The 64,477-nt window shown below is 39.3% G+C and overlaps 1 pseudogene; it reads left to right on the top strand.

Moving 5' to 3' along the window:
• The first annotated feature begins 8,221 nt into the window (after nt 1-8,221).
• Nucleotides 8,222-63,878, top strand: LOC122122905 (annotated as a pseudogene).
• Nucleotides 63,879-64,477: the final 599 nt, after the last annotated feature.

Here is a 64,477-nt window from a genome sequence, read left to right as displayed (position 1 = left end):
CTCTGTAATGGTTAACTGGAAATGTTATTCGCTTAATGTTCCTTCCCAGGTTACCTTTAAGCCATGATCACTAGAGGTTATCCTGTGCAGCGGAGTTAATGGGCTTTTTTAAAATATTAAAGTACATTATCTTCCTACCTGTAACTATTCTTCTTAATCATGACTCATTAATATTTTCCTCTTCCAAAAGTTCCATGTTTTATATACTCAATAGTGTTTATCTTGCTTCATACTTGTATATTTCCATTCACACATCTTTCTTTTTCCTTATTCCTCAATTGATTTTGGTGAAATAATCTCCCCCATTCTCTCTGATTTCAGTCCCTCTCTCTTCCCTTTCCTTCCTCTCTTCTTTCTTTCCCCTCTCTGCTTCTTCTATATTGTTTTAGAATTTTAAGAATTGGTTTAATAAGCTACAAAGTACAACTCAGTTGTATTGTCTTTATGAAGTAACAGCTAAGGAATGCAGAGAATCATAATGGGTTGCTTATCCATGGCTGGATATAATTTTCAAGTTATTTTTGTGTTATTACTTTACAAATATTGTGAAGGCTATCTGAGTTGGCCAAGTTTTGGAAAACAGAAACTGCTAAAAACAATGGGCCACAGAATTCTAAGTTCCAAGTTTGTTCCTTGATGATTTCAGTTATAATTATGCAATGATAATTTGATGGCAACATGTTACTCAACAGAAAGCAATAAATGGGGACCAATAATATATATGATATATCATATATCATATAATACATATTATACATATATAATATATATTATACATATATATTATACATATATATATTATATATATAACATGTATACATAGCACATTATATATATTATATATATAACATATAAGTATATATGAGTATGTAACACCTTTTTTCTCACCTAATATTTGAGAGTCAAATCTTTGATTCCTAGTCCATCTTAAATAGTACTTAAATTACTGAGTATCTGTGTATCAGTTTGTTCTTGTGAGACAGTGAAAGGTGAAAAAGGGAAATGTTGGTCACACTGGCTTGCTGGACATTAATGAAATTTATCTCTGGAACTAGATGGGAGCGAATGAGGGAAGAGATGAATTTATGTGAAAGGAATTGCACTCATTTCTGGATATATGTAAAGGTAAACCACACCTCTAACATAACAATCATGTAAATTGTGTGTTGGGGAAGAATTAAAGAAAACAGTGATTGTAAGTCCAAAAAGTTTCCATACTAATTGTAAACCTATACCAAATAGTGTGCTAGACAAAAAGTTATCTCTGAGTTTTTTCTAGAGTAAGAAACCTTATACAGTCGTGATTTTCTGGGTTTTCATTCCTTTATTTTTATTGTAATTTTGTGGTTTGGGTTTGGTTTATTTGAGATGGGTTAGGGGCAAGGTAATCATGTACACCATGCTCATCTCCAGCCTTAGGAGTGGTAGGATTACAGATGGAGCCCTCCATATCCAGCTTGCTTATGTTAAATATATCTAAATACTGTCTTTCAACGAAGTTGACTCTGGAAGCTACTTATTCTAGTGATGAAACCTATGTTCATAAACAATTTTGGAAGTGTTTTAAAGTCAAATAAAAAAGTCAAAATAAAAGATTCCTGGGATCTTTTTACCTTAGTCACTACAAGGGACTTCATACGCCAATCATCCTATAAGGGTAACTGCTGCTGACCGTCCAACGTGCCTCAATAGTTATCCTCAGTTCTGATGTGGAGGGTTGAGGTTAATTCATGCCTGGAAAATACACAAGCATGTATTTGTGGGTGGTCATCAGGAATCAAAATGAGATTATTGTTTTTAGTAAAATTAACAGCAAAGTCAATACTTATAAGAAATTTTCTGCACCCCCATTCTGTCACCTGATAGAGAACCAAGGTTTGCAGGGCTTCCTCTAACCATCTTGTGCCCTTTGTTCTTCAGGATTCACAAGCAGCCCTCTAGTGCTCCACGTCTGTTTCCCAATAGATGTACCCACTCTCAGGACCCATGACTGGATGTGTCCAATGATGGGTATGCTGCCTGCTAATCCAAGTAGTATATCCCAAAGCTGAAGGTTGTAAGTCTTGATGTAATTTATTTTCGTGTTTCGAAACAGAACGATTAAAAGTGTTCACATTTTGGAAGACAAGGGAAAAGAATCTCATGGGACCAGAGTAACAGATCGGCTGAGGTTGATTGGAAACCATTTTATATATGTGCTGCAGATGTGCCTAAAAAAATAGCTGGGCTAGCTGAGAAAGCAAGGCAAGAAAGGGCAGGGCTCTCATTTTAAAAAACTGGTAATTGTGTGTGTGTGGAGAAGTGGTTCATGCCAGTAATCCAAGCACTCAGGAGGCTGAGATCTGAGGATTATGGTTCAAAGCCAGCCCAAGCAAGAAAGCTCATAAGACTCTTATCTCCAATTAACAGCCAGAAAACCCCAAGTGGCAATGTGTCCCAAGTGTATGAATGCTCACTTTGAGCTGGGGAGCTCAGGAACAGTCCCCAGGCCCGGAGTTCAAGCTCCATCACAAAAAAACCCAAAACAAAAACAAAAACAAAAACTAGGAAGGGTGGAAGCATCCCAGGCTCTGGGCCCATAATGTAAGTATACAGGCTATAGTGGGAAAAGGAGATAGACACACTTCAAGCTCCATCCTGACACATCTTGTTCACTCTAGAGTCTACCTCTACACTCATGGTACATAAGCCTACATCACTGCTCCCACAATTCAGTACCCACAGAAGGGAGGAAATTTTACCTTGAAAAGATACTTTAGATGACACTGGCCCATGGTCTGCCACACCCGTGTTAACTAGAAGAAGCCCTCAGAACTAAGTCACTGTGGAAGGTAAAGACCTAGTTACAGAGGGGGAGGGTGGCAGAATCCTCAGATTCAGGCCAATAACCACGAGTTAGATAGGCATTAATCCCTGTCCCAAAGTTAGGTTCCCATAGTTCAGGTACTGTGTGGATCTACTTAATGGAACAAGAGCATACAAACAATAGTACCCACATTTGTGCCAACTTGGAAGCGAAAGCAGGGAGTTCCCCAGGTGAACAAAAATAGTCCATTGTGGATGACTGCACTGTAGTACTTGAAGCGCAGGTTGAGAAATACAGCAGCATTCCAGGCTCCAAATCTGAAACGGTGGGTAACACAGGCCATATCCTGAAAGGGAGGTCTAAAAGAATGTGTCTCTGGACTTATTTTCCTGAGGGCCACAATACAGCACAAAGGGGCCAGTGTGTTTTCTCAAACTTGAGTATGTACAGTCACAACCTCATACCTGCAAAAGCCTACCCAGGGATCGGTTCTCACCAATGAGGGATTACTCCCACTTACCTACAATCCTGGGTATCTGGGATGACACAGGCACTTGGGCCTACCAGGAGGGACCAGAAAGATGGTAGTCCCCGTGGTGTAGAACAGGCAAGGGGACACCACCTTGCTGTAGCAGGACAAACATAGGTTGTAGAGGGCATCCACATTCACAGTTCCAGGCCATAGTCCCAGCAACAAAACGCAAGACCATTTAGAGCAGTCACAGGGCACTCTCCAAGCCCTGGTTTTCCTTCTCTTGGGTCTGATAAAGAACCTGACCAGGGCAATCTTCATCCCATCCGTGCCTTGGAGGGAATGTTTATATACACCCACACAATCCCTGACCTGCAATTTGGTTCTCACAGGACAACAGCAGGAGGAGAACTACTTAACTTGAAACAGGGGCTTCTGTGGCTGGTTCTGCACCTATGCTAACTTGCACCAATAAGAAGAGGTTTGTAAGGTGAAGAAAAACTGTCCACTAGGCATGATCTCCCTGTGGAAGCACATAATCCCAGATAAATGACACAGTCCCAATGAGTAGTTGATACCCTCCAAGCTCCAGTCTGCCATCTCTAGTACCTACTAGAGAGGAGCTCTAGCCCAACTACCACCACATCCGTGTACTTGTATATATACACAGAAACACATCACCTGACTCACAATTCAGTTCCCTCAGGAAGAACGGAAAGAAGAAAGTTAGGTTAAAAAATGGGGCTATCTCAGATGGCACCAGTTCAGGAAGACAGAGTTCCTGGGAGCAAACAAGAAGTGGCCCCATCAGGCACAAACTCACTGCACCAGGTGAAGAACTAGTTAGGGAGGGTGGCAGCACCCCCAGCTATAGAACAATAATGCAGAGCTACACAAACATTACCTGGGTATGGACATGGGACAGTCTGCAAGCCCTGGCGCTCCTTCTCCTGGTCCAATATAGCCCATAACCAGGCCTACCTGGCACTACATAAGTCCCTTCCTCTGAACATATCACCACATGCTCACCCCTGTCCCAAGCATTTAACTCAAAACCACATTATATCAATGCCACTGTACCCTGGCCAACACAAATCAGGAAGACACTGTTCCTGGTTGTGAACAATAAGAGACCCTCGGGCATAAACTCACTGTGTCCGGAAAAGTACTATTTAAGGAGTGTACTAGAATCTTCAGCTCCAGGCCAAATATCCTGAGCTACACAGACATTAACTGGGAACAAAGGGAAGTCTCCAAGCCCTGACCTTCCTTCCCATGGTTCAAAATAACCTGTGACCAGGACTATCTGGCACCACATATGTGTACACATACACAAAACTCCTCCCCCAAAATTGATTTTCCACACTTCAGGTATGGAGAGGAATCCCTTATATCGAACGAGAGCACCCACAGATAATATATGCACCTGGGACAACTAGGACCAGGAAGCAGAGAGTTCCCAATGTGAAGAAAAACAGTCTGTCATTCATCACTGTTCTGTAGCCGGTGAAGCATTGGTTGTGAAGGACAGTATCATTGCAGGCTCCAGGCCCATAACCCAGGGCAATGCAGGCCATACCCTCAAAGGGAGGGTAGCCTTCCTTCCCTTGGGGCCATAATATAACAGGGAGTGGCAAAAGTGCATTCCTCAAACTTGGGTGTGCACAGTTACAAGAACATACCCACACAAGCACACTCAAGGATTTCTTCCCAGAAAGGAGGAAGAGTGTTCACTTCCCATAAAATTGGAGTATCTGGATGACATCAGTACATGAGCCTACCGGGAGCAACCAGCAAGATGGCAGTCCACAAAGTGAAGCACAAGTCACTGGGCACCACCTCAAGGCAGTCTCCAAGCCCTTCCTCCTCTTGGGTCCAATGTAGCACCTGCCAGGCCATCCTGGCTCCACCTAAGTGTGTTCCAGTGAACACATGTACACAGACGCACACACAACCACCTCTCACCCATGATTTGTTCCCTTAATGTTTCAGTGGAAGGCACCCACTTATGTCAAAACATGGGCATGAGAAATATTGGTTGGAGAGGGCAGTAGCCTATAACTCTGGGCTAAATAGATCATAGTTGGTAGAGAAGGAAAGCAGGGGAGAGGAGAAACTGCAAGATCTGGCCTCCCTTCTCTTGGTCTTATAGAGCACCTCCAGGCCAAACTGATATCATGTATATTTGTGTGAATGTGTGTACACAGATGCACAGTCTCTCACCCAAGATCAGTTTCTAAGTAGGGATGACATGGCCCACTTACCTGGAAACAGGGTCATGTGGGATGGCATTGTCACCAGAGCACATGAAGACCTGAAAGATGGGAATCCACCAGGCGAAGATGAAGGGGCTTTCGGGCTTTCCTTGTTACAGCTGAAGCAGTGGTTGTTGAGTATGGCAGCATCCCCAGCTCTTGTCCCATAATCCCCAGCTAAATAGGCCATAGTCCAGAGAGGAGGTGGGCCAGACCCAAACCTCAGTCTTCTTTCTCTTGGACCTGCTATAGAACATATCCAGCTCAACCTTGCGAGGGAGGAGGCCTGGCAGATGGTATGGGAGACTGGGAAGAGGTGTAGGCTCATTTAATTCAAAACAGGGCTGACCTGGAATGCCTCCCACAGGAATCACAGAAGAAAACAGAAAAGCAAGGAGTGAAGGTGAGGAGGGCTCACTTATCTCGAATTGGGATCCTCTTAGGATGGCTCCTGCTGCTGGGCACACTGAACAGGAAAGTCATGTGGTGAAGCTGAAGGTCCCGCAGGCTCCCCTAGTGGCTGTGGCATGCATAACACCAGTGGGGAGAGGGATGCAAGGTCTGCAGCTCCATCCCATAAATGCCAGGGGATGGGCGAGGTGGGACACACTCTGAGCCAGGGTCTCCCTTCTCTGCGACCATCACAACTTGGTCTAGACCAGTCTGGTAACACTTGTGTGTCATGTGTGTGTGGACAAATGCACATCCCCTCACCCATACATGTTTTCCCACAGGAGGGGCTGAGCCAGGTGTTTGACATGGGGGCTAGGGCCAGAGGTGGGTGTTGGGGTGGGGTAGGGTTAGGCAGGGAGAGGGGGTACAGGCAGTTCGGTTGGGGCCTCTTATCTCGAATCAGGGCTGCCCAGGGATGGCTCCTGCAGCTGGGCCCACACTGACCTAGGTAGTGGAGGTCCCCCATTGTGAAGAAGAGGCAGCAACCTTAGCTCCAGCCCCAGCAGATGCAGTGGAAGGTGGAATGGTAGACAGGGAAGACTCTGATTCTCTGCTTCCCTTCTCCAATGACTGCATTGCCTTGGTCAGTCCAATCATATTGCCTACCAATGTGCATGCCCATTCACACCCCCTCACCCATGAGGGCCTGTGATGGGGGGACTGGTGTGGGTGTGGGAGGCAGGGGAAGCACAGGATGGGGAATGGGGAAGGGAAGCTTGGGGCCAGGAAGTTGGGATGTGGAAGCATGGTTTGGGGAAGGCAGGGGAAACAATTTGGTGTGGGTGGGGGAAACATGGGTTAGGGGTGCTGATGGGCAGGACTGTAGGGAGGGAGGGGGACTCAGGAGGGAATCCTAGCAATGGATAGAGAGCTAGGAAGAGGGATTCGGTCCACTTAACATTTAAGAGTCCTGCTCCAGGGATGGCTCCTGAGGGGGGCCTGAGGAGAGAATGGAGAAGAGGGAAATCGAGGGGGGTGAGAGGAGGAGGGCTAACTTACATTGAATCTGGGTCTTTGGTAATGGCTCCAGCATTTGACACCATACTGACCTTGAAAGTGCAGGTTGGCTGGCTGGTGAAGCCAAAGAGGCCCTGAGGGACCATATCCCTGAAACAGTTGCAGCACCAGTTGAGGGAGGGCGACAGCTTCCCCAGCTCATATCACTCCAGCAGATGTGGGGAAATGGAGCAACTGGTGACCACAGAGGGCATACAGGAGGGGAGATGGGTTGAACGCTAAGCCCCTATCTTCCTTCTCTGGTGGAAGCATGACACCTCAGCCTGGAACCTACCTATACTAAGAAGGGTGGGGCTGGGTTGGGGGTGAGGTCCAGGCTAATGAGGGGGTGGGGGAAGGAGAAGAGTGGTGGGATCTGGGCAACATTACCATGAAACCACGTCTTTTAGGGCTATGCAGGTGTGTCCACACATCTCTAATGCAATGAAGATTTGTGGGGCACTGGAGGGCTAAGGAATGGGGTAGAGGTGGCTCGTGTGGTGAGAGGCATGGGGTGGGGGTGGGCTGAATGGTGGTAGGAAGAGGGAGCCTAGCAGGGGTTATTAGGGCCCAGGAAGATGGGATGGGCCCACTTCTTTTATAACCCACAGGGGGAGCAGAGAAAAAAAATGGGGACGAGAGGGGTTTAATGGAGGGGGCTCTCTGACCCCAAATTGGGGTCGTCATTGGATGGCTCCCACATCTGGGCCCACACTGATCAGAAAGATGGAGATACATGTGGTTGAAGAACTGAGAATTATATTCACCATTTTGCAGTCACTAACTGCTGACTTCGCTTCCGTAACTTGCTTTTGCTAACGTTAAATTACAAAGATAGGTCTGTGTCAACAAACTCTAAAGAATGTAAGCGCCATGATAGATAACTAACTACTGACCTCAAGCCCCAGACATTCCCAGAGCCCGGAACAATGGCTAACACATATTCCGGATCCTCCTCCGGGAACTGGACCCCGAGATAATGACTATCTGGCAGGACCAGCAAACTAGGCCAAATGTCAACCAATTGCAAGCCTATGAGAATTCCCCCTAACCCTTATCATCCAAAGCAACCATCCCCCTTGATTCACCCCATGCCAATCATTTTACAAAGAGTGTTACAAAATTTCCTGCGTGGCATAGTGATTTGCTGTGAGTGTCTACTGGTGCCCTGTCCCTACCTTAAAATGTATAAAAGGTGCTGTAACTCTTTGTTCAGGGCCTCTTGCTAACACCCCTACAATGGTGTGCAAGAGGTCCGTGCTCGCAAGTTTGTTAATAAACGACTCTTTGCCACTTGCATTGTCCAAGATCTCTGGTGATCTACAGGGGGGTACTACATTTGGTGCATTGGCCGGAAACCCCTCCATTGTAGACTATCCAGACACTGGGATAGTGAGTCGTCAAAGGAACCGATCGGTGAGCTTTTGGTGGCGCCACTTTTATGTTTTAGGAATTGGTGAAAGCCTGCAGCTGTGGTCTTGGGGCTGGCAGAGAGTCTTGGCGGACACGCTATAAGACTGCCAGTGGGTCCAGTAGGAGACGTCCCCTGAACCCCTGGGTGGGGCTATCCTCGAGATCAGGTAGGGGTTTCGAGTCCCCCTGATTGCCTGATTCTCTCTGGTTGGAAGCCCTTCTGGGCAGACTGTCTGACCAGCAGTCTGACGCACTTGCTGTCTGTCTAGAGTGTGCGTGTATTTCTTCTGTTAACTCTAATTTGAATCTTAGGCATGCAGCCGTGGGGTCGGTAGATGAGGGGCTTACTGATCCCCTAGACCGGAGGAAGAGCATGCATTTCTCACTTAATTGTCCTTTTTGGAATTCCAGGAGTGCCTGGACCGGATCGCACCCCCCCCCCCCCCAGAAAGCGTGACCAAGTGCGCATACATTACCAACCCCCGTAAGTGGCGTGTGTGTGTAATTTTGACTTCTTTTTCTTTCTCATCTCGGTTTACTAATTTGGACACTCCTTGATGCAGAGATGGGGCAAGGACAAAGCAAACTTACTTCTCTCAACTTCCTGCTTGGTTATTTCAAAGAGGTAAAAGAGAGGGGGTATAACTTGAGTATAATTGGACATCTCAGAAGAATCTAAAAAGAAAAATTCTCTGGAATGAGTAGAGGGGGTTCGAGTGCCCTGGTTAGTGGTGAGATGTCACCCCATTCACTGAGAACTGATTTTGTCTTTGTGGCCACTTGTTTGTTTTGTTTACTTTAGTGTGTGTGTTCGTTTTATGTTTTCTGAGGTAGGGAAGTTCTGGGTGAGTGTGGCAGGCTCACTCAGCAGACTTCGGATTCAGCTTACTGAGTGGGAGCAGCACCGAGTTTTGGTAGGGATGAACTGGGGCCCATTAGTCCCCAACTCAGCCTTTTGTTGTTGTCTTGTCTAGTTCTGTTTTAGAATTGGTACCAGTTTTAAATGTGGATCCTTGGTTTTTGTGTTTATTTGTGTTTGTGTTTTTTATTTGAACATCTCTGGGGGAATAAAAGTTCCAGCCTCCCACTAGGCTTGGTCACAGACCTGCTAAGTCCCTGCCTTGTGTTACAGCAACCAAGAGGCAGGGCATGGACAAGCCTCAAGCTGCACCTTCTCCCAGTGGAGGCTGCTGGCAGGGAGGGTGTAGAAGGCTATGTGCCTGGTTTGGATTTTCAGCTAGTCCAGACAATGTAACAATTTGTAAAGTGCTCTTATAATTGGATAATAAATCAGGCCAGTTTAGTTTTAGGTGACCCCCTTCCCCAGCCCTCCTCCAACAACAGGGATTCAAAAGACTGATTAGTAAATTGCCTTGCTAAACAAGCAAGCTCTGGGAAAATGAAGCCCAACAAAGGTACCTAGTTTAAAAGAAATACTGTCTTGAATTTTTGTTTAAAAACTTTAAATAATGTACATACAACTGATTTTGATTTTTGTGCGCTTTAAGATCTGTGTGGGTGTTTTGTGTGTGTTTGTCAACATGTTCAAATATAAGAATTGTCAGCATGCTGTAACAATTGGGTGAGTTTAAATTTAAAACGTAAAAGGTTATGAGGTTTGGACATTACCAAAAAATTTAAAGAATCTTCATAGTGTTTTAAATGACTTTTTAAGGATTCTTTAACCTGAAAAACAGAAAATCTGGTATTTGAGAATGCATAAAACTGTTTATACTGTAACCAAGTTATCTGGCTTAACAAAAAATGCATTGGCTGCTTGGGATTTAGTTCCCTTGGCTAAAATTTGGGGATAAACATTAGAAATTTAAATGTAAAGGTTAGTTTAACACTGTCAAAGACCATACCTGTTCTGTCTGCCTAAAACTGTGTATTTCATTCAAGAATCAACAGAAGACCTATCTTTAGGGGTGAGGGGTGAACAGGCAGAAGTGCAGTTCAGCTGGTCATGCATGGTGGGACAGACCCTGGGGGGAGTCCACAGTTGGTGGGACAGGCCCTGGAGAGTCCAAACATGGTAAAAGAGGGCAAGTTGGCACAAACGCAATTCATCTAACCCTAAAGAGTTGGATTGGGTGCGTGCCCATTCCATAGGAGGGGCCAAATGGCCCATCTTTGTTCTGTCCCTTTTCCATGTAGATAGACACTGGAAACATGATGGTTAAATTGAGTGATGTGATGATCTGATTAGTATTGCTAAAACTATCCCTTGGATGTGTTAACATTAAAATTAGGAAGGCCTTAAAAAGAGGGTTAAAAAGTTATTTGTATAATATGGCTTACTTTCAATTATGTTCTACAATTAGGATGTTTTTAAAAGTTATAAAGGTGTTAAGTCTAGCTTTGTGGTATAGTGATGGTGACTGTAATTCTTGCATTAAGGAAAAATTGTCATTTGAGTTTAAAAGTTTTAATGTGTAAAAACAAGCAGCTAAGAGACAATGAGTGACACTTGGCCTCAAGATTTTAAGAGATAAAAAAACGCAAATGAAAACTAAAGTATAAAATATTAAAGGAGATTCATAAGAAGTTTAAAATTAGGACTGGATTTTTGAATATAAAATTTAAATGTAAAATTGTTCTTAACATTGGCCTCAAAGTGCACGAAGAAAAAATTAGGATTACCAAAAGAATTGCTATTCTAGTTCGCTCTTATAGGTTTTTTTTTTTTTAAAAACAGTTTCCAGCAAGCCCAGAGCAAAGCACAGAGGATTCTTACAAGTTTGTTAGATGTAACTTTGGCTTTTAATAAGTTTCAGGTAAGAGCATGCTTAAAAGCTACTTCTATGTTGACCACCTTGTTGCTTTTAATTGGGGTAAAATGGCCTTTTGTAAGACTCATTGATCCAAAACTGATTCGAAGCCAGCCCGGGCAAAAAAAGGTTCCTATAAGACTGTCACCTCTGTTCAGCCAGCAGAGTGCTAAAAAAAATAAGCAGTTGCTTTGGGACTCACAGTGGCAGAGTTCTAGCCCTGGACTGAAGAGTCAGGGGACAACATTCAAGCCCCGAGTCCGGGACTCAAAATGGCAGCGTGCTGGCCCTGAGCTGGAGAGCTAAGGAACAGCACTCAGGCCCCGAGTCCAAGTCCAGCGACCAGCTAAAGGGAAATGCCAATGAGGCATTTATCCCAATATGGAGAAGACACTCCTGGGACAAGAACAATGGAGGAGCATCCAGGGGCAGTAAGCCACTGCTTGGATGGCAGAAATGTCAGATCCTAGAGTATTTTTGTGTGACCCTTCAAAACTGGTCAGAGCCAGGAGGTCATGGAAAGATAGTTTGTAAGCATGCCTAATGACTATCTACCCTGTAAGGGACAGGAACTTGCCAGTCCTCTGTGATAGTAATAAAAAGCTAATGTTATAAAGTGTGGGGGATAGTTTAAATCTTAACCGCTTTATGTGCCAAAAGCTCTAATTGGCAGTAACTTTTGAGCTGACACCAGTTACATGAAATTCATCTGCTCAGGAAAAAAGTTTGTAAACCTGAGAGAGTGTTTCTATTGATATCTGTCTCAAGGCCTGCAAAGGTAATTTAGGCATTGTTAGGGTCACTAGAGATCACATTCCTAAGTCATCCAGAAAGATGCTTTCACAAACAAGAGTGCTAAACAAACTACACTGGTGTAGCCGGAAAAAAGGTCTGTGCAGTTGTCAAAAGTTAAATATTGTTCTTAATGACATCTAACCCTGATAGCCTCTTTGTAAAATAGGCTAAGGCTATAGGTTTCTGGCTAGGTAGGATCAAAGCCCTAAAGTCAGCTTGAAGGAGTTACAGAAGATGGACTTTCATCCATCAACCCCCCCTTTTTAAGATCAAGGGTCCAGAGTCAGTTTTGGAGAAATGAAGCAAAATGGATAAAATAATATTTTTTTTTTAGAAAAAGGCAAAAAGAATAGTGTTAACAGTTGTAGGTGTGCAAGTGTGGAGACTGCATCTGTCAGAGATGATTACAAGACTAAGCCTTCTGTGTCTATTTACAAAAATATCTGATTAGTAAAAAAGTTGTTATTTTGGTAAATTGTCCTGGGCTATTGTCTAAATGTTCTTAAAAACCAACGGGGCCACAGCCTGCCAAGCCTATGTATTACTTGTATCCTTAACCAGTCTGTGTAGGAATTTGCAGCCCAGCACGAGGTGTGACAGTCCCTTGGAGCCACTGAGAGACCCTGCTGCTGCTGCTGCTGTATACCTTAATGGGTAAAGTTCAACGACGGCCTGACAGTCACTTGGAGGAACTCCTGCCTGATTCCATCACCTGAGTCTGCTTCCTGGTTGAAAGCTGCTAAATCTAAGATCTTGTGGGACATTCTTTTGGGTGATATCCAAAAACTCTCTCTATTCCCACAGTGGATATTGGGGACAAGGATATCACTGGCTTGCTTGCCTTAGACACTTCAGTGCATAGTGTCTGGAAATCCACTGTATAGTCCCAGCCTAGTTTGGCTCTGGTATGGTAGTATCAATGCAGGTAGTAAATGAGACCCAGCCCTACTCTTGGCCTTAAAATCTAGCAAGCTTCTGCATCACAGTGGTGTCTTAAGCCTGTTCTAAAATAAAGGTTCCCCAAGCCAAAGAAAAATTGGGCAGTTTTAAACTCCAGCCACAAAAATGCTCAAGGAATTGTAAAGAAAGAGGGTGGTAAAGAAAGCCTTGAGAAAAGAATTGGGATAATTTGAAAAGTAAGGATTGCCTTTAAATGTTTGAAAAAAGAAAAGAAGACAAACCTCAGAAAGTTTATGTAGCAAATGGTATGAGTATGGCTTAAAATTGGAGCTCACAAATACAGCTGGTATAAAATTAAGCTAACTGTGATACACGGAGTCAAGACCGGTGGGAAAAAAATGTAAGGTACAGTTAATGTCACAATTGGACCTTGTATACTCAACAGACTGGTGTCCTTTGTAAAAAAAAAAATCAGCGCAGTCCGTCTATTAGTTCTGAAATCCCAATACTAAACTGTAAATATAAAAGACTGTGCCAATTAGGGGACCATGATTGGTTCCTGATGCTGTAGACAAGGGCGGAATGAAGAAGATAAAAATATATATAGACAGCACCTAACAGCCATTTTCCCTTCTGTACCTTTGCTTGCTAAAAACTCTGCTAAAACCTTGAGGATCAAGGTCAGGAGGCCATAAGGAGATAGTTCGCAAGCATGCCTATCCTATGTGATTAGTACATTTACTTTTGACAGTCTGAAACAAATTTAAAAAATACATTGTATTGTTGTATTTCGGAGCAAGGGCATGACTGAAAAGTCAAGGATTTGACATAGTTCACAAGACAAGGGGAGAATGAAGAACTGAGAATTATATTCACCATTTTGCAGTCACTAACTGCTGACTTCGCTTCTGTAACTTGCTTTTGCTAACGTTAAAGTATAAAGATAGGTCTGTGTCAACAAACTCTAAAGAATGTAACCACCATGATAGATAACTAACTGCTAACTTCAAGCCCCAGACATTCCCAGAGCCTAGAACAATGGCTAACACATATTCTGGATCCTCCTCTGGGAACTGGACCCTGAGATAATGACTATCTGGCGGGACCAGCAAACTAGGCTAAATGTCAACCCATCGCAAGCCTGTAACTATGAGAATTCCCCCTAACCCTTATCATCCAAAGCAACCATCCCCCTTGAGTCACCCCATGCCAATCATTTTACAAAGAGTGTTACAAAATTTCCCGCATGGCATAGTGACTTGCTGTGAGTGTCTACTGGTGCCCTGCCCCTACCTTAAAATGTATAAAAGGTGCTGTAACTCTTTGTTCATGGCCTCTTGCTAACACCCCTACAACGGTGTGCATGAGGTCGGTGCTTGTGAGTTCGTTAATAAACGACTCTTTGCCGCTTGCATTGTCCAGATTCCCCCACCCCCAAAGTGAGTGAATCACAGCTGAAATGTCGTGTTCCTGTGTGTACAATTGTCCAAATGCTCATATATGGTGCCAGATTGAGCTGGATGTGTGCTATAGCAGGTGCAAAAGAAGACAGGCCAAGGATGGAGTCTGCCGCCCACCCCCCAGCCATGGCCTGTGAAGCTCATGGTTATGAGCCTGCTGTGCCTCCCCAAAAATGCTTCATCTATAACATGAAAATCTTGCATGAGGACCTTTTCCTCTTCACCTAGTGGACTTCCATCTTCCTGTTCTGTGCCTACTCAGGTGTCAGTGCCATCCCAGATACCCCTGTTTCCAGGTAAGTGGATATGGTATTTATGTACTCATAACCTTACTTGTATGTATTTTCCATTTGTCCTTTTGATTGGTCCTTTCCTACCTGCACAATGTACTCTATGAGTTACCATGGTATCAACCAGTAAAATGTCACCAGTCATTTGCTTAATATTCTCAGATTCTCTTATCTTGTAGATTCTTACCCTATGAAGTAAATTTTCTGATTTTTCTAGTCTTTCAATCAATACACTAAAAATTTTATCTCTTCATAAGTGATTCTTGCAAGTTATATTAGGGACACTTTATATTGTCTTCTCAGAGTAAAATAGATGTTTTTACAGGAATGGATATACTTATCTAGAGTCTGACCAGATTTGTCTAATAGAACACTTAAGGCATTCTCTGAAGGAAATATATGCTAGTCTATAATCACATTTTTACACCAGAGGCTTAACACAATCACATTTTTGTTTTTGTACAATAAAGAAATTTATTTTCTGCAGTGAAGCACCAGCCATGAACTATCCTTAGAGGCTGGGGAGAGTTACAGACTACACCAAACCTGGGCAATAAGGAGAGGATCAATCAGCTCCAGGATGCTTGAAAGGACATAGAGCTGCAGCTAGGTGAGATGATCAGGCACTTCCAGAGCATTGTAGAGTTGACCTTCACTTACCTTCCTACTGGTGATACTCACATACTCTATACTTTTGCTTGTTCGGAAAAAGGAGTTCATAAAACCCAGCATTGGTAGTTTTCCAGTGGAAAATCAAGCCCTGCTTATCTTTATGTTATGCGAGTTACTTAGTAATAATGAAGAATGGAATATATTAAAGTACGGTTAAGATGTTCTTTCATTAACCGTGAAATTTTCTCCATGGAACACAAATCTAACATTCTACATATGTTCTTAGTCTTGGGGTCTAAGACATGCAAATATTTACAGTGATACTGAAGTTTTCTGCCACCATCAGAAAATGTATTTTCTTCACAATGATATCCTAGGGGGTATTTAAGCGATAAAGGCAAGGTCTGTAATAAATTCAGGCAGAGAACTATTTATCTTTACTTTCAATCTTGGTGTTACAATTTCTGAGTTCTTAGTTATTTCGTTACTCTTTAGTGCATTTCTTCCAGGAAAAATGCATTTTGCCATAAAACAGATTCTTATCATTAAGATGAGGAATGCATCCTGTTGATTCTCAGACTGTGTTTAGAAACAAAAGATAATGTTTGCATGTATTTAAATGTATTCTTTCTGAGTCCTGACTGCCATTTACCAGGTGTCACTTTCTGTAATCTATCCTGCCTCAGAATTATAAAAAGCTCTGACTTTTCATGGAATTGCATTCCGTGTATAGATTGCTTCCATTGGAATCAATACTGTCTTGTTATTTAGTATTACCATTAATGATTGTGGCATGGTTCTCCTTTTAGTCATATTTCAACTTTTTGTAATGTTTAATTTTTACATAGTGTTATGTATGATTTGTTAGATAGTGCTTGCAGTGCTTTTGTTGTTTTGATTTCGTTTGAACACTGGGGATTGAACTCAGATCCTGGTATATGGGAAGAAAGCAGTCTACCACTTAATCCACAACACAGCTATGGAACTTATTTTTAAAACTATTTAAAGTATTTAATTTTGTCCATCTTCTCTTCTATTATTTCTATCTTTTTTTCATCTTGTGGGATTGAGTACATGTACGTGGGATCATGTACGTGTGTGTGCTGATACTAGCTCTTTTCCACCCAAGGCTGGCACTTTGCCACTTAACCCACACATTCAATCTGTGTTTTTGCTGGTTAATTTGTGATAAGGACTTATGATCTGGTAATCAAGAGGCTGAGATTTGAGGACTGAAGTTCCAAGCCAGCATGGGCAAAAAAGTCCATTAGGCTCTTATCTCCAATACACTACTCAGTAAAAGCTGGCAGTGGCACTTTGTGTCTTTTTTTTTTTTTAATTTTAATTTAATTTTATTTGTGAGCATACTGTACAGAGGAGTTACAGTTACATGGGCAGGATAATGCGTACATTTCTTACCAAGCATTGCAGCCTCCTCCTTTGTTTACCCTTCACATCCCTTCCCAGCCTCCCCCCTCCCCCCCAATCCCAATCCTTCTCCCTCCCCCCCCCCCACCAACGTTGTAAAGTTCGTTTTGGACATGACAACTTGTACTTCTCATTGTTGCAACAGGTCCACCTGTATCCTTAAACAACTGGTTTTTCCCCATCTCCTCCACAAGTTATACTGACATCAAATATAGTGAAAGCAAGGGTTATACTGTGGGGGAGGGACATACAAAGCAACAAAGAGATAATCTTATAAATGTGTTAGAAACACATGCATGAAAGAAAAAAAACATTAAAATACACATCTAAGGGTTCATTTTCCTGACATCACATTATCTGACCTTTTCCGCTTGACTCATACATATACTAGATATTACAAATAAGGGAAACCATGGGAACTACGTTTCTTTGGGCCTGGCTTACTTCACTTAATATAATTTTTTCCAAGTTTTTCCATTTCCTAACAAATGGGGCAATGTCATTCTTTCTGATGGAGGCATAGAATTCCATTGTGTATATATACCACAACTTCTTGATCCATTCATCTACTGAGGGGCATCTGGGTTGGTTCCATATCTTAGCTATGGTAAATAATGCTGCAATAAACATAGTTGTGCTGGTAGCTTTAGTGTGGTCTTGTTTGTAAACATTAGGGTAAATGCCCAAAAGTGGGATTGCTGGGTCATAGGGGAGCTCTATGTGGAGTCTTTTGAGGAACCTCCATACTGCTTTCCAAAGTGGTTGAACAAGTTTACATTCCCACCAACAATGAAGTAAGGTTCCTTTCTGTCCACATCCCCTCCAGCATCTGTTGTTGTTAGAGTTCTTGATTTTTGCCGTTCTAACTGGAGTGAGGTGATATCTCAATGTTGTTTTGATTTGCATTTCTTTTATGGCTAGGGATGTTGAACATTTCTTCATGTGTCTATTGGCCATCCTTCTTTCTTCTTCAGAGAAGTTTCTCTTTAAGTCTTTAGCCCACTTATTTATTGGGCAGTTGTTTCTTTGAGGATTTGTTGTTGGGGGGTTTAATTTTTTGAGTTCCAAGTATATTTTAGATATGAGACCCTTGTCCGTTGTATGGCTAGTAAAGATCTTCTCCCAATCCGTGGGCTTTCTATTGATCTTGCTAGCTATGTCATTTGCCCTGCAGAAGCTCTGCAACTTTATGCAATCCCATTTGTCCAACCTTTCTTTGATTTGTTGTGTTTCCGGGTCTCTATTCAGAAAATTTCGGCCTGAGCCAAGGAGACCCAGGGTTTCTCCTATTCCATCCTGTAATGTTTTCAGAGTGTCTGCTTTGAGTTCAAGGTCTTTGATCCATTTGGAGTTGATTCCGGTGCAAGGTGATATATAAGGATCTAGCTTAAGTTTTCTACATGTAGTTAACCAATTTTGCCAGCACCATTTATTGAAGAGGTTGTCTTTCTTCCATTCTATTGTTTTAGCTCCCTTATCGAAGATTAGATGGCTATAGGTCTGTTGGTTCATTTCTGGGTTTTCAATTCTATTCCATTGGTCCTGAGGTCTGTTCTTATGCCAATACCAAGCTGTTTTGATTACTATGGCTTTATAGTAGAGTTTGAAATTTGGTATTGATATTCCTCCAGCAGTGTTCTTTCCATTCAGGAGCTTTTTTGCTATTCGGGGTCTTTTATTGTTCCATATGAATTTTTGGATTGCCTCTTCTATTTCCTTGAAGAATGAGGGTGGAATTTTGATAAGTATTGCGTTGAATTTGTAGATAGCCTTGGGAAGTATTGCCATTTTCACGATGTTAATCTTTCCAATCCAGGAGCATGGGAGGTTTTGCCATTTTTTAAGTTCTGTGTTGATTTCCTTTTTCAAGATTTTAAAGTTTTCATCGTAGAGGTCCTTCACTTCTTTAGTTAAGTTAATTCCTAGGTATTTTATTTTTTGTGGGGCTATTACAAATGGAGTTGCTTTCCTAATTTCAGCCACACTTTTCTCATTGTTGGCATACAGAAAAGCCATTGACTTTTGGGGGTTAATTTTATAACCTGCTACTTTGCCAAAGTTTTGAATCAGCTTGAGTAATTTGGGAGTGGAGTCTATGGGATTCTTTAAATACAAGATCATGTCATCTGCAAAGAGGGAGAGTTTTATTTCTTCTTTCCCTATTTGGATCCCCTTTATGTCTGCATCTTGTCTTATTGCTGTAGCTAGGCATTCTAACACTAGATTGAAGAGAAGTGGAGAGAGTGGGCATCCTTGTCTTGTTCCTGAGTTAAGAGGAAATGGCTTTAGTTTTTCACCATTGAGTATAATGCTGGCTGTAGGTTTGTCATATACAGCCTTTATTGTATTGAGGAATGTTCCATGGATTCCTAATTTTTCCAAAACCTTCATCATAAAGGGGTGTTGGATCTTGTCGAATGCTTTTTCTGCATCTATTGAGATAACCAGGTGGTTCTTATTCTTGCTCCTGTTGATGTGATGAATAATATTAATTGATTTGCATATATTGAACCAGCTTTGCATCCCTGCAATGAATGCTGTTTGATCGTGGTGTATGACTTTTTGGATGAATTGTTGAAGTCGATTGGCCAAAATTTTGTTGAGAAGTTTTGCATCAATGTTCATCAAAGAAATGGGTCTATAGTTCTCTTTCTTTGATGAGTCCCTGCCTGGTTTTGGGATGAGGGTTATGATGGCTTCATAGAATGTGTTCGGTAGTGAGCTTTCTCTTTCAATTTCATTGAAGAGTTGGAGGAGTATTGGTGTGAGCTCTGCTTTGAAGGCCTTGTAAAATTCTGCTGTAAAACCATCTGGTCCTGGACTTTTCTTAGCTGGGAGGTCTCTTATTGCTGTTTCTATTTCAATGCTTGATATGGGCCTGTTAAGCTGGTTTAACTCATCTTGGTTTAGTTTTGGCATGTCAATATTTGCTAGGAAAAGGTCCATTTCTGTCAAGTTCTCAAACTTATTAGCATAAAGTTTTGAGAAGTATTCCCTTATAATGTTCTGAATCTTGGTTGTTTCCGTGGTGATGTTTCCATTCTCATCTCTGAGTTTATTAATTTGGGTGTGCTCTCTTCTTTTTCTGATAAGATTTGCTAAGGGTCTGTCAATTTTGTTAAGTTTTTCGAAGAACCAACTCTTTGTTTTGTTGATTCTTTCTATAGTTTTTTTGGATTCTAATTCATTTAATTCTGATTTAATTTTGATTATTTCTTTCAGTCTACTGGATTGGGGTTTATCTTGCTGCTCTTTTTCAAGGAGGTTTAGATGTGTCATTAAATTGCTAGTTTCAGATTTCTCCAATTTGTTGATGTAGGAGCTCAGAGCTATAAACTTGCCTCTGAGTACTGCCTTTGCTGTGTCCCAGAGGAGCTGGTAATTTGTGTGTTCATTTTTGTTGAATAGCATGAACATTTGAATTTCCTTTCTAATCTCTTCCATGACCCACTCTTGATTCAGCAGTGTGTTGTTCAGCCTCCATGTGATACTGGACTTTCTTTGGTGGCTTTTGGTGTTGAGTTCTAATTTTATTCCCTTGTGGTCAGTGAGAATGCAAGGTATAATTTCAATGTTTCTGAATTTAGACAAGTTTGCTTTGTGGCCTAAAATGTGGTCTATTTTAGAAAACGTCCCATGTGCTGCTGAGAAAAACGTGTATTCTGATGCTGCTGAGTGAAATGTTCGGTAGATGTCTGTTAAGTCTAGTTGATCTATGCAGCTGTTTAGATCTGCGGTTTCTCTGTTGAGTTTTTGCCGAGTTGATCTATCTAGTGGGGAGAGTGGTGTGCTAAAATCCCCAACAATTAATGTCTTTGGATCTATATGGGATTTGAGGGAAAGTAGTGTTTCTTTGATAAATTTGGGTGCTCCATTGTTTGACGAATAGATATTTAGAATTGTAATATCCTCCTGAAGGAGAGATCCTTTAATTAGTATGTAGCGACCTTCTTTATCTCTTCTCACGAATTTTAATTTGAAGTCTATTTTATCTGATATTAAGATTGCAACTCCCGCCTGTTTTGGGGGCCGTTTGCTTGGTATATTTTGTTCCAGCCTTTAACATTGAAAATGTGTTTGTTTTTACGGGCAAGATGTGACTCCTGCAGGCAGCAGATAGAAGGGTCTTGTTTTTTAATCCAACTAGACAGTCTATGTCGCTTAATTGGAGAGTTCAGTCCGTTAACATTAAGAGATAGGACTGAGAGGTATTTGGGAGTTCCTGCCATGTTATCCACCTTCTTGGGGGCTGCGAAAACTAGGTTCTTCCTATGGTTCTTGGATTCTCAGTTTGGGTGCAGTTTCTTGGCCTTTGTTGCGGTCTTGTTGGTTTTCTATGTGTAGGACATCTTTAAGAATCTTTTGTAGGGCTGGTTTGGTGGAGATGTATTGTTTCAATTTTTCTTTGCTATGGAAGGTTTTTATTTGGCCTTCAGTTATGAAGGAGAGTTTAGCTGGGTACAGTATTCTTGGTTGATAGTTGTTTGTTTTTAGGGCATGGCATACATCATTCCAGGCTCTTCTTGCTTTGATTGTCTCTGCTGAGAAATCTGAGGTGATTCTAATTGGTTTCCCTTTATAGGTGATTAACCTTTTCTCCTTGACAGCTTTAAGGATCTTTTCCTTGGTCTGAGTTGATCCTGTGTGGATTATAATGTGACGGTGGGATGTCCTATTCTGGTCTGGTCTATTTGGGGTTCTAAAAGCTTCTTGTATCTGAATAGGCCTATCTTTTTGTATGTTTGGGAAGTTCTCTGCTAGGATCCTGTTAAACAAATTTCCTAGACCATTAACTTCTGTTTCTAGGTGCTCCTCTACACCCATTATCCTTAGATTAGGCCTTCTGATGGTGTCTTCTAGGTGTTGGATAGATCTATAATACTTCTTGGACTTGTCTTGGATGGTTGTATGTTCTTTCTCTATAATATCTAGGCTGTCTTCAATCCCTGAGATTCGATCTTCTGCATGGTCTAACCTGCTGTCAAGACTCTCTACTTTGTTTTTTATCTCTTTTCCTTCTAATTGGTCAGCTTTGATGGCTTCAAGTTCTTTGTTGAAGCTCTGTTTTAGGTCTTGTATGAATTTCTTTACTTCCTTAATTTGGTGGTCAGTGTTTGTTCTCAAATCACTTAGTTGATTGGTTATGATTTCTTTGGACTCCCATTCCTTCTGTTGGGTTCCATTCAGCCTTCCCTTTGTGGTCTCCCTGACTTCCTTCAGCTCTTTGTTAATGGATTCCATGAATGCCTTACTGATCTTTGTGTGTTCTCTACCTGGTCTCTCAATTCCTGAATTACTCTTTGATTAGCTTCCTCCCGTTTGTGGGATTCCTGCAGTTCTCTTTCCTCCCGTTCGTGGGATTCCTGCAGTTCTCTTTGAGTGTTCTCAGCCTGCTCACGCCATTCCTCCCTTTCTCTTTGAGTATTCTCAAGTTGTTCACGCAAATCCTGTATCATTTTTTGAGTAGCTTCCTCACGCTTATGATATTCCTGTATAAACTTTTGGGATGCCTCCTCTCTCTCCCTATCACGCTCATACAGAGTCCTTTGTAAGTTGTCAAACTTCTCATTTATCATATTTGCCACCAGTGTTTGTAGAGCTATTTGGGAACTCTCCTCTGGATTGTTCATTATCTGATCTGACCCCTGATTATCAAGATTGGGAATTGAGATACCCGGATTTGCCATTTTTCTTGTGTTTTTTCGGCTTACTCTGCCCATTTGAGATGAAAATAGCACCAGTTTTGTGCTAGAACACTATCTTAAGGCAACCATCAACCAACGTTTGCATTTATACAGTCAATAGTCTACAGATACAATCTAGTTCAACAGATACATTTATTCAACATCAAACAACTATATGTTAATGGGCTTCGAACTGCAGAGACGAATTTGGAAAACCAGAAATTTTTAGGGTTAGGGAGAGATGTGGGTAAAAATTAGGAATAGATTGGTGTGGGGAGGCACAGGGAGAGTTAACTATGTCCTAATCTCAATGCAGGAAATAGGTTGGGTAGGATGCAAGTAGAGAGGGAGAGAAAAAGAAGAAAGGTAAAGGGAAATGAAAAGAGACCAGAAAAAAAAATTAGAAACGTAAAAATTAATATAGTTATGGAGATTGAAAGACCATCTATTTAGAGAGGAATGTGAATATAATGAGAAAACAGGAGGGAGATAGAGGAGATGTGAAAAACTTAAAAAATGCTTAAAATATTATATAGGTATAAAGAGGTAGTACTGCTATTAAGGAATTTAAGTCTCAGAGGTTTTGGATTGAGTAATAAATTTGTGGATTAAGTGTGTACACAATGGGGGATAGGGTGTACTAGTTAACTATGGGTTTATCAGGATGTGCAGGACAAGAGCTAAGTCACATACAGAAGAACAAAAGAAAGGAAAAGGTGAAAAGGATAAGAAAGGGAGAAAAAAAAAGATCAGAAGTTCAGTAGAGCTAGACAAAAAAACAAAAAGATAAGAAAGAAAGAAAAAGAGAGAGAAGACAAGAAAAGAAAGGAAAACGTACATTCACGTATTCCTAAAATAAAAATTATAAGAGGGAAAAAAAGTTACTGGAAAACAATTATTTTTTCAAAAAAGGCAAAAATTAAAGATTAATAAAAGTTTTAGAAAAGGAAAAAAAATTTTTATATATATAAGGTACCAAAAAAAAAAAAAAAAGAAAAGAAGAAAAAAAAGTTCTTTGATTTTTTTTTTTTTATTTTTTTGGGAGGGGTGGGAAGAATCCTGTATCTCCCTTTTGTCTGTAACCAGCCTCTTGTTGGAGTCTCTGGTCAGCTTGAGGTCCTGTGGCTTGATTGGTTTCTTAAGTCAGTTTGTTCCAACAGGCAGAAAAATGCTCTGCTTTACCCAAGATTTTGAGATCCCCCTCCCAGGTTAGTTTAATGGGAGGGTGATCTGCTTTGAGAATCACAAAAGAGGGGTGATGAGGCTAGGTTCTGGTAGAGTTGAGGCCTTTCAACAAACAGTAGCTTTTCCCTGGGGCTATTTTGTGAAAAATTCACAGAGCCCACCCTGGAGCCATTCTAAGGGTTTCTGTATTTCAATTGATTGTGGAGGCTGCTAGAGGGAGGGGCAGCCTCTGGCTCTGGTTACCCAGTGAGGAAAGCCACTCCAATGGCTGGTGCCTGAGCTGGGTGACTTTTCCCTGGATGGAGCTGAGTCTGGCAGGTCACTTCGCCGTTAAGTTCTTGTGACCTGTTAAATGACTCGTTTTATTCCAAGGCCTGAGTTGGAGCTAGCAGCTCCTCCGAGCTTTGTCGGTATCCAAGATGGAGATCACCGGTGCTGGGGGGGAGGGGTGGCCTTCATTCCTCTGCTCCCTGAGAAGGAGTGAGGACGTCGGGCTTCTACTCACACCGAGTCTTGGATCCTGGGTTGTCTCTGGTCTGCAAACTGCAGGGTGAAGATGTCCGCTCCTTGTCGGTTCTTGCTGGTGTTGAGTAGAATCCGCTCGCCCGCTGCGTCTGGCTCCTTCGTCCCGGACTCTCTGTGTGAGCGCTCAGGTATGGCCGCCCCTGCGGTCGCCGCTGCGACCCTGCCGCCGCAGCGGCGGCTGCTGCCAGGCGTTCAGATGTGTCTCCTTGTCTTGGCTTCCCCTCTCTTGTCTAACTCTCTGTCCTGTGATGGCACACTTGGTGTGATTCTCTGGCTTAGGACTGTTCACTGGAACTCTAAAACTGCTTTCTATGCGAGAGCTTGTTCAGATTCCAGCTTCTCCTCCGCCATCTTCCCGGAACTCCCACTTTGTGTCTTAATTGGTAGAGAATTAGCATTAAGGGAATCAAGCCCAAGGACAGTACCAACACCCTGAACTTAAGTCCCGGGACCAGCAGACGAACAGAAAACCAAAATCTGATTCATCTGACCAGTCCGGCTTTAAACTATGGACCACAAATCTCAGACTCTTAAGCATCTAGGATTACAAGTGTTAACCAATTATAATTGCAACAATGAGATGTACAAGTCGTTATGTCGAAAACGAACTTTACAACTTTCATGGGGGGAGGAGGGGAGCTGGGAGGATAGGGTAGGAGGGCAGGGGGCGTATGGGAGGGGATGGGAAGGGGAAACAAAGGAGGAGGCTACAATGCTTGATAAGAAATGTACTCATTTGAAGTCTATTTTATCTGATATTAGGATTGCAACTCCCGCCTGTTTATGCGGTCCGTTTGCTTGGTAGATTTTGTTCCAGCCTTTAACATTGAAAATGTGTTTGTTTTTACGGGCAAGATGTGACTCCTGCAGGCAGCAGATAGAAGGGTCTTGTTTTTTAATCCAACTAGACAGTCTATGTCGCTTAATTGGAGAGTTCAGTCCGTTAACATTAAGAGATAGGACTGAGAGGTATTTGGGAGTTCCTGCCATGTTATCCACCTTCTTGGGGGCTGCGAAAACTGGGTTCTTCCTATGGTTCTTGGATTGTCAGTTTGGGTGCAGTTTCTTGGCCTTTGTTGCGGTCTTGTTGGTTTTCTATGTGTAGGACATCTTTAAGAATCTTTTGTAGGGCTGGTTTGGTGGAGATGTATTGTCTCAATTTTTCTTTGCTATGGAAGGTTTTTATTTGGCCTTCAGTTATGAAGGAGAGTTTAGCTGGGTACAGTATTCTTGGTTGATAGTTGTTTGTTTTTAGGGCATGGCATACATCATTCCAGGCTCTTCTTGCTTTGATTGTCTCTGCTGAGAAATCTGAGGTGATTCTAATTGGTTTCCCTTTATAGGTGATTAACCTTTTCTCCTTGACAGCTTTAAGGATCTTTTCCTTGGTCTGAGTTGATCCTGTGTGGATTATAATGTGACGGTGGGATGTCCTATTCTGGTCTGGTCTATTTGGGGTTCTAAAAGCTTCTTGTATCTGAGTAGGCCTATCTTTTTGTATGTTTGGGAAGTTCTCTGCTAGGATCCTGTTAAACAAATTTCCTAGACCATTAACTTCTGTTTCTAGGTGCTCCTCTACACCCATTATCCTTAGATTAGGCCTTCTGATGGTGTCTTCTAGGTGTTGGATAGATCTATCATACTTCTTGGACTTGTCTTGGATGGTTGTATGTTTTTTCTCTATAATATCTAGGCTGTCTTCAATCCCTGAGATTCGATCTTCTGCATGGTCTAACCTGCTGTCAAGACTCTCTACTTTGTTTTTTATCTCTTTTCCTTCTAATTGGTCAGCTTTGATGGCTTCAAGTTCTTTGTTGAAGCTCTGTTTTAGGTCTTGTATGAATTTCTTTACTTCCTTAATTTGGTGGTCAGTGTTTGTTCTCAAATCACTTAGTTGATTGGTTATGGTTTCTTTGGACTCCCATTCCTTCTGTTGGGTTCCATTCAGCCTTCCCTTTGTGGTCTCCCTGACTTCCTTCAGCTCTTTGTTAATGGATTCCATGAATGCCTTTACTGATCTTTGTGTGTTCTCTACCTGGTCTCTCAATTCCTGAATTACTCTTTGATTAGCTTCCTCCCGTTTGTGGGATTCCTGCAGTTCTCTTTCCTCCCGTTCGTGGGATTCCTGCAGTTCTCTTTGAGTGTTCTCAGCCTGCTCACGCCATTCCTCCCTTTCTCTTTGAGTATTCTCAAGTTGTTCACGCAAATCCTGTATCAGTTTTTGAGTAGCTTCCTCACGCTTATGATATTCCTGTATAAACTTTTGGGATGCCTCCTCTCTCTCCCTATCACGCTCATACAGAGTCCTTTGTAAGTTGTCAAACTTCTCATTTATCATATTTGCCACCAGTGTTTGTAGAGCTATTTGGGAACTCTCCTCTGGATTGTTCATTATCTGATCTGACCCCTGATTATCAAGATTGGGAATTGAGATACCCGGATTTGCCATTTTTCTTGTGTTTTTTCGGCTTACTCTGCCCATTTGAGATGAAAATAGCACCAGTTTTGTGCTAGAACACTATCTTAAGGCAACCATCAACCAACGTTTGCATTTATACAGTCAATAGTCTACAGATACAATCTAGTTCAACAGATACATCTATTCAACATCAAACAACTATATGTTAATGGTCTTCGAACTGCAGAGAAGAATTTGGAAAACCAGAAATTTTTAGGGTTAGGGAGAGATGTGGGTAAAAATTAGGAATAGATTGGTGTGGGGAGGCACAGGGAGAGTTAACTATGTCCTAATCTCAATGCAGGAAATAGGTTGGGTAGGATGCAAGTAGAGAGGGAGAGAAAAAGAAGAAAGGGAAAGGGAAATGAAAAGAGACCAGAAAAAAAATTAGAAACGTAAAAATTAATAAAGTTATGGAGATTGAAAGACCATCTATTTAGAGAGGAATGTGAATATAATGAGAAAACAGGAGGGAGATAGAGGAGATGTGAAAAACTTAAAAAATGCTTAAAATATTATATAGGTATAAAGAGGTAGTACTGCTATTAAGGAATTTAAGTCTCAGAGGTTTTGGATTGAGTAATAAATTTGTGGATTAAGTGTGTACACAATGGGGGATAGGGACTACTAGTTAACTATGGGTTTATCAGGATGTGCAGGACAAGAGCTAAGTCACATACAGAAGAACAAAAGAAAGGAAAAGGTGAAAAGGATAAGAAAGGGAGGAAAAAAAAGATCAGAAGTTCAGTAGAGCTAGACAAAAAAACAAAAAGATAAGAAAGAAAGAAAAAGAGAGAGAAGACAAGAAAAGAAAGGAAAACGTACATTCACGTATTCCTAAAATAAAAATTATAAGAGGGAAAAAAAGTTACTGGAAAACAATTATTTTTTCAAAAAAGGCAAAAATTAAAGATTAATAAAAGTTTTAGAAAAGGAAAAAAAAATTTTTATATATATAAGGTACCAAAAAAAAAAAAAAAAAAAAAGAAAAGAAGAAAAAAAAGTTCTTTGATTTTTTTTTTTTTGATTTTTTTGGGAGGGGTGGGAAGAATCCTGTATCTCCCTTTTGTCTGTAACCAGCCTCTTGTTGGAGTCTCTGGTCAGCTTGAGGTCCTGTGGCTTGATTGGTTTCTTAAGTCAGTTTGTTCCAACAGGCAGAAAAATGCTCTGCTTTACCCAAGATTTTGAGATCCCCCTCCCAGGTTAGTTTAATGGGAGGGTGATCTGCTTTGAGAATCACAAAAGAGGGGTGATGAGGCTAGGTTCTGGTAGAGTTGAGGCCTTTCAACAAACAGTAGCTTTTCCCTGGGGCTATTTTGTGAAAAATTCACAGAGCCCACCCTGGAGCCATTCTAAGGGTTTCTGTTTTTCAATTGATTGTGGAGGCTGCTAGAGGGAGGGGCAGCCTCTGGCTCTGGTTACCCAGTGAGGAAAGCCACTCCAATGGCTGGTGCCTGAGCTGGGTGACTTTTCCCTGGATGGAGCTGAGTCTGGCAGGTCACTTCGCCGTTAAGTTCTTGTGACCTGTTAAATGACTCGTTTTATTCCAAGGCCTGAGTTGGAGCTAGCAGCTCCTCCGAGCTTTGTCGGTATCCAAGATGGAGATCACCGGTGCTGGGGGGGAGGGGTGGCCTTCATTCCTCTGCTCCCTGAGAAGGAGTGAGGACGTCGGGCTTCTACTCACGCCGAGTCTTGGATCCTGGGTTGACTCTGGTCTGCAAACTGCAGGGTGAAGATGTCCGCTCCTTGTCGGTTCTTGCTGGTGTTGAGTAGAATCCGCTCGCCCGCTGCGTCTGGCTCCTTTGTCCCGGACTCTCTGTGTGAGCGCTCAGGTATGGCCGCCCCTGCGGTCGCCGCTGCGACCCTGCCGCCGCCGCGGCGGCTGCTGCCAGGCGTTCAGATGTGTCTCCTTGTCTTGGCTTCCCCTCTCTTGTCTAACTCTCTGTCCTGTGATGGCACACTTGGTGTGATTCTCTGGCTTAGGACTGTTCACTGGAACTCTAAAACTGCTTTCTATGCGAGAGCTTGTTCAGATTCCAGCTTCTCCTCCGCCATCTTCCCGGAACTCCCACTTTGTGTCTTAATTGGTAGAGAATTAGCATTAAGGGAATCAAGCCCAAGGACAGTACCAACACCCTGAACTTAAGTCCCGGGACCAGCAGACGAACAGAAAACCAAAATCTGATTCATCTGACCAGTCCGGCTTTAAACTATGGACCACAAATCTCAGACTCTTAAGCATCTAGGATTACAAGTGTTAACCAATTATAATTGCAACAATGAGATGTACAAGTCGTTATGTCGAAAACGAACTTTACAACTTTCATGGGGGGAGGAGGGGAGCTGGGAGGATAGGGTAGGAGGGCAGGGGGCGTATGGGAGGGGATGGGAAGGGGAAACAAAGGAGGAGGCTACAATGCTTGATAAGAAATGTACTCATTATCTTGCCCATGTAATTGTAACCCCTCTGTACAGTATTTTCACAATTAAAAAATAATAATAGTTGTCTTCTATTATTGTTGATAGATGCTTTAAAAGTGACATAATGTGGATGCTGGTGGCTCTGGCTCGAATCTTAGCACCTCCGGAATTTGAGATCTGAGAATGTAAGTTTGAAGCCAGTCCAAGGAAGGAAAGTCTGTGAGGCTTAGCTCCAATTAACAACCAAAAATTGTAAATAGAATGTGGCTCGAGTAATAGAGATAGAGTTAATGCCCAGACCTGAGATCTAGCCCTAGAATCAGCAGGAAAAATGTGCTTAGGCCGAGTGCTAGTGGCTCACACCTATAATTATACCTACTCAGGAGACTGAGATCTGAGGATCACAGTTCAAAGCCAGCCTGGGCAGGAAAGTCAGTGAGAGTCTCATCTCCAATAAGTGACTCAGAAAATTGAACGTGGCACTGTGGCTCAAGTGGTAGAGCCTTAGCCTTGAGTTGAAGAGCTGAGGGACAGTGTTCAGGCACAGAGTTCAAGCCCCATGATCAACAGCCAAAACAATTGCATAGAAAACAAATAAAGCCCAGGTATGACTATAATAGCTTAATTTTCCTGAGACCCTGGGTTTGATAGTCACCACCAAGAAAAACAAACCAACAAAAGATGTTTCCACAGCTAAAAGATTTTTTTTTGCTGATTAATCTGTACTAATTATAGACAATGTTTTATTCTTTAAACACTTTCATTTAAAATGTAAGCCAAAGCCGGGCGCTGGTGGCTCACGCCTGTAATCCTAGCTACTCAGGAGGCTGAGATCTGAGGATCGCGGTTCAAAGCCAGCCCGGGCAGGAGAGACCGTGAGACTATCTCCAATAAACCACCAGAAAACCGGAAGTGGTGCTGTAGCTCAAGTGGTAGAGCGCTCGCCTTGAGCTGAAGAGCTGAGGGACAGCGCCCAGGCCCAGAGTTCAAGCCCCACGACCAACAACAACAACAAAAAAAATGTAAGCCAAAATATAACTCTGGTAGAAGAAAAATTGATATGTGATGCCTAGCAACAATGCACGGTTTGTTAAAACGAAGTGTCAATTTGAATATCATCTGATAAATATGTGCAAGATTATTAAATTTCAACTAAGAATTAACTTCCCTGTTCTCTAAATCAGGATGTCAACTTATATCTTTAATCAGAGTGAGTTGTATAAACATAGGAGAGGTACCTGAGGCAATGAAATGGGGAGTAGAATGCAGTGTTCCTTTGAAGCTGGTTTGAAGCTGGCCACCCAGGTAGGTCATCAGGAGGCCAGGGCTGTTTCTTATTCCTAAGGTCTCTCTCCTTGGCTGGTTCGCCTCCCCTTGACTCCAATCAAAGGATTAACATATAGCTGTGGGAACAGCAGCATCGTGAGTTGAAGACATTTTTTAAAATTTTTATTTATTTTTTATTGTGAAAATATTGTACAGAGGGGTTACAATGAGATGGGCAATATAATGAGTACATTTCTTATCAAGCATTGTAACCTCCTCCTTTGTTTCCCCTTCCCATCCTTCCCAGCCTCCCCCTGTCCCCTGACCCAATCCGCCCCCCCCCCCCCCCACCAAAGTTGTAAAGTTCATTTTCAACATGAAAACTTGTACTTCTCATTGTTGCAATGGGTCCACTTGTATCCTTATTTAAATGACTGGTTTTTCCCCTTCCCCTCCACAAATTATACAGACATCAAATACAGTGAAAGCAGGGGTTATACTGTGGGGGGAGGGACATACAAAGCAACAGCCTCTTCAGTAAATGGTTCTGGCAAAATTGGTTAACTACTTATAGAAAACTAAAGCTAGATCCTTATCTATCACCCTGCACCAGAATCATCTCCAAATGGATCAAAGACCTCGGAGTCGACTCAGACACTATGAAAACCTTACAGGATGGAATAGGAGAAACCCTAGGTCTCCTTGGCGCAGGCCGAAATTTTCTTAATAGAGACCCGGAAACACAACAAATCAAAGAAAGGTTGAACAAATCGGATTGCATGAAGTTGCAGAGCTTCTGCTTGGAAAAAGACATATCTAGCAAGATCAATAGAAAACCCACGGATTGGGAGAAGATCTTCACTAGCTATACAACAGACAAGAGTCTCATATCTAAAATATACTTGGAACTCAAAAAATTAAATCCCCCAACAACAAATCCTCAAAGAAACAACTGCCCAATAAATAAGTGGGCTAAAGACTTAAAGAGAAACTTCTCTGAAGAAGAAAGAAGGATGGCCAATAGACACATGAAGAAATGCTCAACCTCCCTAGCCATAAAAGAAATGCAAATCAAAACAACGTTAAGATACCACCTCACCCCAGTTAGAATGTCAAAAATCAAGAACTCTAACAACAACAGATGCTGGAGGGGATGCGGACAGAAGGGACCTTACTTCATAGTTGGTGGGAGTGTAAACTTGTTCATCCACTTTGGAAAGCAGTATGGAGGTTCCTGAAAAGACTCCACATAGAGCTCCCCTATGACCCAGCAATCCCACTTTTGGGCATTTACCCAAATGTTTACAAACAAGAACACACTAAAGCTCCCAGCACAACTATGTTTATTGCAGCATTATTTACTATAGCTAAGATATGGAACCAACCAGATGCCCCTCAGTAGATGAATGGATCAAGAAAATGTGGTATATATACAAAATGGAATTCTATGCCTCCATCAGAAAGAATGACATTGCCCCATTTCTTAGCAAATGGAAAGACTTGGAAAACATTATATTAAGTGAAGTATGCCAAGCCCAAAGAAACATAGATCCCATGGTTTCCCTTATTTGCAATATCTAGTATATGTATGAGTCAAGCAGAAAAGGTCAGATAAGGTGATGTTAGAAAAATGAACCCTAAGATATGTATTCAAAAGTTGAAGACATTTTGAAAATCCTCTTCTTTGTGTGTAAATGCAGGAATTTGAAACGTCATTAGCTAACTAGACTCCGAATTTGAAAAAACTTCAAACTATGAAGGCGAAACTGAGCAGCACATCCTGCAGGAAGACATGATGGTAGCAAAGGAGTAGACAGAAAATTTGCACCAAATATGGGAGGACCTCTCCTGTGAGTCAGTAAATCATCTGCCCACAGTAGGCTGCAATGTCCCCAAATGTCAACGTTAGAAAGCAGCTTTAATTTTGTGAAAGCTTGAGGCCCTTTTTAGTAGGACCCCTGATTCTCCATTCTATCTTTAGATTCTATGGATTCGAAGGCGGCAGTGTGCTTAACAGAAACAACTCCTGGTTTCCACAGCACTAGCCGCTTGGAGTTGGCACCCTGGTAAGGAACTTTTAGCAAATCACCTTAAGCTTGAAGAAGAATTTTGGGGATGAGGCTCAGCTATTGCTAGGGTAGATGATGACAAGTGTTATCTGTCTGTTGTGATAGGCCTTTGGTTTTGTTTGGCCAGCAGCTCATCTGAGCTTAACAGTAAGCATCTTACTGGTCTCTTCTAATTTTGGGGGTTCTTACATTGGTAATTACATTCACATGCACTTAGAGTCTTACTTGGAAGGGCTGTTTAAAAAAAGCTTTTAGGAATGATCAGAACAGGTACTTAAAGTCAGAGGGTAGGGGTACTCAGCTACTCACGGCTACCCAAAAATGAGTCCTGGTTGTAGTATTAGAAAATTTATGTTAGTTATAAGATCAAAAAATTAAAGGATTGAAGTAGTCTTAAAGATTTTATTTTAAGAGAATTCCAAGGACAATATATTTCATCTCATTGTTAAATGTCTTTTTAACGTCTTTAACAAGTTTTATGTAAGAGAAAGTATTTGGAATACATGCAAAGTTCTACAAAGTTAATGTACAGCAGACTGTACAGCAATTATGAGATTAATTAGGAATTCTGGGCCCTGAAAGTCCAGGGTTTTAAAAGTTAAATAAATATATGACTGAGGGATAGAAATAAAAAGCTTGATTTTCTAGGGATATATACACTTTCAAGCCTTTAAACACTTTTGGCTGGATAGATGTTGTTAGATTTGGTACTCTTACTACACTCTAAAAGATTTGGGGAGGGGAGGTGAGAAAAAATTCTCTTTTGTGTCCCTATCTATGACGTGAATTTTAAAACTTTACCAAAGGGTCTTGTGTGGCCCCTGAAAGTTTTGTCAAGATTTTCAGACTTCAGAATTCCATCGTACCTTTATCAAGACTGATTTGTATTACTTATTTTGAAATTTATTAGAGCAAAGGCGGAGAAAGATCCTGTGCTGAAATTTGCTTGCTGGAGTTGTTTGTAAGCAATGGAACATTGCATATTTTGGAGTCACTCTCTATGAGCTGACTGGTTTGAGGTGACGTTTCCAGGATTTCCATGCAGTAGTTACTCTGTATCATCAGAAGTGTAGGATCAGTGAGTGATGAACATTGGTTTAGTTTTATTTTGCTTTGTTTACATATTCCATCATGTATGTGATATTAATCTATCTGTTACGTTGTAAATGTGTGATTTATGGCATTAGCTGAATTATAGTTTTTAAATTGAAAAGTGAGACATAGGCCTTAATGATTTAAGAATTTGATCAGTTTCCAAATGGACAAGGTTTGAGTCAGAATTAAAGTAGCAAGTTGTCAAATCAAAGAACGGTTGGACAAATTGGATTGCATAAGGTTGCAGAGCTTCTGCAGGGCAAATGACATAGCTAGCAAGATCAATAGAAAGCCCACGGATTGGGAGAAGATCTTTACTAGCCATACAACGGACAAGGGTCTCATTTCTAAAATATACTTGGAACTCAAAAAATTAAACCCCCCAACAACAAATCCTCAAAGAAACAACTGCCCAATAAGTAAGTGGGCGAAAGACTTAAAGAGAAGCTTCTCTGAAGAAGAAAGAAGGATGGCCAATAGACACATGAAGAAATGTTCAACCTCCCTAGCCATAAAAGAAATGCAAATCAAAACAACATTGAGATATCACCTCACTCCAGTTAGAACGGCAAAAATCAAGAACTCTAACAACAACAGATGCTGGAGGGGATGTGGACAGAAAGGAACCTTACTTCATTGTTGGTGGGAATGTAAACTTGTTCAACCACTTTGGAAAGCAGTATGGAGGTTCCTCAAAAGACTCCACATAGAGCTCCCCTATGACCCAGCAATCCCACTTTTGGGCATTTACCCAAATGATCACAAACAAGGCCACACTAAAGCTACCAGCACAACTATGTTTATTGCAGCATTATTTACCATAGCTAAGATATGGAACCAACCCAGATGCCCCTCAGTAGATGAATGGATCAAGAAGATGTGGTATATATACACAATGGAATTCTATGCCTCCATCAGAAAGAATGACATTGCCCCATTTGTTAGGAAATGGAAAGGCTTGGAAAAAATTATATTAAGTGAAGTAAGCCAGGCCCAAAGAAACATAGGTCCCATGGTTTCCCTTATTTGCAATATCTAGTATAGGTATGAGTCAAGCGGAAAAGTCAGAGAAGTGATGTTAGGAAAACGAACCCTCAAATATGTATTTTAATGTTTTTGTTTCTTTTCATGCATGTGTTTCTAACGCATTTATAATATTATTTCTTTGTTGCTTTGTATGTCCCTCCCCCACAGTGTAACCCCCGCTTTCACTATATTTGATGTCAGTATAACATGTGGAGGAGACAGGGACAAACAAGTCGTTTAAGGATTCAGGTGGACCTGTTGCAACAATGAGAAGTACAAAATGTCATGTCAAAACCAGCTTTACAATGTCGGGGGAGGGAGGGGGGGTATGTTTGGGTGGGGGGGGAGGGGGAGGCTGGGAAGGGAGGTGAAGGGTAAACAAAGGAGGAGGCTGCAATGCTTGGTAAGAAATGTATGCATTTTCCTGCCCATGTAATTGTAACCCCTCTGTACACTATGTTCTCAAATAAAATAAAATTAAATTAAAAAAAAAAGTAGCAAGTTGTCAGCATTCAAAATGAATATTGAAATGACATAACACAGCAGAATTTTATGTAGTGTTTAATATATTCAGCGTTTCTCATTTCTAATGTTTGATATAACCTGGTAGTAATAGATGTGCAATGGGTAAAAGTCAATCCTGTTGGTTAGCTCTAGTTGTTACTTCAGCAAAGCTATGAGAATGTCTGTTGATGCACAACACTCTAGTCATGTAAGATGAAGAAATAGAAATAAATCCTTGGGAATGATAACTAAAAGGAAAGACATTCATAGTTCAGGATACACCATTTTTTATTGGTTATCTAAAGCAGCCAAATGCATTTTTCTATACAGATGGTTTTCAAGAAATAGGAGATTGAAGATAGACTTTAGTCATGTATCTTGTTCTATGAAGAAAATAAGGAGCTGTGTACATGGCTGATGTAGATGGAAAACAATTCTAGAGATGGCAGATTTCAGCATTGAAGAAGTGATTGATTAATTTCGGAAGGTGAGCCAGTAGAAGTCTAGGTGGTTATAGTTAGGACAACCTGTTCACTGCTGAGATCAGAATCTAATGTTACATGGGTGTTTTACTGTAAGAGTTGAGTAGACTTTTGAACTGTTTTTCATACACACCAAATATGGTGGTAGTTTTTACTTCTAACCAGATATCAACTGGTGTATGAAGTGTCCACATCATCAGTATGCCAACACACAGAGAAATCAGTCACTTATCACAATTGAAATGTTCCTAGCTTTTGGAGATTCCTAGGGCCTGGCTCTGGCTTTCTTGGTTCTTTGCTTCTCCATGCTCACTGCTATTGTTCTTGGGGTGCTTGCTCTCAGTTACATCTTACTCATATCTTTCATCCTCAGTTTTACATGTTGCACACAGGATCTATCACCTACGCTTGACTACTGACAGGTATTGTGTATGGAGTTCAAAAGGACCCATGTATTGGACTATATAGAATTAAATCTGATTTCATAAAGGCAACAATCCATTATATATTTAAACCATCTTCTGTCTTTCAGTCTCACTGATTCTCAGAATCAATTTTTAGTTAAAAATGATGAAGCTAGCCAGGCGCTGGTGTGTCACTCCTGTAATCCTAGCTACTCAGGAGGATGAAATCTGAGGATTGTGGTTAAAAGCCAGCCAGGTCAGGAAAGTCCATGAAACTCCAATCTTCAACTAACCATCAGAAAACCGGAAGTGGCCCTGTGGCTTAAGTACTAGAGTGCTGGCCTTGTGCTGAAGAGCTGAGGGACAGCACCCAGCCCCAGACTTCAAGCCCCACGAACCACAAAAAAATATTATGAAGCTTCAGAATTAATACAGATGTGTGGGGCTCCCATAATATTTGTTAACCTGATTTATGTATTTAATCTCACATTTATGGTTTTTACTGCTTTGAATCTGAAAGATTATTTTATCTCATTTGGATTCTTTCATTTCATTCATTAGGAACATGCCATTCTTAAATCAAATGACAAATATATAGAATCTCAATAAGAGATCCCAAACAACTCTGTTGCTTATGCTTTTGAAAAGCTATAGGGAAGAAAATTTTCATATGAGGTTTTAATCGGATTAGTTAGTAAAATTTTAACAAAGCCCTTATAAATACTTAGAAACTTCAAGGAATCACAATAATTTTATTTTCCTGCTTGCTCTTTTTTTCTTGATATAACAATAAGGATATTGCTTGGTAAGCAGCAGCATAGAATTCAGCATTCTGCCATTTACTCATATAATAATTATTGTAATAGGGTATGTATTTTGTCCAGCCTGGCATGATATCAGATTAATTTATCCCACAAAATAACAAGTAAGTAATATTTTCCTGTTCCACAAATGAAAATTGCCTCACAAAATGCAAATGTCCATGTACAAATTTGAATGCTGTGATTTGTATTTTTAAATGTTTTTATTGTAAAATTTCTGTACAGAGGGGTTACAGATACATGGGTAAGGTAATCAGGACATTTCCTATCAAGCATTGTTACTTGCTCCTTTGTTTTTCCCCTAACATCCCTTCCCTCCCTACCTCCCCATCTCATCCTGTAGCCCTCCCCCGTACTCCTAGCTGAAGTTGTAAAGTTCATTTTCCACATAATGCCTCATATAGCTCAATGTCACAATGGGTCAACCTGTATCCTTATTTAAGCATTTTGTTATTTCCCTTCCCCTCCCCAAATCAGAAAAATGTATGTGCAAGATGCAAGGCACCAGAATCAAATACAGTGAAAACAGGGGTTATACCACGAGGGAAGAACATATCAAAGAAACAAAAAAAAAATCACATAGAACATGATAAAAACATTAAAAAGAGTAGCAAGAAAGAAAAACACTTTTGTCCTTATATTGGGGTTCTACAGGGGAATTCTTTCACCAATTTTGCCAGCAATAAATTTAATACTTCTTTGTCTCTCCAGCATTTTACTTTATTGTTGTAATTCATTTCTTTACAATTTTGCAGATGCTTATGACAACAGATTGTTTTACACCTACATCTTCATTGCATCAGAAATAAAATTAAACATAGGAAGAACAATATTTTCTTTCAGATTTTACTTCCTCTTTCATTCAAGTAGCAACTATGCCCCAAGCCTTGGTTTCCAACTTTCCCCGATCATCAGCTACTGTGTGTCTCAATAATTAAATAGATTCATATAACAGCATGTCTTTTTTGACAAACAGTATATGTCTAATGCTCATAAATATGTCCTCATATTGTACTTCATTTGCACAAGGCCAATTGCTCTACTACTTGAGCCAGATTTTTGAGTAGTTTATTAGAAATAAGAGTCTTATGGAGTGCTGGGAAGGTGGCTCAGTGGTAGAGTGCTTGCCTTGCATGCATGAGGCCCTGGGTTCGATTCCTCAGCACCACATAAGCAAACAGAAAAAAGCCGGAAGTGGCGCTGTGGCTCAATTGGTAGAGCGCTAGCCTTGAGCTGAAGAGCTGAGGGACAGTGCCCAGGCCCAGAGTTCAGGGCCCATGACCGGACCCCTCCCCCCCCAAATTAAAAAGAGTCTTATGGATTTTCCTGCGCAGGCTTGCTTCAAACCACGATCCTCACATCTCAGCTGCCTGAATAGCTAGGAATATAGGTTGGGGCCACTGGCACCTGGCTTCTTACCATTTGCTGGGGGCAGGATTATGGGTGTTATATGAAAAAGGTATGTTAACTATGATCAGTGGTAAAGGGGCCATGAGTAAAACAAGGTGATGGGACTAGAAAATGAATGTGTATCATTATTCCAAAAGAGAAATCTGCAGTGCATACTTCTTTTTTTTTTTTGGTCCAGTGTGGGGCTTGAACTCTGGGCTTGGGTGCTGTCCTTGTGCTCTTCAGCTCAAGGTGAGAGCTCTACTGCTTGAGCTACAGCACCACTTCCGGTTTGAGAGTGGTTTATTGGAGATAAGAGTTTCACGGACTATCCTGCCCAGGCTGGCTTTGAACATGATCTTCAGATCTCAGCCTCCTGAGTAGCTAGGATTACAGGCATGAGCCACCAGCGCCTGGCTTACTTCTATTTTTTTTCATCAATGCTATCATCATAAGTTGGTGACATAAATAAAGACTCTTTTCTCTGGACAGAAAATTGAATTCTTTGCTTATAAAAAGAAACATGAGTATTTTGTAAGACACCTGCTATTTCTTAAAATAAGCACTGAAACATTATGGTTTTAGATGATCCTAATTAATGGTGTCCAAAAATGCTTATTAACAACCCTGGAATTATTAAATAAAGGAACTAAAATAAATCTCCCCATCTAAAAATTAGTACCAGCCAAATAATGAAAAACTATAAAGTATAACAAACATGTCCTATTCTTAGAAATTAACTGGGACCTTAATATATCTCAGAAATAATAACTGAAGAAAAGCTATTGAGGATTTCCTCATGAATGGTATAATTTCTTTCTTTCTAATGGATGACTCCAGTTTCATTGTGTAAATATACCAAAGTTTCTTGATCCATTCATCCACTGAGGGACATCTGTGCTGATTCCATATCTTACCTATGGGAAGTAATGTTACAATGAACATGGTTCTGCTTGTGGCTTGACTGTGTCCTTTTTATGTTCTATTGGAAATGCAGGATCATAAGGTAACTCTATGGTTAGTTTTTTGAGAAATCACCATGACACTTTCCAGAGAGGTTGAACAGGCTTCTTTTGCCACCAAGAGTGTAGAGTTCCACTTTGGCCTCGTCCTCACCAGTATTTTTTATTGTTAATTTTCTTGATATTAACCATTCTATTTAGAGTGAGTTGGAATTTTGTAGTTTTGATTAGCATGTGCTTTGTAGCCAGAGATACTGAATGTTTTTCATGTGTCTATTGTTCATTTTCATTTCTTATCAGAACCTTCTGTTTTATTTCTTCTGAGAAGTCTGTCTTTAAGTGATTAGCCCATTTAATAATTGGGTTATATTAATTGTGAAGGTTTGTTTTTGAGGGTTTAATTTTTGAAACTCTAAGTGTTTTATGGATATTAGGCTCTTGTCTTGATGTATAGATGGAAAAAATCATTCTATGAACTTTTTTCAGCCTGTTGTAAGTGAATTAAGCCATACTCAGGAAAACAAAACTTTCATGTCCCTCACATGCAGTAGATAGTATGTGCCTATATGTAAACACATGAAAGAAATGCAAGTGGTTAAAAAGGGGCTAATGGCTGAGACCTCTAAAACTTTCCTTGGGGATGGTAGACTGGTTAACACAATACATAGTCTCAGTATACTAGCTACTTCTCTGAAAAAGATATTGTTGATGTTTTTGTGTACAAGGGCTTCATAAACAGCATCAGCCTCTAGGACAAGACCAGGTGATAGAGATAGCTAGGCTAAGTGCCAGAGTCAGTGATATAGGTAAATCCATGTCTGGCCTTTGGTCTAGAATGAATATTGGGGCTCGTATAGAGCTGCATGAGGGAACAAGGTGCTTTATATTACTGTTTTAAGTCTTTACAAAGACAAAGAACTACCTTGTTGCTTATAATATTCCATCTGAAAATTTCAATACAGAAATTTTTTCAACTTCCTCTTTTTGAGTTCAGGATCCTCTTACTCCTGGCCCAAGGGCAGTGTGGAAGTCTCCTCCCAGTGGAGACCTAAATCCTCCAAGACCGAATGTACTCTTTTTCACCTAGAGGATGTAAACCCACAGGCTTGGCTTTCCAGGTCTCTTGGACCTCCATTTGGGCCAAGGGAAGGAGAGCACAGCATTCCAGGTCTTAGACGGACTTACAAATTTCAGTTGAGCCAGTATTCAGGTACACTTTCCCTACACTTTAGGTAGGCATTGAGATATCTGTCAGTAGTCATCCTGCCACCTGACCAGGATACAGGTGATGGCAACTGAGGTAGATAGGACGGAACCTGAGTCCAAAATGATTATAAATTCTCCTCATCTGCCACAATCACCTTGTGAGTTCTGGAGATCAGTGACTTCTGCTGTCCATTCAAAGACCAGTACAACACAAGCTAAGGCCCTTTGGCTGCTAGTCAGTGACATTATTGGAAACCCAATTGTTACTGAAGGTTGGGAGTTGCACTTAACTCTGGGAAGAGGGGACTGGTAGCCTACTCTTTTCTGAATATTCCTTACCCTCCTTTCTCTGTCATGATGATGGTATGTTACAGAACTCAAAACAATACCTACCCTCCTGTATCTTCTTTCTCCCATAGAGAAATCCCTATACCTCTGCCCTCCAGGACACATCCCAAATATCACCATGATGAAAAAAATGTACCATCTCTGCAGACCAAAACAAACTCTTGTGGTGTGAAGTTCAAACCAGAATATGGATTAATTTCATCATGCTGAGTCCATGAGAGCTTCACAAATACTGAACCTGTATAGGATTTCTAGAGTTCATGACCAACTCTCAATTGCCTGGAGCCCAGCAGAGCTTGTGTTTTCCTCATCACCTCAGTAAACAATGCTCAGTGCATGGAGTTACTCCAAGCTGTTACTCCAGAGGTGATTCATACTATGTGATATATGATGTCAACCAGTTCTCTTACAGATAGCATTGTGTGACTGGAGTCTCTCGCTCTGCTTTAAGCCATCCTTGGGCTGTATATATGTAGGTTAGGGATATTCCTTTCAGACAGAATTTGGTGTCCCTTCATAAATAATTCTTCATTGCATTGCAATGCTTGGTAAGAAATGTACGCATTATCCTGCCCATGTAATTGTAACCCCTCTGTACAGTATGTTCACAAATAAAATATAATAATAATAAAAAGAAAGAAGCCATAGATGGTTCTACCCTTAGCACATGTAGTATTAAGCCCTATCCATGGCTTTGAGGGTGCTGGGATGACTTCTTGATCTCTGGTAAACTTCATTTTACTCTTCTATTAAAAAAAGTCAGGACCATACTAAGACTGCAATATGATAATTCATATAAATGCTTTTATTTCTAAAGCTAGCACATGGGAAGTGCTCAGCTGCTGAACTAATGATAGCAATGCACAAAGGCTAGAAATCAATTATAAAAATTTTTATGACAAACATCTGCAATCAAGAGCTATTTTTTTACATTCATTCTGATTAGCTTTATTTTTTTTTTTGTAAAACAAGGCAGTAATAGTATTTAACTCTTAAGGTCATTGTAAAAATCAACTATGTTTTCCAAAGTATTTTACAAACTGAAAGCCTCTATAAATATTATTGTGGAGGCTATGAGTATATAACAATAGTGCCTGCTGGTAGTGGGGGTGGTTATATTGACACAATCTCCAAAGTAGTGTCACGAAGTTTAGTAAGTTCATTTTCTTAACCATGCCTGAAGTTATATGTCAAAGGACTTAGAACAAGTGGCCAGATGCCATGCTAAGCAATGAAGATAGTCAGACGCTGACAACTTAAGGGCATAGCACAGAGCTAACATAAACCATAGCTATCTTTGCTGCTTCTTTCATCTTACTGTAAGTCCAGAAGTTTCATCTCCAAAACCTTTTGGAAAGAAGATAGTTTTGAATTGATTCACATCTGCTCCATTCTCATCAAAATTGGTACTAAACTGTTGAAGATACCTTCCATAGCACTGCAGAAGGGCCAGTTTATATTCCTAAAATAAAAAGACTTGATTAAAGTTTAAAAATAAATAAATAAATAATTCTTCAATTTCTCATGCATCAAATAATTGAAGCTGGATCAGAGAACGTTTTCTTCATAAAGAAATAAAGGCACAGAAAAGATCCAACGGCCATGGACATCAAACTCCACAGGACCAGCCTAAGCTAGCACCTCTCTGTCACCTAACACATACAGCTGGTAATAGCCAATGTGTAGGCTTCACCTACACATAAATAGAATTGTTATTACAATTTGAAGAGACAGTTTAGTGCCTATTTGGTATTGACAAATTTCCAGCAAATGGAGAGGATGGGTGGATTTAATATTTTGAATCATTTCATGAATTCCAATGATTGAAGTCTAGTTCTAGAGAACCTTACAAAATGCTCACCTGTGTGCAGTGTTTTTTTTCTGACACACCCAAGTGGGATCAGTAATAGATACATGCCATGATTCTAACGATATATAGGTGCTGCATCTGTTATTCAAATAACAGGTAAAAATCTTTCCTGTTTTACTTATTGTGATCAGAAATGCACTGATTTTCCTATTAGTTTATTTGGACAAGTTTTGAACTATTTAATACCAGGTTCATTCTTAGAAACACTAAATACATGAATGTCAAATTACAATGTTCCGTTTTGTGTCCTGGAAACAAATGCTGGCTGTAAGTAGGCTTCTAATCTATAAGCCTTGCAGGAATATGCTGGCTACAAAGGATCAACATGTGTATACACAAGGGTAACATATGTGGTTATTAAATATTTCATGCACAGATTCTCTTCTTATGACCACAATTACAAACATTTTCTGTGGCTGGGTATTGCAGTAGGCCCTAAATTGTGAATATATATTGTTTTTCTAGATCCCAGGAATGTTGGAGCTCAAACTTAAGATAAAACACTACACTACAGTTAACAAAATCAGTGAATCATTTTGTTGAGGCAGTAACTTCCTGATTAAATCTTCAAATAGTTCAGTAAAAAAGAACAGTTACTGAGAAACAGGATTACATTGAATTAAAACCTTCAGCACAACAAAGGAAAAGTTAGTAGAGTGAATAGATTGCCTATAGAGTCAGATTGCTAAACATCTGGCAAGTGATTAATAAGCAGAATATACAGGAAACTCAGAAAACTACTCTTAAGCAATCAACATGTCAAATAACACATTGGCAAATATGGTTAAAGATAGTTCTCAAATCCAGAAGTATAATTGGCTAATAAAAATCACTGAAAGGAAGTGGTGCTGTAGCTCAAGTGGTAGAGCGCTCGCCTTGAGCTGCAGAGCTGAGGGACAGCGCCCAGGCCCAGAGTTCAAGCCCCACGACCGAAAAAAAAAATCACTGAGAATCCTTGGCATTAAGGAAATGTAAAGCCAAAGGACATTAAATTTTATCACATTCCAGTGACAATGTCTATTTCGAGAACACCAATAACCAATTATGGCAAGAATGAAGTGAAAGGGAGCACGTATTCATGGCAATATCATTTCATGCAACCACTACAGAAATGTATGTGATTTCCTCACGAAACTATTAGTAGATTTACGACATGAACCATTGCCACTTTTTGTGAGACTGAGTTTCACTCTACACATACATGTACAAGTATAAATAAAGCCTCAGGGGAGCTAAAATATAGTACCGCGTATTTTCAAAGTATACAAATATAAAATCCACTGGAAACCTCCTGAGAAAGGTTTTCTTTTCCTCCTGCTTGTTAAAGTACATATTCAGCTTCATTTATACTGTGATATGTATGTGTATGAAACACTGCAGCCTTGTGCAGAGTGTGCTCACCGCCCTGAAGTAGCTCTGCTATTGAGGTCTCTGCATGGAATTTGGGTCTAACATTATGACAAGTAGAAAACAGACAGATGGTTTCATATTTGTTTATACTTGACATAGCAAGAATTTCCTGTATTACCACGTTTTCTCAGACAAGTACATTATTAAAAATAATATCTTAGCCTGGTGCTGGTAGTTCACGCCTGTAATCTTAGCTGCTCAGTAGGCTGAGATTTGAGGATCACAGTTCAAAGCCAGCCCAGGCAGGAAAGACCATGACAATCTTATCTCTAATAAACCACTAGAAAACTGTAAGTGGCTCTGTGGCTCAAGCTGTAGAGCGCTCGCCTTGAGCTGAACAGTGCCCAAGCCCATAGTTCAAGCCCCACAACCGTCAAAAAAAAATCTTGATTGTGTTTAGTAAAAATTATCTATGTGAAGGTGAAATATCAGAATGCAAATGTAAACCTCAATTTGGGCATTGAACTTGACTTATTGAAGCTGATTAATTGAGGATATTTTTGATGAACTGATCTGTGAATTTGTCAAAATACATGAGAAGCAAATTTTTTGCAGAGCCTTCAATATGACACTGCTGCTTTCAGCAGCAGCACTGCTTCCCAGGAAATAGTAAGTAGGTACATTTGCAGAGGACTGTGCACATGGAATTCTCATGGAAACCTGCCTGGATCAAGAAGCAATGTTCTGTGGCTGTTCTGGATCTTGAGTTTGTGAACTGACCCACTGTGTGTGATGTCCTAATAGCTTTTGTTGATATCCCAGTGGCATACATTTTTTTTCTGGCCATTTCACCATGCACCTGATTAGGCATCCTCTGATGCAATCCAGTTACATCATCCTAAATGGCTTTCATGCAAATAGTTTCTTGTTACAGATGTTGGACCAAATATATCAAAGTTAACTTTACCCCTAGAGACTCTGAGAGGAAATCTTAGCAACTGGGCTGAATAAGGGGAATCAGTAAACATGTTTTCCAACTTATGTTTTCCTTCTCAATGCAGGGTCTCAGATGCAGAGCCCCATGGAGGAGTTTTACCCTTTCTGCCTGGGGACTTGCAAGAGCTTTCCAAGAACTGGGGGCTACAGTAGTCATCTCTGTCAATAAAAAGACACATATACACATATACGAAAATACATGAATGTATATATACCTGAAACTGTTGGCTTCACGGCCAGTCAGGATTTCAGCTTGGCAGATGCTTCAGGAATGTCTCTTTTGACTTTCATATTCTTTCTCCTTCAGCTTCCGCTCCTTGTTAGGGCCTTGCCTAGCACTAACTGCTTTTCTACAATGAAGAAGCGAGCGCACACGAATGGAGATGTGATGATTGCTGGGTTTTTCCCCCTCTACACTTTAGGAACAGATCTCAGTAGCAGTGATGTTTCTGGACAAGAAGAGAATAAGCCGTAAGTAACTCATTAGTTAAATTTTATTTACTGTTTTTTTGTCAGGATAGGCAACTCCTGAGGGAACTCCGGGCGTACTGATGAGTGTACTGTCTCTTTTCTAGCCTGAAAATCCATACTTACTGCACCAGAAATGGCTCAGTTTCATTATTTCCTCTTCTATTTACTGTTGAGTAAATTTCTGCATTCTGGTAGAAAATGTATCTGGTTTCTTCCATGTAACTCCTGTTTCCTGGGAAACAGCATTTCACTTTACTTTATTCCATGCCAGATCTCACTGGAGTTGATGAAGTGATATTATTACAAACAAATTGAGTCAGTTTCATGAGTTCTGTGCTAAAAGGCTACAGACACATTTCCTTTCCCATAGGCAAATCGTCTGAGACATTTTGTTTATGTATCACTTTAATCTTAAGGTCTCTGAAACACATTCTTATTGTGGACTGCTGGCTCATGGTAATACTATCTATTCAGGAGGCTGAAAGTTGAGGATCAATGTCTGAAGTCAGCCCAGGCATGGAAATATATGACAGATTTATCGCCATTTAATCAGCCAAACCTGGAAGTGGTGATGTGACTCAAGTGACAGAGTGGTAGTGTTGAGCAAAAAAGCTCAAGGAGTGTCCAGTCTCTGATTTCAGTCCCTTAGACACACACACACACTCTCTCTCTCTCTCTTGCTATCTTTCACTTTAGACAAACAGTGACTTTCAAACTAATCACTATTTCACTATTTCATGTCATATCGAGGTGTTAGAAAACATTATCAAAGGTCCCTTATGGGAGAACTTTATCTATACAAGATGAGACCTTCTTTAATTGTGTACATCCATATCATTGGCTATTTGTCGCTATCCGAAGTTATCACTAATAAATGGCTATGAAAGAAAAGGAAGAAAGAAAGAAAAATGATTCTACAACACTCAAAGGAACTCTAGCAGTCAATTTGATACCTACTCCAAGAGGAAATGCTTATTGCCTCTACCATGTGTACTCCTTTCCAAATCCTGGTATGAGAAATAAAGTCTGAGCTACCTGCTCACCCATGGGAGCAGAGATGGCAGCAATAGGAATTACTCTCTTCCTTACTATAGAATATATCTGTCCTTATCTTCTATGCCACTAGTATGTTTGGTTATCATTTTTTATTCTGTACTTGTCCTAGGCACTAATGGCCTGGGCACTGTCACTGAGCTTCTTTGTTCAAGCTAGCTACACTTCTGGAACTTTCTGTTTATTAATTAGAGAGAAGAGGCTCACAGACATCCATGTCCAAGATGGCTTCAAAACATGATCCCGAAATCTCAGGCTCCTAAGTGCCTAAGACTTCAGGCATGAGCACCAATATTTACCTCATTATTTACCCATGGTTAGCTGATTTTCCTTCTCTTCATTTCCCAAAACATGTTTGGCTACTTTTGTTACTTTGCTAATATAGTTTCATAGCTATCTACAGACATAAAGAGAATTACAGTCTGGTTTAGTAAAGTATTATGCATGATATTGACAACAGATAGTAATATTTATTCATGAAGTATTTATTGTGGATAAGTGGACCACTGCAATTAGATATCAGGCTGTGATATCTGATGTTACCCACAGGTTCATATTGTAGTTCCACCCTGCATATCATAAAATTAGATTATGGTCACTCACTCTATTTTTAACCAATTTTATACCTTCTCTGATGTCCTTTGTCCTTTCCCATATTTCTCATTTCTTCTGTTCATTTTCAGCTTCCTGGTGTAGCTAGGAATTCAGGAATGAGGCACCGGTATTTGGCTTGCTTTGCACCCTTGATTGGCTTTCTCTAGAACTCTAGAACTCTGAGCTCACCACTTCTGTCTTTTCGTTGCTTAAGGGGAGATAAATGTGTCATGGATTTTTCTGCCCAAGTTGGCTTTCACTCAGGATCCATGGGTCTCAAACCCCTGATTGGCTAGAATTTCAGGATTGAGCAACCAGCACAGGCAATTTTAATTCAGAGCTATCTTCAACCTTTGATTTCTCTACATCATTACCAACAATGCAATTTTGGGGAATTTTTAGAAAAAATACTTTATGAATGTTTACAAACCATATTATGATGGGTTCCATTGTGATATTTCCATATACATAGTACATATGAAATAAAAAAATTACTTCCTTCTTTTGGTTTTTCTACTAAAGAAATTTAGGAATGATTTTCAGAAACTATTTCTGTGTTCCAGACTATCTCTGTGAAGAAATAGCTTGTTTGTTTTGTCCAACGGTAGATCCAGGTACAAATGTGCATGAAGGAAAAATAGAAATTTAAATTATCCATATGACTACATTTGAAAAGTCATCACCAAATTGAGAAAGCCTCTAGTTCCCAGAGCATTATGAAAATGTAACAGAGACAGTAATAAGCACTGAAAATATGAACTCATTCTATCACAATTGAACACTTTAAGGCACTAATATGCAGGTTTTTGCCTCACAGAATGTTTTTTTCTACTGTATCTTGCAGATATTCAATTAATTAACAAATTAGCATATATGACATAGCTCCTTCTTAACTTCTGCCACAGAGGAGCAACATTTAAATACTATATATTTCTAACATGTATCTCCAGCTCACACCTCATTACTGAGGTACTATATCTTGATGCTATGATTTAAAAATGCACATTCCTTCTGCTCACACTGCCATCTTCCAATTCAACTTAAACTTCTCTGGCCTTAAATGTTCAGTTTAATATTTTACATTCCCTCATTGCACACATACATTTTAGCTCAATTGAAACTGCAATTTTTGTCTGGCTTGATGGGTAACTCATTTTATCTTTTAGTTTTACTGTTCTGATTGCTCAAATAGTTTAACATTCTTTTCAGTATTGGATTTCCCTTTGTAATTTTTAAATTTTAATGTGTCTGCAAATCTGCTTGTTCCATAACTGCATTTTTCCTACTGGTATCTAAAATTTAGAGTTGTTTTATACTGTGCTATTAATCCTCTGTGATATGAATAGGTACCAGTAATTTCAACCATTCATTTGGATATCCCACTATTTCATCCATTGTGCTGAAAATTTTAATTTGATGCATCCAGAGCTACTTTGTTTTGTACTGTGGAATATGGGGACTTGTGAATGAAAAGCCTTCTTCCACTCAGTGAAATTTAGAGCTTATTCTTGCTATTATTTTATGAGCAGTTTGACTTCTATTAAAGTTATGTTGTCTCTCAATTTCTCTATTACTTGTAAAGTTCTAATTCCTTATTAATAAGCGATCAACTTGTGAGTTGAAAAAAAGTACAGATTGAAGAATAGGGTCAAATTTCATTGCTGGACAAATGGACACCCAGTTTTACAGTGCCATGCCTTTCTTAGGGTCCCATTCCCAGGCCAGACATTTTTTGTGAACTTCTCAAATCATCAGGTAACTGTATTTGATTACAACTATTTCTGGGCCTTATATTTCATTGATATATTGTCAGTTTTCAACACAGTGATTTTTCTGCTACTTGTCTCAGTATAAAATAAGGATAGTGATACTGCAGTATTGTTCTTGTGCCTTAAGATAGGTCTAGATAATTGGCAATTTCCTTTTTCATAAAATTTAGTCTTGACTCTTCTGTTTCTGTGATGGAAATGATAGGGAATGGGATGGAGGTTGTACTAAAACTGTAGATGGTTTTCTGTAACATGACTTTATTTTTTTTACCATACTGATTCAGCTCATCCAGAATCCTGGGAGATATGTGTCTACATGGGTGATTGTGGTTATTTCGGCTATGATTGTTCATGACTTTTACTTTAGTCTTATCAACCTTTTGTTTTTGTACAAGCTGATTTCGATTCATTGCTTATTGCTACTATTTTTATTCTCTATTTATTTTTCTGTTTGATTTTATTCCTTGTACTAATTTGGTGGTTGGATATCAAGTTCCTTGAGTTGCAGGATAAGTTGTTCTTGCACAATATTCTCTCTTGATTTAAGCAGGGTTGTTATATTCTTTTCTTTCGTCCATTTTCTATATCCATAGATTTAGTGTAAGCTCTTGTTATTTTCATTTGTTCTAAGGATCATTTTATTTTTTATATTTTGTCTTAAAAAAAGCTCACTTGGGCTGGGAAGTTGGTTCAGTGGTAGAGCGCTTGCCTCAAATTACGAGGCCCTGGGTTCGATTCCTCTACACCATATAAGCAGAAAAAAAGCCGGAAGTGGTTCTGTGGCTCAAGTGGTAGGCCACTAGCCTTGAGCTGAAGAGCTGAGGGACAGCATCCAGGCCAGAGTTCAGCCCCCATGACCAAAAAACATAAAGTTCACTTTATCACACATTAATCTTTAATGAATTACATTTAATATTTTAATTATTATTTAAGTATTTTATAATTGTTGGAAAATAAAGTCCTTTGGTTTTATGTTTGGGCATATTTTGCTTGTTAAATTCTCACATTACTATAGTATGACCTGCACGTGTGTTAAATATATTTTCAAAAAATTAAAACTTGGCAGTGTTTAATCCTGGCATATCATCTCTTCTGGAGAATGACCAGTATGTTGATGAGCCATATATTATTCAATAGAGGTTGGCTGAAATATTCTTTTGGTGTATATGGTGCTCATTTTACCAAGGGTGAAATTTAGTTCTCATGCCTCCCTAATTTTGCCTGGAAGATGTCTCCATGAAATCTTCAGCTCTTGTTGTATTGAGGACTAACTCACAGTCTGATTTTATAGCTTAGTGCTCTGGTAGTGTGAAATAAACAGATAGGATTATTTCATATTGCTAATTTGATCTCTTTATCATGATGTAAAATTTTTGTCACTTTTTGATTCTTTCATTAAAGTCTATCTTATGTGTTGTGTTATAGATACTGCTGTTTTTTATTTCGTTTGCATGGACTGCCTTATTCTACTTCTTGTTTTTCAATGTTTAATTGTTATAGTAAAGGTGATATACAGAGGGACTACAGTTACCTAAGTCAGGTAATGAGTACTTTTCTTTTTGAATAGTGCCACCTCTTTCCTCATTTTCTCTCAGTTCCCTAACATCCCCTCCAGAAGAAGTTGTATATTTCTTTCATCCCAGTTTCTGTTTAACTGCTGCAATATTTTCCCCTTCAACTACCATGTCTGTGCCCCCCCTTACACTCAGTAAAATAGATAATCTTACACACAATAGCGAAATAAAAAGAGTGACAAAGGAGAAAACAAAGAAACAAAACAAAAAGCAAAATGACAAAAATCTCGTTTCCAATTCTATGGAGTGCACTTTAATAAACTTTTTTAAGATCATATAAATATAGCTATTGAGCATATGTGATCATTCCTGAGATTATCCACATTTGCTCTCACCATGTGAGTGTTTTAAAGCCTGTAAAATTTGTCATGTCCAAGTGTAAGTTTTTGTCTTTTACCAACCAGTGTGCATATATATGTATATATATATATACATATTTATATACATATATACATTTATATACATATATATGTACACATATATACATATATATGTATACATATATATACACATATGTATGTATGTATATATGTACATATATATATGAATATAGTGTGTGTGTGTATATATATATATATAATAAACTAATTTTATTTATAAAAATGAGGTAAACCATTTAAACTATAATTTGGATCTGGCTTACTTCCCTTAATATTATCTTTTCAAGTATTTCCATTTCTTTATCTAGTTAGCCATACATTCTTTCACATGAAAAAATATAATGATATTTGGTATATATACACCACACTCTCACATTCTCTTGATCCATTCCAACACTGACAGGCATGTGGTTTGAATCCATATCATAGCTATTGTAAACAATGTTTAATAAACATGATTGGGTTGATAGCTTTCCTGTAACTTCGTTTTTGTTCTACTGGCTGAATGTCTAGGAGTGCAATCCTGGGTCATAGGGAAGCTCTATGTTTACTCTTTTGAGCAACATTCATACTGCTTTCAAGAGTGATTGAACAAGTTTACATTCCCACGAGGAGTGTGGTAGTGCTCCCTTTTTGACACATCCCTGCCAGCATCTGAAATTATTAGTTTTCTTGCTAATGGACATTCTCATAGGGTTGTGGTGGGCTCTCGGTATGTTTTTGATTTGCATTCCTTTTATTCCCGGAGACTTTGAATATCTCTTCCTATATTGACTGGCAATTCTTATTTGTTCACTGGAGAAATCTCTCTTTATGTCTTTAGACCATTTATGAATAGAGTTGTTGTTTCTTTGAGGATTTGTTTATTGAGGGTATTTTTTTAAATTTTGACCTTTGAGTAGATTTTATGTATGACGTTTTCTAACATCATACATTAAGTCATACATGTTAGAAAGTCTTTCTCCCATTTTCTCAGGTATTTATCTTGATAAGTGTGTTCTTTGCCATGCAGAAATATTTTTGGGGGTGAATGCAATTTACCTAGATTTTACCTTGATTTGTTGTGATTCTGGAACTTGACTAAGATGTTTCAATCTGTGATATCCATCATGTAACCTTTATGTCTCACAGTCTCTTCCTGTAATACCTTTAGTGAATCTGGCCTTACATTGAGATCACTGATCCATCTGGAAATGATGCTAGTAGTTTTCTGCTCATGTATACAAAATTCTGCCAGCACCATTCATTGAAGAGGCTTCTTTCTTCCATTTTGTGTTTTTTGTTTCCTTATGAGATAGTAGATGGCTATAGATATGCAGGTTTCTTTCTGGGTCTTCTATTCCATTGGTTCTCAGGCCTTTTCATGGGTCACTACCAAATATCTTTTCTTACTAAGGCTTTGTTTCAGAGTTTGAAGATAGATATTGTTATTCCCCTAGTACTGTTCTTGATGTTAAAGACCATTTTTGCTCTTTGTCATGATTTTCCGTCCATAAAAATTTTCATATTTCTTCTATATCACTCAAGATTGTTGTTGGGATTTCAATGGGCATTGCATTGAATGTGTAGAATAACTGAGCTGTGCTGCCATGTTCACGATGATAATCCTTCCCATTCAGGAGCATCAAAGTTATTCCATTAAGCTTGGCGTCAATGGTTCACACCTGTAATTCTAGCTACTCAGGAGGCTGAGATATGAGGATCACGAATCAAAGCCAGCCTGGGCAGAAACTCTGTGAGACTCTTATCTCCAATAAACCACTAGAAAACCGGAAGTGGTGCTCTGGCTCAAGCAGTAGAGTGCTTGCCTTGAGCTGAAGAGCGCAGGGACAGTGCCCAAACCCAGAGCTCAAGCCCCACAACCGACGGGGGAAAAAAAGGTATTCCATTTACTTATAAATGCTTTAATTTTTTCAGACAGTTAAAGTTTTCTTCAGGTTTTGTTCACATCTTTGGTTAAGGTAATTCCTGGGTCTTTTCAATTTTTTTGAGTCTATTACAAAAAAGTGGTTTACCTGAATTTAGTCACAAACTTCTTATTGTTGGCACACCAGAAATCTACTGATTTTAATGGGTTTATTTTGATTCTGTACTTTTCGAAAGTTTTGGATTAGTTTGGGGGAAGGAAGCTATAGGTATCTTCCAATACTGGGTTATGCCATCCGTAAACACCTCAATGTAACACCAGACATCCTGAAAGTATTGCAGGAGAGAATATGGGAAACACTAGAGCTCTGTGGCAGAGGAGGGGCTTCTTGGGGAAGAAGTTGCTAGTACCAACTGTTAACTGACACCTCAGCCATGAAGGTTTGGCTGACTAATAGATGCCATGGTACCCTGAAAAAAATTACAAATAGGGATTGTTATACCTCTCATTTCCTATTTGGATCCACTTCTTTTTTTTCTCTTGCTTTATTTCTCTTGCTAGAAATTCCACTGCAATATAGAAAAAGAATAGAAAATGAGCATCTGTTTCTTCTTCCTGACTTTAGAGGAAATTGGTTTAATTTTTCACCATTGAATGTAATGCTGTCTATAATTTTGTGTGTTCTTTTCCTTTTGTGTTCAGATTTGCTAAGGGTCTCTCAATTTTTTAATTTATTCAAAGAACCAATCTGTTCTTTTTTTATGCGTTCTATGGTATTTTCTTCTCTATTTTGTTTACTTCTTGTTTTAATTTATTTGTCGGCCATAGGGCCTGAACTCTGGGCCTGGGCACTGATGCTCAGCTCTTCAGCTCAAGGCCAGCACTCCACCACTTGACCCACATGGCCACTACCAGGTTTTTCTACTTATGTGGTGCTGAGGAATCAAACCCAGGATCTCATGCATGCAAGGCAAGCACTGTACCACAGAGCAACCTTCCCCGGTTTTAATATTATAGTTTCCATTTAGTGGTTTTGAATTGGTCATGTTCCTTTTGTACAAGGAACTTAATGCTTATCATTAAGTTATTAATTTGTGATTTCTCCAATTTGTTTCTGTAGGCATTTAGAGATATAGATTTTCTTCTGACTACTGCCTTCATTGTGTCCCAAAGTAGCTGATTTTTTTTTTTTTAGTATTCATATCTATTGCTTCATAAAAACTAGAATCAACCTTCTAATCTTATCAATAACCTTCTGGTCATTCCGCAATATGTTGTTCAGTCACCAGTTTTAAAGGATTTTCTGTAATAGCTTTGCCTGCTGAATTGTAATTTTCTTCCATTATGATCTGTCAGGATATAGGGAATCATGACATTTTATGAATTTGCACAGATGTGCCTTTTGAGTTACCGGATGATCTAGTTTGGAGAATGTTATTTGAGTGGCTGAAAAGAATGTATATTTGGATGCTCCTGGGTTAATTATTTACTAGTTTTATGATAATTCTATTTTATCAATGCAGTTGTTTAGGTATAATGGTCCTATGCAGAATTTTTGCCTGGATGATTTATCCAGCTACAACAGTGAAATGTTGATGTCACCAGCAATCAATGTGTTTGCATCTATGTTTTTAGATAAGTTGTAGATTAGTAAGTATTTGTTCAATGAAGTTGGGTGTCCAGTATTTGGTGCATGGGTATTTAGAATTGTTGTATGCTCTTGAGGGAGACTTGTATTTATTTTTCTGCAGTGCCCTCCTTTGTTTATTACCATTAATTTTAATTTGAAATCTATTTCATCTGGTATTAGTATTGCTTCTCCACCCTGTTTATGGGAGCATTTGCTTGAAATATATTATTCCAGGCATTCAATTAGAAAATGTTCATTTCAGTTGGCAAGATGGGTCTCTTGTGGACAGCACATACATGGGTCTTGCTATTTGATTCAATTCTCTAATCTGTTCCAATTATTTGGAGATTTAAGGCCATTAATGCTGAGAATTGAGAAGTGTTTTGTAACCCCTGACATGTTATTCACCTACTTGGTGGCTGTGCCTCATCTTTTCCTATAATGTTTAGCTGTCTCTCTAATAAGGAATATTCTTTCCACCACTATGGCATTCTGATTGATTTTCTATATGTATTTCCTTAGCTATTTTTCTATTCATGGATTGATGAGGAAAATTATTTCAGTTATTCTTGTTATGCAATTTTATATTTGTTCACTAGTTATGAAGGAGTATTTTGCTGGGTACACTGTTTTTGGTTGGTAGATGTTTGCCTATAAACTGTGGCATACATCATTTCAGGCATTCTTCCTTTCACTATGTCATATGAGAAATTTGTATTTATTCTGACAGCTTTTCCTCCATAAATAATCAATTATTCCTCTCTAATATCTTCCAGTACCCTTTCCATGGGCAATAGCATGCTCTTTTCTGGTCTGGACTGCTTAGGCTTCTACTACTCTTTGTTACTGAATGTGTCTTTATTTTTACATGCTCAGAAATTTTTCTAATAAAATTCCATTAGATATATTTTCTATCTTTTTTTATTGCTTGCTCTCCTCCTTCATGAATATGTAATCATAAAGTAGGGCTTTTGGTTGATTCCTAAATTTCTTTTTTTTTAGTTGCTTTTTTTTTATTGTGAATATACTTTACAGAGGGGTTACAATTACACAGGCAATGTAATGAATGCATTTCTTATCAAACATTGTTGCTTCCTCCTTTGTTTCCCCTTACCATTCCTTCCCATCCCCCCCTTCCAGCCCAGCCCCCTCCCACCCGGCTCCCACGAATTCTTGCATGCTCCTTTACTTTTTTTTCCCCAGGAATTATCAGTGTCTTATATCCTTTTGCCAGGAGAAGACACTTTCATTTCATCTGTACTATTAGTTTCCTTTTCATCTGCGATATAGATTTACCTTTATCTTTATAGATGCCATGACTTCTTCTAATAATTCTAGTCTCATCATGCTCAGGAATTGTCCTGTGTACATTTTCTTTCTTTTCATATTTTAATCAACCTGTTCTTAAAGCATTTTAGAACTATATTCTAGGTCCTTCATTGTCTGACCCATAGCCTGGACATTTTCTCTAAGAATTAAACTTGCTTTACTTGGCATTTTTCTTGTATATTCATGGATTATTTCTCTCCATTTTGAATCATTTGTATTTTCATGTTGTCTCCATTGTGTCCTTCTTTGAACAATGTACATTGATTTCGTTATATTAATTTTTTTATGTTCTCACAACAGATTTAACATTGCACATACATATCACAAAAGAGAAAGGAAAGCATTTTTATCCTCTTTACAACTTTATGTTTTTTTCCTTTTCTATATCTCAAGATAAATACACTAGCAAATATATTAAGTATTAGTGTAATTCCTCATGGTGGATTTGGAGGGTGGATTTCAATGTAAAGATTTCTCACAATTCTTTCCTCATAACCTACATTGGAGGCTCCTTTCCCCATATTCAGTACCTTGGAGTTGGTTGACTACCTATGTTCTCATTACATAAATAACAGCTAAATTGCCTCACCTGTTATTAAGCTTTTGTTGTGGTTGATATTGCAGGAAGAGCTGTTGATTTTGTTGGGTATGTGAGCAAAGCTTGCTATGCAATCTTGATTAAATAATGCTTTCCTTCTCAAAGATGCTATTAAGTTGAAGAATTGTTAGTTAGCTCAACCTGCAAGATAACCACTTAACAGCAACTGGGTGACTGAACCAGAAGGCTTTTCACACAGGTCTCCACCTGTTTTACCATATTTACCCAAGGTGAAGGCAACAGAATATTTTGTGTCTCATCACAACTTACTCCATGCCTAATGGAAAAATTGTGCATGTTGCATGTATATGGTAGTGGAGATAAAGCAAGCTCTTGGCTTAACTAAGTTTCTGAATGTAATTCATGACAAATTCCTTTCATATCTTTACATAACTCTATATTCAAGCACAAGACATTGTATTCATATTCCATCCTAATTGGGCATAATATTTTACCATACTTATTAGCAGAAACGCAAGCATTCCTTCCATAAAAGCCATAATTTTGAAATACTCCTGCTGAATTTCTATGCTCATTATGCAGGTTTACCTTCAAGAACTACCAGTGTGTTTTGGCCTTGGCTTTTGCTATAGAAGAGATCAACAAAAACCCTGATCTTTTACATAACTTAACTCTGGGATTTAGTATCTATGATGTTCAATATGGATCAAGGACATCATTTGAAAATCCCTTCGTTTGCCTTTTTGGGAAATATGACTTTCCAAACTATAATTGTATGAGAGACAACCAGTCTATAGCAGTACTTACAGGACCTTCAGGAGCATTATCTTCACAGATTGGGACACTGCTGGACCTCTATAGTTTTCCACAGGTGAGAGTGTGAGCGGTGGGAGATATTAAGAATGCCTATTTTAGTGCCATCTCAGGTGTTAGAAGAGGACAAAAGGAAGAGATTTGATTTATGGAGGGGAAGGGAAATAACAAAATGCTTAAATAAGGATACAAGTTGACCCATTGTAACAATGAGATGTATAAGACACATTGGTGAAAATGAACTTTACAACTTTGGCAGAGAGAAAGGTGGACAGGAGGAGTGTGGGAGGTGGAGAAGGAAGGGATGGTAGGGGGAAAACAGAGGAGGAGGTAACAATGCTCAATTGGAAATGTACTCATTACCTTACTCATGTAACTGTACCCCCTATGTACAGTATTTTTTACAATACGAAGCATATTTTAAAATGTAGAGGAAAAAAAGAGTATGTACTCAAAGATAATGTGATATTTCTAGTCCTGTTGGTTTCAAAAAGGGGATGAAAACATTATAGAGAAAAGGTATTATTTTGGAATTTTAAGCCTTATAATTGATGTCGATTCTTTAAGAAATTAGGAAATGGAAAATGACTTTAAAATGTCCAGATATGTTGAGCATGATGCTGATGGACCACATCTCTAATCCTAGTGACTCAGAAATCATTTCTAATTAATTAGAAAAAATCATGCAGTAATGTGTGGTTCAAGTGGTAGAGTGCTACTTTGGGGGGGAAAAGCCAAGAACTACATAAGGCCCTGAGTTCCTGGCCCTTTACTAACACACACACACACACACAGAGTCACACACATATATGCAGGCTCATGTGTAAGATACATTGAATGCAATATATTGGACTTAGAAAAAGAAAGGAGTATATGATCTCTCATATGTAATATTTTGTCTAAATAAGGAAAATGAAATATTAAAAATATCTGGACCACACTCAGATATGTATATATATATATATATATATATATATATATATATATATATATATATATGTATGATCAATCTGACTAAATTATGGTACATAGCAGGGTAGAATTGAATGATGTAACCGTTCAGAGAAAGAGACAGTACATAAAAATACCAGGCAACTGAAGCATATCTTCAATGAGGGTGGCTTTTTAGGTGTTCAGGGAATATGGAAGAGGAGAAAGGAGAGATGGGTAGTAGAAAATATTATAATATTCAATGCACATATATGTGAAAATGGAACTAGGAAAGTCAGTGAATATGTGGGGTGGATATCGATTACAGGAGTTGATGGAAACAGGGACAATGATTAAGAGATTTTGTAAAAACAAATTAATACATTGTCAAATAATTAAAAAAATTTAAATTTATTTCTTCCAAAATTAAATGAAAAACCTACCTTCCAACTATTGCACATAGTTATGTGATATATATATCATGACTGGAATTACGATGGATGGAAATCTTCTCATTTTTGCAGCATCCTGTTCTCATTCCCTTTAGCTGACCTCTGGGCCTTTTGATCATGCTCTGAGTGACAATAATATGTTTCCTGGTCTCTATCAAATGGCTCCAAAGGACACTTCAATAGCCAATGGCATGGTCTTATTATTACTTCACTTCAGCTGGAATTGGGTGGGACTGATAACCTTACAAGATGAGAATGGTTTGTGGATTCTTCCTGCATTCAAAGAAGAGATGGCCAAGAACAGAGTTTGTGTAGCCTTTGAGCTATCATTACCAAATTATTCCATGTCGAATATTTTCAAAATTATGGCACATTATAACCAGATAAATAAATCTTCAGCAAATATCTTCATTGTGTATGCTGATAATGAGTTCCTACGACATTTATTTATATGTGTTGAACAATTTTTAATAAAAGGCAAAGTTTTTATTATGAACTCAGAGTGGGATGTAACCATGAGAAAGAGATATTTCATTCTAGGTTCATTCCTTGTACCTCTCGTTTTTTCACACCATCACCCAGATGTTTCTGGATTCACAGATTTTCTCAAATCAGTTAACCCGTGCAAATACCCAGAAGACTTTTTTCTTGCTAGGTTATGGTTTCTCTCTTTTAATTGCTCGGATTCTGTGTCTGACTGTGTACAGTGGGAGAACTGTCCTCATGATGCCTCCTTGGATTGGTTGCCTAGGCATATATTTGACATGAGTATGTCTGGAGACAGTTACAGTGTATACAATGCTGTGTATGCTGTGGCCCAGGCTCTCCATGATATGCTGCTTTATCAAACAGAAATACAAACAATGGGAAATAGAATTGGGATAGTGTCTTCCCCTGCACAGGTAAGGCCTTCTGTGTTGTACATCACACATTAGGAAGAAAATTACGTTGTAGAGAGGTTCTTACTCTATGAAATTAAATAATTGTGGTATTGTCTCAAACCCCAAGATACTATACTTCTTCAATTGTGTGTGAGATTCTCTAGGAATGTTTCTAAGTACTCTTCAAGAAAAGCAGCCATGAAAAAGGACATTTCTAAAAATGCTTTTATTTACAAATAAACCAACATGTTTATAGCCAATGTTTTGAAGATTTCAAAATCACCATAGAAATCTGCATTTCTTAAGTAAGTGTAAATGATGACCTCCTGCACATATTATGTATATTGTTTATAAGTGATCAAGTTTTATTCTATTTTATCTATTAAATTTTAACCAAGCTCATACTACAGATGATCACAAAACTAGTGGATGTAGAAAGCTATAGTAAGCAAATGAAAACATTCTCACTAATGACTATTTACATGAAATTGGTTTCTCTTGAAGAGAGGCCTTCTATTTCCTTGCTGAGTGACCAGGACTCCAAAAGAATATTTTTATTCTCTGATAGGTTTTCTTCTATGCAACTCACTAGGTGCCTCTACTATTCTTGAATTCTGAATCAAAAATTTAAGGCAATCATGAGCCTTTCTTGGTTCAGGTTTTCCTTTTTAACTCTGGGATATATTTCACCATATATTTCTCTTTTAGCTGCATCCTTTTCTGAAGAACATCCAGTTTCACAATCCTGCTGGAGATCAAGTGATTTTAGATGAGAAAAAGAAATTGGGGGCAGAGTATGATATTGTGAACATTTGGAATTTTCCCGAAGGTCTTCAACTTGAGATGAAAGTAGGAAAATTTTCTCCATATACTCTTCATGGTCATCAACTGACTTTATCTGAAGATCTAGTAGAGTGGACCATAGGAACTACAGAGGTTGGTTGGATTTAACAGTAATGATTTTAAGGATATATAAGAAAAGAAATTTCACCCTTAAAATTTATACCTGGTTGTGTGCCAGTAACTTACTCCTATAATACTAGGTATTTAGCTGGCTGAGATATGAATATCATGTTTAAAAAACAGTGCTAACAGGAAATGCTTTGAGACTAATCTCGAATTAACCATCAATAAAGCTGAAGTGGTGCTGTGAATTAGGCAGTAAAATGTTCACATTAAGCAACAAAGCTCAGATACCCAGGTCAGACTGTCATTGTAAGATTTAGTTCTGGCACACACACACACACACACACACACACACACACACACACACATACAAACAGACCGACTGACTGATTGTTGGCTATAAAAGGAATAGAATATATTAACAGTACTTGGGTGAGGGTGCTCTTGCTTCTAATTATATCTACCCAGGTGGATGACTACCTCATATCTAAGATTATAGTTTTGTTTAAAGCTCAACTGGGTAGAAGATTCTATGAGACTTTTTATGCTTTTTATTATAAAAATAGTATACAGAGGGGTTACAGTTACATGAGCAAGGTAATGAATACACTTCCTATCGAGCACTGTTACATTCTACTTTGCTTTTCCCCTACTATCCACTCCTTCTTCAACTTCCCAACTCCCCCCTCACTCACCAAGTTGAAAGTTCATTTTCAACATAGTGTGTTGAACATCTCATTGTTACAATGGGTCAAATTGTATCCCTATTTGAACATTTTGTTTTTTCCCTTCCCTCCCCAAATTAGAAAAAACGTACATACAAGATGCAGGGTACCGAAATTACATACAGTGAAAACAGGGCTATCCCACGGGGGAGGAACATAATAACGAAACGAAAAAACACATAGTACATTATAAATACATTAAAAACAATAGCAAGAAAGAACAAAACCACTTGTCTCCCCATCTTTGGGTTCATTTCACTTAACATCATCTTATATGGTCATATCTCAATTAATAATAATAAAAAACTCAACTGGAGATTTGGCTCAAGTAATAAAATGCTAATCTTGAGCACAAAAACCTCAAGGTCAGTGCCCATACTATGAGTTCAAGTCTGAGGATAATCTCCAAAAAAAGTTAACAGAGTGTTTCTAAAAGTTTATTAGGAATATTAAGTTGCATTTTTCTTAGAAAGTTTCTACATTGTGACAAAGAATCAGAGCAATCACTTTATATGTTTTAAGGGTTTATTTTGCTCCCACTTGTGGAACTTCCATTCAATGATTACTTGCCTACTGCTTAGGCATCTTTGGTGAGATGAATCAGTGAAAGAGCCTGAGCAAAAGAGATTCTCACCTCATGGCCACTGTATAAATGTGACATTCTTTGTATTCAAATAACCCTAAAACAGAAGGCCTATGCAATATCTTACAGCACACTTTTCAAGCTTCAAAGAAAATTGTTTCTCTTTACTCCTCATCATTCACAAATAGCAGGAAATAACAAATAATGACATGAATTCTAGGAAACTCCATAGCTCTGACAAATAGGACTTACTTTCTTACCATTAATCCACTTTTAAAGGTCTCACAGTTCTCAAGAGTTCAATAGGCTAAATAGAGATCAAGCTGATAGAAAATAAGTTGTTTGTGGTATGATGTGGAATCTATACCAACGTTGAATTAACTGACCAGAATTATGTGCATAAAATGCTACATTTAATAATCCTGTTCTTTAAAAATGAAACTTTTGGAGTGTCAAGTAAAAGTTTGAGCAGTTACTGACACAGATCTGATTTTCTTCAGCCTCCTCACTCTGTCTGCAGTGAAAGTTGTGTTCCAGGATTCCGGAAAACCCCTCAGGAGGAAAAGGGTGCTTGTTGCTATGATTGTACCCCTTGCTCAGAGAATGAGATAGCTAATGGGACAGGTAAGTTCATGACTTGGGGAGAAATTTATATTCTCTAATAGTGTCTCCAAACCATGCAATGCAAAAGGTGTGTATTAGGATTGCAGCACCAATGTCTTCCATTTTACTCATAAATTAATTGTGACTGTAGAGGTTCTTGCTTCTTGAAAAAGATCACAGGTTGTCAATTATGTATAGAACTAATTTTTTTACTCTCGCATATGAATGTTTGTTCAAGTAATCACTAATGTAAGTTTAATGCCCATCATATTAAGCGCAAAGCTACTTAAAGGATAAGGTCTCCGTTTTTTTTTTTTTTTCAAAATTGACTTCAGAAAATAAAGAAAAAAGAGATCTTGCACATTTTTATTTCCTAGTGCACAGAAATATTGTTGCCACACAGCAAGTGATGTGATTGTTTTATATATAAGAAGCAATCAAAAGGGTTGTGCACAGCATGACTTTAGAGCTTGAAAGTGTGAGTTGATTTTATGTTGCCCCATGCATTACAAGCAAGCGGGACAGACAATATGACAACTTCAAGGAAGGGATATAGGGCTTTTATTTATATTGTCCAGAGTCATGGAGGGAAGTACAAACCCTGTGATGCACACTTTTCGATGAAGGGTGTGAGTGGTGAACACAAAGCTGAGAAGAGCTATGGCAACATGAAGAGGTCTGGAAAAATTTAGGGATAATAGAAATGGTAAGGAATAATATGTGTTTGAGACACGTAAAGATAAAGTTATTATGAATGTAGATTAGACATAGAGAGTTTGTCTAGCATGCATGAAGTCCTGGGTTCAATTCCTCAGTATCAAATAAATAGAAAGAGCCAGAAGGGGCACTGTGGCTCAAGTGACAGAGTGCTAGCCTTGAGCAAAGAAAGCTCAGGGACAGTGCGCAGGCCATCAAAGCAAGTCCCAGGACTGGATAAAAGAAGAGAAAGTGGGAAAGTGTGTGGGAATATGATGAAGATACAATATGAAATATGATACTGAACATATCTGGTAATACTCGGGAATTTTTGTTTTTATGCTAAGTAATGACATGTTATAATTTTCTCTATGTAGGGATTTTCTAATTTGCTTTTAAGTACTGAAAAGATTATTTGAATTCCTCACCAGATGTGGAGAATTGTCTGAAGTGTCCAGATCATCAGTATGCCAACACAGAGAGAAACCAGTGCCTCCAAAGAGCTGTAAGTTTCCTGGCTTATGAAGAGCCGTTGGGGATTGCCGTGGCCTGCATGGCTCTCTGTTTATGTACACTCACAGCAATTGTTCTTGGAGTCTTTGTGAAACATCAGAACACCCCCATTGTTAAAGCTAATAACCAAGTTCTCAGCTACATCCTGCTCATCTCCCTCATCTTCTGTTTTCTCTGTTCCTTGCTCTTTATTGGCCGTCCAAACACAGCCACCTGCATTCTACAGCAAACCACATTTGGAGTTGTATTCACAGTAGCTGTTTCTGCTGTCTTAGCCAAAACTGCAACTGTGGTTCTGGCCTTCAAGGTCACTTATCCAGGGAGAAGAATGAGGTGGTTACTGCTCTCAGGGTCTCCTAACTTCATCATTCCCATCTGTACTCTGATTCAGGTGACATTCTGTGTCCTTTGACTGGGGACTTCACCTCCCTTCATTGACACAGATGTACACTCTGAACATGGCCACATTATCATCCTGTGTAACAAGGGCTCCCTCACTGCTTTCTACTGTGTCTTAGGATACCTGTTTTTTCTGGCCCTGGCCAGCTTCATTGGGGCTTTCCTGGCCAGGAACCTTCCTGACACGTTCAATGAAGCCAAGTTCCTGACCTTCAGCATGCTGGTGTTCTGTAGTATCTGGTTCACTTTCCTGCCTGTCTACCACAGTGCCAAAGGAAAAGTCATGGTGGCTACAGAGGTTTTCTCCATCTTGGCTTCCAGTGCAGGGCTGTTGGGCTGCATTTTTGCTCCCAAGTGCTACATCATATTGTTAAGGCCAGATAGAAATTTTCTGCATGGTTTTCAGGACAAAACACGTGCCAGGAGAAATAAACCCTGAAGATGAAACTTAAATGTATGATTAAATACATAGAAGGCCAAATAAACTCTACATTTCTTTTTCCATCAGATATTAGTTTATATTGTTAGAATCAATTTGATGAATAAATGAGTCCCACTCATTTCTCATATGATAGTACAGTCACAATTTTTAGCCACCTACATTTGAATTTTGTTCCAATATCTTTGGATTTTCATGCTTACACTGCACTTATCCAATCATCTCCCTAATATATTTTAACTGCTACTAGTTTTTGAATTGTGCTTTCTTAATCGTTTGCCTAAAAACTTATTTTATGTTGCTAGTCCTGAGTCTTCATCTTAAAGCCTGGTTACTCTCGCTTAGTTAGTTTATTCATTCATTCATTCATTCATTTGGTCAAGGCTAGTGCTTTACACTTGAGCCACAGCTCCTCTTTTGGCTCTGTAATGGTTAACTGGAAATGTTATTCGCTTAATGTTCCTTCCCAGGTTACCTTTAAGCCATGATCACTAGAGGTTATCCTGTGCAGCGGAGTTAATGGGCTTTTTTAAAATATTAAAGTACATTATCTTCCTACCTGTAACTATTCTTCTTAATCATGACTCATTAATATTTTC

This window comes from Dipodomys spectabilis, unplaced genomic scaffold (assembly GCF_019054845.1).
Source record: "Dipodomys spectabilis isolate Male_0828 unplaced genomic scaffold, ASM1905484v1 ptg000216l, whole genome shotgun sequence".
NCBI lineage: Eukaryota > Metazoa > Chordata > Mammalia > Rodentia > Heteromyidae > Dipodomys > Dipodomys spectabilis.
The sequence above is the reverse complement of the archived record's forward strand: the minus strand, read 5'-3'. Positions and strand labels throughout refer to the sequence as shown.